Below are 72,089 nucleotides of genomic sequence, written 5' to 3' on the forward strand. Positions count from 1 at the left end.
GCACCGAACCAGTCAACCAACCAAATACAATTTTTACATTCCTCATCATTGTATTTGTCGTATAAAAGAGGATGGAAATATCAGTAAATTTCGGGTAGTCTTTGATGCCTCAATGAAAACTGAAAATGGTCCTTCATTGAATGAGATTCTCCACATTGGGCCCAGCTTACAATTAGATATTTCAAGTCTATTGTTGAGATTTCGATCTCAGGAGGTGGCAATTGTTTGTGATATTAGACAAATGTATAGAAATATCTCGTTGAATAGGAAACATCATGACTTCCAACGGATTTTTTGGCGAGCTGATGATAGAGAAGAAATGAAAGAGTATACTCTAACAACTGTGTCGTATGGTGTATCATCATCGCCATTTCTTGCTATTCGTACCTTGCATCAGTTGATTGAAGATGAAGGACAAAGATTCCCTGCAGCCTCTGAAGCTTTACGGTTTTCTACTTACATGGATGATATAGTCACATCAGTCCCATCAGTGGAAGCAGCCAAGCAACTGCAGTCCGAGCTTACTGAATTGTTAATCAAAGGGCAATTTGAATTGCGAAAGTGGGCCAGCAATCATCCTGCCATTCTATCAAATCTCCCTCCTGAGCATTGTGCTATTGAAGCAAAAGATTTCACTTTGGAGTCTGACAAAACCACTAAAATTCTTGGCTTCCAGTGGAATCCAATTGGTGACTACCTCTTCTACAGGGTAAAGGTTCCATCCAAGCTAGCTACAAAACGAAACATTTTATCAACTTTAGCACAAATTTTTGATCCATTAGGATATTTGACACCTTTCATGCTTACCATCAAGAGTATAATTCAATATCTATGGCAATCTGGATGTGACTGGACGATATAGCATCCGTGGAGGTAGTGAAAAATGGGAGTTTATTTGCAACCAATTACCCCTGTTGGAAAAACTGAATATTCCTCGTTGCTTGAACTTTGAGTTGTGTGAAAATATACAGCTGCATGGTTTTGCTGACAGCTCAGAACGCGGCTATGCTGGAGTGGTTTATTTGCGAGCCTCATTGAAGATGGTAGCATGGTATGCACAATACTAAGATCTAAAGCCAAGGTAGCTCCATTGAAGAAAATCACACTGTCACGTCTGGAGCTTTGTGCGGTTGTCCTAGTAGCTAGATTATTACATGAAGTTCAAGAAGTGCTCTCAAAAATTATAAACATAGATTATATTGCAGCTTGGACTGATTCAACCGTGGCACTGAGTTGGATTCGGTCTTCACCTCATCGTTGGGCTACGTTTGTGGCAAATCGTGTAAGTCAAGTACAGGAACACCTGTCTACAGAGCAATTCAGATATGTGCCAACCGAATGTAATCCTGCTGATTGTGCTAGTCGTGGACTATTGCCCAACGAATTGATTGGTAATTCTCTGTGGTGGAATGGTCCTGATTGGTTAGCCAAACCACTGGAGTGCTGGCCACACCAACTCCACGGTAATGATGATGAAAATTCCAAACAGATTGAATTGAAGCAAGAAAAATTACACTAGCAACACAGAGTAAAGAGCCCTCACATGAACTTCTTCTTATAAATAAATTTTCCTCATTGACTGTATTGAAGAGAGTGACAGCATGGATTAAGAGGTTCATTCACAACTGTTGTAATAAAGCTAGCAACATACAGGTCCGTTGAGCACTGAAGAGTTGAATGAAGCAATGCTCTCTATAATTGCATTAGTACAAAAGGAATCATTTCCCGATGCTATAGCTGCTATACAATCAAACGATAAATCCATCACAAAAAGTCTTGAACAGTTGAACCCTTTTATGGATTCAACTGGGTTACTAAGAGTGGGGGGAAGACTGAGAAATTCAAGCCTATCTGATAGAAATAAATACCCATTGTTGCTCCCAAAAACTCATCACGTGACAAATTTGATTATAGATCACTACCATAAACTGTATTTACATCCTGGCCCAGCTAATTTGCAAGCAGTCATCCAAAGACAATTTTGGATCTTGAGAGCAAGAGACATAATTCGTAAGAGAACAATTAAATGCATGGAATGCTTTCGTGCAAAACCCACTGGGCAACAACCACTCATGGGAGACCTCCCGTCTGCTAGACTGCAAGGAGTCAAGGCATTCCTAAATACAGGGGTTGATTATGGTGGACCTTTTGATATAACCCTAGGGCGACTGAGGAAGGCTAGAATATACAAGGCATATATTTGTTTATTTATTTGCCTTTCAACTCGGGCTGTACATCTAGAATTAGTCTCGGAATTATCAACAGATGCTTTTCTAGCTGCAATGAAACGATTCCTAGCAAGAAGAGGCACTGTTCACACGATGTATAGTGATTGTGGTATCAATTTTGTGGGAGCAAGCCGAAAACTGTCACAATGGTATGAGCTCACAAAAGCATCAAGGTTCAATGAGGAGATGACTAGAGAGCTGGGTAATCGAGGAATCAAGTGGGTATTCAACCCTCCAGCAGCTCCACATTGGGGAGGAATCTGGGAAGCAGGAATAAAATCTACTAAGAGATTGCTCAAGGCTGCAGTTGGTAATCAAATTCTAACGTATGAAGAATTCATTACTGTATTAACCCAAATTGAGTGGATATTGAATTCAAGACCATTGACCCCTGTTAGTTCAGACCCAAGAGATTTAAGTGTGTTAACTCCAGGTCATTTTGTACGGGGCGATGTCAGGATACACCACCGTCAAAGTCAGACACATCCATCCTAGCACTGAAAATCAGTCTTGTTTTGGCGGTGGCCACTTTTGTCGTTCTTGTGCTGAAAAAGAAGTGTCTTGTTTTGACGGGGCGAGTCCGGCGAGTCCGTGACTAATTTCTCTACCTGGAAAACAGTCTCTGGTTGTCGCTATCAGCTTTTGACGCTTCTGTCAGATAAGCTGGCAGAATAGCTTGGAAGTAAACTGGTTTCAATTTTGGAACAGACTGTACTTTCTTTGAAATATTCTTTTTAGAGCTTAGTGTGACTAGAAGTGTGTGTGTGACCACCATTGGACAATACTCCTGCGTGACATTGTCTCTCATCTCAACCTTATTTAGTTCTACTGCTTCCTCTCTCATTCTCTCTCTCCCACTCACTCTCTCTCACCCTCGATCACCCTCTCTCTATCACTCCTGCGCCTTTCTCTCTCACTCTCTCTCTGTCTAACACTCACACACACACACACACACACACACACACCACACACACACACACACACCACACACACACACACACACACACTCTCTCTCTCTCTCTCTCTCTCTCTCTCTCTCTCTCTCTCTCTGTCTAACACTCTCTCTCTCTCTCTTTTTCTCTCTCTCTCTCTCTCTAACTCTCTCTCTCTTACCCGGTTGTGTGCTAATGCTCTCCTTTCTTCAAAACCCCTTAGGGTTTTGTTATTATTTCATACAATGCTTCAGAAATAATTATCTACAACCTATCTTGAATTTGACTTTCCCATGCCTAGATTTGTAAATCTCTTTGTGTCAATAATATTCATTACTATCAACTCTTGCTTGTAATATTGTGAATTCCCCCATTCCACCGAGTAGGATTGTATAATATAGTTGATGTAGCATCGTACTGGAGGGTTGATGGTTGAATTGAGAGAGGGCCGGCCGTGCAAAAAAAACTAAAACTGCAATTCAATTAAATCCTCACTTCTTCACTTTCTCACTATAGGCCTATATCCCTCAGAACCACACTCTCTTGTGAAATACACAATCCCCTACACTGAAATAATTTGACTCCTTCAAGTTATGTGCTCCCAACTTGATAATACCGCCCGTTGTTCTCTCAATAATATTTGTTGAACGAGCGTTAGCAAGTTCTTACTTTTTACTCAAGTTCAAAGTTGTTGCCAGTCTGTGGGTTTGCTTGTTTGTTTGAATGCACTACAATAACTTTAGAAAGAGTTGATCGATCAGCTTCAAATTTTGAACACGCACTCTTCGAACCTTTTTACAGGTCAAGTTCGTTGAACAACAAAATATTTTACTCACTTCTTCATCCTTTTTCAGGATATAAAAGTAACATTGAAAGTACTGCATGAGACAAAATAACTTGCTCCTGTGTGTCTGCCTGACTATTATCCTTCAGTAGCATACGCGTAATATTAATGATACAAATTGTGATGGCAGTTGCTATGTCGTTGGTATTATTGATTTAACAAAATTTGAATTCTGATTCTGAATCATTTACCCATACGGAGAAACCTATGAGGTCCTATGGATTCACGTAGGCCTACAGCGTAATATTAATAGGAAAACAGGTTAATGTTCCTTTTCCAAAGATAATATAACAGTGGGCTCCACTGGGATTCTTATTCAAATTGAAAAAAAATCTGTAGGTAGCTTCAAAATAATTTTTGTCTGCGATCTTCGTTCCGCCACATTGAATCAAAAATTTTCTATGGGAAGGTTTTAATACAAGATTCAAATAATAAAGAATTTCAAGAGACAATGAATGGTGGAAATCGCTCATAAATATATCAAACCGTTTCAAAGATATTCACATTTTAGTGTTGAAGTTTTTGTATATCTGTGATACAGAAATATTGCTCGCCTAGAACAGGATAGATTATTCATCACATATTCTTATCATTATCGTTCCCTAGCAACCTATTTTAAGCGTTTATATAGTAGCTGCTGAGAGAGATTTATGTGATAGATATACCTGAATAATACTATTAAATACTATATTCGACTAAACAACGAGTGACCCAAATGAAGCGATTCAAATATAAAAAAAAGAAAAATGGGAATGCGAAAAATATTATAATATTTGGAACTCCATAACTTATCATTTAATTAAGAGACATGTATGGGATTAATAATTTATTGAAAAACACTAATAATTTAGCAATATTGCACTAATAGTTTTAATTTTAGATGACTCTCTCCTGGATTATTGAGTTATGTGTTGGATATTCCTCAGTGATTGCTGCATCATCTGAGAAAACTCCGTAAAAGTGATCTCTGTTCGAAATTAACAGAATGCTCAAGTATAGACATTTAGAAGAATACAAACATTTCATTTAATGTTCATTGAAATCGACCACATCAGTATTATTTACACGTGAATTACCGGTAGTGTATTGTTAATGTATTAGGATTTGAGAAGATAATATGAGCATCTTATTGGTTTTTCTCTCAATGATTGAAATGAATGGCTTAATTGCTTTTATATAATAATGAAAATATCACAGTTTATTACATTCCAGTACAATTATCGTGTTTCACAATCCATTTCTAAGTAGAGCTCATAAGTATCGTAATCTTGCCATACAATTACCATACAATAATTGAAGTTGATTTCATTCAACTTCAGTGGTGCCATTTCACCAAACTGCTAAAGGGTGGGCAAAAACCAAGAGGTATTGGGGGGGGAGGAATACCCCCAAAGGATAGAGGGACCTGGGTTTTTCCCCATAAATGTTACATTAGAAGATGTTATTATATGCTTCATTTTTTCCAATTTTATACAAATGTGGTTGAAGTATCAATACAAACATATACATTATTAGTTATTAAATTCAATCATGGAATATTTATTAGAAATATGGGTCTACAGAGAGGCCCTAGAGTAGGAATACACTGAAACAGATTTCTTAAAAATCATGGAAAAAGATAAATTTTTCTTTTACAATGACAATTTCATTGGGGATCATATTCTAATTGGAAAATAACTTTCAGTTAGAAAGCTAAAGATACATCAAGCTGTTCCCATAATTCTCAACAACCCTTTACATACATTTTTGATTGTCTGATTGTGCCCTTTCTTTTGCTTTCACTGTGACATCTTGCAACTTGTTAATTCTCACATTGAAATTTATTCAATAAGTGTACCCATTCTGTATTCAAACTATACCACAGAGAAAAATATATTATTTATTACTCTGTACCCGTATCCATACTTTCAAGGCAATTTTGCTACATTGTTGATACTGTAGAAGGAATTATACTACTGCTGATAAAGAAAAGTATTAAATCATTATGAGACTCTAAGGATTCGTGTAGATAGACCCGCATTTTCATTATTTATCTGATCCTTGAGGGGGGCCTAGGCCCCCTAGGCAGCTGATTATAAGTAAGAATTAATATTGCTATTTTCATAATACAGTACACCTGAAGAATTGGCAAAGTTTATGGTAAGGGGTGAGGAGGTACTCAGCTCTTCCAACTAACATCGGATTAGTTTTGTGCAGTCTACTATAACAGATGTTCCCATATGGATGTTACTATAGACGTATTTATCATCGTATTCAATTTCTGTTTGTTAGTTTGTTTGTATGTCTGATGGAAATCGAAAACGGCTCTAACGATTTTGATTAAGTTTGAAATATAGTATATAGTTTGAAATATAGAGTTTGTGATACGAAAATCATCATTTGGATTAGGACTCATGTTTAGGATAACTCAATGAGGGAACTTAAAAATGAATAGGTACGGTAATATTATTCATCAACCGAGTAGCAGCTGACTGAGAGAGTTTTCCGTCGTCAGTTGAAAACAGTTGATCAAGAGAGTTTTTCATCGTCAGTTGAAAACAGCTGATCGAGAGAGTTTGCCATTGTCAGTTGAAAACGAGACAGATGTGTTGAGTCACCAAGTTTGTTGACGTCATTTTTTTGAAGTTATTGCATGATTCGAGAAAATAGGTGCAGAGAGCAGCCGAGTGACAGCAACGCAACGCAAATTTGAATTTGAAACATAATGATTGCGGTAATATTAATAAGGTAAATACTGAAGTAGTCAGTTTTAATATACCTGAGTAATTGAATTATAACAATTCATTCACTTCTAAATTTCCATCTCTATGTCTTTGTACTTTCAACTCTGTTTCTTTGATATTGTTATCTTCATAGACGTGAAGTAGATAGATAAGGGTGGGTGTCTTCCATGAGTAAAATGAAATGTCTATTTCCGACTTCTGCAGTTGAATACTTGTAGCTAGTAGTTCTGTGAACAGTAGACCTCGTACAGCATTTATAAACAGATCTCATTGTCAATATGTCACCCCAATTAGCCCTTCGGACATCGGAAAAAAGAAACCGGTACCGTGACGAGAGATCGTAAGTGTTGAAACGGCCAATGACTGATTGGCGTTTATTGACGATGACAATATTACCTGTTATAAATAAAACCGAGAGCATTGCCAAGCTGTAATCATCAAAAGCTAATTTACAAACATGCCAACATACATATACAGACAAAAGCAAATCCCGTCGTTGAAACGTAGAAAAATCAATCATGAAAATATGTGAATCATCAAATCATGAAAAAATAACATTTTCCCGCTATTTTGGGAAATGATAACTGTATATCTTCCAGTATTGAAAATGACATTCAAAATGAAAAACAATACTGAATAATTTTATTATATTGAAAATTCTCAATGTTCGAGTAATTAACCCTCCAGTAGGCCTAGACTACATTCAACACAGTAGAACCTATATAATTTGTAGCTTACGGGACCAAGTATTTAATACGAATTTTGGAGGGTGACGAATTATATATCAAGCTCTGCAATATCGAGGCTGATTAAACAAAATACGAGAAAATTATATCATTGATACTGATCCCATCATTGCCCATAATTAATTCATAATATAGCCTCTATGAATGAATATTAGAAAATATTGTTAAATATTAATTTGACATACTTGTAAAAGATTTCAGAGATCAATACAACTGTTCATGAGCGAGTTCTTCAACCAAGGCTGTCTCTAGTTATATTATTATATTATGTGAATCCATAGAACTTTAAAGTTCACTCCGTATGGGTAAATAATTCACAATCAGAATTCAAAATCCCTAAACTAATAATACCAATTACTATAACGTTAAAGGTATTGCTATCACAAGTTGTATTATCTAATACATATAGGCGATGTTGGAAACAAACAATACCTAGACAGGCAGACAGACATTAACGAAAGCGAGTTGATGTAAAATTTGTATATTAATCAGCTGAATTCGGGGCATTAAGGACAGTATATGTGATTATTCTTAAATAGCATTAGCTCTTATGAATAAATGGGTAAATTGTGGTAATTGCATGCAATTAATATTCCAGCTTACTAATGATAAATCACAACACCCTTTTTCCAATTCACTTCATCAGTTGATGTGATTTTTGGTCTCCTCATCACTGGAGTTATTAGTAACTGTAGCATAATTTTCGATGAACTCATTACTGGAGTTATCAGTTACTATTGCATATTAGTGTATTTATCTTTATGGGAATACCAATTACAGTGTTTTTGATGACAAAACTACGAATTATAGAGAAGTTTCAGTGTACTCACTAATCTTGACAATTGACCTATCAAGTGAAGTTATTTTCGTTTTGAGTCAAGAAATTTACTAATAGTTCTATTATTTAAGCTCCAAATAACTGCAGAAAAGAGAGACAACTGCACAAAATAGGAATGATATATAGGACTTATAAATAGATATATAGGACTGATAAATAGGAATTATACAGTTACAAGATAAGTCATCGTCTGATATTACTACGTAAAGGGATAGAAAAGAGTGATAGGTTTCAGAAATAAATTGTCAATGGTCTTGTTAAGAATAGCCTACATGTGGGGATTCATCAGAACAATACCATTGTTTGAAAACCAGACAGCTCTGCGTAGTACAGTCCGTCCAAGAAGTATAACCTGACCGTCTTGTTTTTGAAGTGTCTGAGATTCGATGTGTCTGACTTTGTCGTTTCTGTACGGATGTAAAAGTGTCTGGTTTTGGCGCCTAACGCACACGCCAATTCGAGACTCTTTCAAAACAGTCTTTCCCTGTCGCTGGCGTACGGTGTCGATGGATGAGATAGTCGCTGTCCACTCCTGTCAGGTTCTGGGTGTGTCGGAGGACTAAGGTGGCGCGTACCCATTTTGTACTCATGGAAAGCCCAAAGGTTTGGCCAGAGCCAGAGGAATCAATTGAACCGGTGAACTTAAGAAATCGATGGAGTTTACTCAAAAGAATTGTATCTTCATTCTGGAAACGTTGGCAATTGGAGTATGTATCTAGCTTGCAAACCCGAACAAAATGGTACAAAAAACAAAGTAATGTTAAAATTGGAAGTATGGTTCTCTTAAAGGAAAGTAACCTACCCCCTCTACAATGGAGGCTTGACCGAATAACGAAGATATTTCCTGGACAGGATGGAGTTGTGAGAGTGGTGGAGGTACAGACTGCAAAGGGAAGTCTCACTAGGGCTGTCAATAGGGTATGTCTCCTCCCTATTGATGAAGATTAGGCCTTATTGAAGGGAACTTCAATAGTTTAGTGGTTAGTTTTTTTTTGTTTCTCGTTTCATATGTGGGAAAGGTTCCCAAGTTGCTTTGTTTCTTGTTTTTATTCTATATTGGTTGTATATAGTCATTATTCTCGTCCCATCCTCTCCTTTCCGTGGGCCTCCTACTCCTTTTTTGCAAGTCTCCTCAAGGGCCCCTGAGGAGTGAAGACATTTTCCTTTTCTTTCCTAGTTTCCCAAGTAGGGTTCGTTATAGGGTTTTTTTTTTGTTATTGGAAGTTCTTCCAAGGTGGGCGGAATGTTCGGACGTTATATGAATGTTCCCCTTTGTCTGGCGTTGTGTGGTGGAGGGGGCAATTATACGGTGATGCGCAAAACATAATTGTGGCCAGTCGTCGATTGACAGCCAATTGAACTGCTCACTTCTCGTAATGTCGATTTTTGCAAAGTGATCTATTGATTATTTATTGTGATTTATTACAAGTGTCGTCTCGTCTCGTATCGTGATCTGGACCCGGGATCCTGGAAGCAAGGAGGATTTGGACATGAAGGTAGGCCTATGTTATTGTGCACTTAGCCATTATAATTGTTCCAATTGCTACCCGACGCCAGACAACCCAAAAGTTCTCGATGTAATTATTGATACAGTCCACAAACTAGAGTGACGTTTGAGCCAGCCTCTGTCGATTAAACAATCACGAGGACTTGATTCAAATCGATGGGAGGAAGTGTTGCCTGATGCACTTCACTCTATTCGATCTCTTTTGTGTACTACAACAAATTGCACCCCTCATGAACGAATGTTCCTACACATGAGATCCTCAACAAATGGACAGTCACTACCATCTTGGCTAATGAGCCCAGGACCAGTTTGGCTGAAGAAAATGAACCGAAATTCAAAGCAAGATTCATCAGTAGAAGAAGTTGAATTGATTGAGGCAAACCCCAGAGTATGCTCACATTCGTCGCCCTGATGGACAAGAGTCCACTGTGTCGCTCCGTCATCTTGCCCCTAAGATAACACGAAAATCTAGCCGGGTAGAATGATATGATAAACCATATGTTTTCGTTGTCATTGATTCATTCATAAATATCAAATGTTGTTGATCCGTTACTAGTAGAAAGGTATTTGTTTTGAAATGACAATATGCTGACTTAGTTATAGTGTTTTTTAACATCAGTTAAATAACAACTGTTATATTTTATTAATTATATTTTTCAAAAGTACTCTCTCTTTTATTGAATAAAATGATAATATATTGATTATTATATCAGTGGCGCTTCGTGGATTTTTGAACTTGTAGGAGTCAAAAAGTATAAGTAGGGCTACAACCCCCCTCCCCAGTATAGTCGCAATGGAAAAGATCACATTGACTTTTTCTGCCATAGACAAATTCAAATGTTGTATGGATGCTGGCATATAAAGGTGCGTACAGATATACGCGCCGCGAACATGAGCAATTCACTTTTAATCAGCTGATTATATCTGTATTTTTACAGAAACGGTAGGATATAGTTATAAAAAGCTTGGCATCAGCTGATTAAAAGTGAATTGCTATTGCTCATGTTTGCGGCGCGTATATCTATATGCACCTTTAGGCCTACATAAACACAACATGCAAGTTCACAACTCAAAATGATAAGTTACTCACATCATGGTCCACTTTTAATTTAATTCGATTTTGTCGATCCTTCTTTGAAGCAAACATTTTGGTGACAGAGTCGTAGAATTTTGCTTCTGTCATCAATTTCTTGAAATACTGTTTTTCAATACACAGGGAAGCTAGTCCATTGAGTCGATTTTGATGGTTGAATTCCTAGTGTTTTTTTATGCGTTGAAGAGCTGAAAAGGTGCGTTTGGCAGAAGCACTTTGTAGCTGGGATAGTGAGCACTAGATGAATTAGTCTGCTTTTTCAATAAAAAAAGTAAATTCTTATGGCTTTTGTTGGTGGGGAGTCCCTTGCGGGAAGGTCCCACCGCCTGAATATATAATTTAAGCCGTCAATGGGCCTTTACGACTGTCATACTTCAGCCGGGACCGACAGTTTAACGTGCCCATCCGATAACACGGGAGTGATCTGGTTAAAAAACTTTTGGTTATGAGAGGGATTGAACACAGGATCTCTGTGCTGCTAAGCAAGCACTCTATCCACTAGACCATGGATCACTCCTGCTTTTTCAATGAATGTCCCTGTTAAATAATTGTCCACTAAATAGTCATTGAATTTAGAAATGCAGTTAATGAAGGAAGAAGAGGAGTAAATTACGACAATTTAGCCTCCAAACTATTTACATTGAAATATTGTCCGTGTCCGTTTGGAGACTTCATTAGGTCTTGCAGAAAGCAGAAACATTGTCGGCAAGTCAATCGATTGGATCAAATATCGATTATTTCGTTTCGATAATCCATGTGGTTGAGGAGCTACTTACTAAGGACCCTATTCAATCATTCATATACGAGTAGTTCCTTCCGCGTCCACTTAGCATGTAGCGCAGCGCTAGTGTCGAATTGTAGGAATAGATTAGACTTCCTACAACGCTATAAGCCTTCTTATGTTGCAAAACCTTACTGCTCCGTATCTTTCAATTCCGTATTTTCTATAATATTTTGATAGGTATTCGCATGCTCCTATAACCTATAGATACACTATGAAGACATTATTATTATTTTGTATCAAAGTGTAGGAACTTCCTCACTTCCTACATGGAGGAATCGCCCTAGTATTATATTGAATTTAACGATAAATCATCATTGGATAATAATATCTTCATCAAATAGAATGACGATTGGCTCCAGTTACAGTGCTCGGTAACCATCATCACAAAGAACGTTACATTCAAAGATCTGACTGAATGGAACGGGAATAACCCGTTGCTAACGCATGCGCGATACGGTGCTGTCTGAGACAGAGAGTGGTTTGTAATCATTAATCAAAGACCTTAATGAGATATCTTAAAAGATATCTCTTTAAGGTCTTTGTTTGTAATCAGAACAGCTGTTGTAGACTGTAGCAAGACCAGTGAACTCTATACTAACAATGAAGTATGAAAAGCTGAAAACAGAGCTTATTCAGCGACTCAGTACTTCACAGGATCAGGAGACAAGGCAGCTCTTGGAACATGAAGAGATAGGAGATCGGAAGCCCACACAGTTCCTGCGTCATCTCCGAGCCCTTGCTGGTACAGTTGTTCCTGACAGTGTGCTAAAACCTCTGTCAACCTCAAAGTTCAGGATCTGCTGGCCAGAACGGTGGAATCCTCACTGCAACTGCAATTCGGTTGACAGATGCTAGTATACAGTTCAGTGAGCAAGACGCGCGTCTCGCTGTAGGAATTTCCTCTGCATAGAGGAAAATGCGCATGTTTAGTAACTTATTTGATAGAGCAGTTCCGTTCACTGTGATAGCTGTTACTGAGCTGTGACTGGCATTCAGTAGAACGGGACCGCGGAATTGGTGATAATATGTGGAACTGCAACTGGTTCGCCTACGGCTATAGTGAGGTTCACGTTATAATGGCAGTGAAGAAAGATAGGAGAAAAACGTTGCCAAGTCTCTCCATTTTGCCACTGAGTGTACACAGCTGTTACTCAATTCCATCCAATTAATTTGGTCTGATAATAATAATTTCATTGATAAAATAGTCGATATAATGTCAAGAAAATATATTTTTTCATAATTTGATTCAAAAATTTGCTTTTATAACTAAGATCAGATTTTCATTTTTTATACAAACCTGGAATGGCAGCTAATTTAAAAAGCTGTGATACACCAATCTGAATTTCAAAACAACAGAAATTAAGTTATTTGGTAGGTATTCTATTCTAATTTCTTTCACAAATGATAGAAGAATAGAAATCATATTTAAAATAAGTAATTTTGATGGAAATAATTCTGAAATAACCTTTAATATTATCCATAGCAGTATGAGTAGGTCTAACCTATACGTGTAGGCTAACTGAAGCATGGATGAATTATTCAAGGATGGTTATTTATCAACTTTTAAAGTGTCATTTCAGGTATTTAAATCTGTTTTCCTCATACAGTAACGTCTAAAAATTGTTTAATTGTTTCAAAAATACATTTGAAATCAATTATACGACTGGTGTACTAAAGTATTTTGATAGAATGAAGAAAAAATGGCAGCTGAGAATTGTCTGTTTACTTTTGTACAGTCACTGTCAAAAGTAAAAATTGAATATTCTAGCAAACCTACAACATTGCAAAGCTAGAGAAAGATAGCGCTATCTGTTTTGTTGTATGATAGAAAAGGACAGCAACAGTTTTGTCAATCGTACACTGCCATTATAATGTGGACCTCACTATAGGGACATTGGAGAGCACACAGTATGTCCGTTGCAACCTACTTTTTGACGGCCGTCACGACCTACTTTTTGACACCACATGAGCGTTGAGTGTGCTGTGTCAACATCAGTTGGCTTTTTGCAATGCAACTAGACAAAGCAATAACTTTTGCATTGCTTGAGGTGCGTTGTAGCATTTCTGCGCAGTTCAAAAATCACCATTCATTATGACTTCTGTTAAACGGTGTACACACGTACGTTTGCCTCGGGTGAGCATACGTGTATGGGCTTGCATTCGCACGTGTGGACGCTGTTCGCTGAGGCATGTGGGCGAACCAGAACCCTGTCGGTATTTTGGCGTGCTCAAAGGCGCCTCGGGCGAGCATTGAATGTACGTGTGGACGCGATTTTGCCATACGGGTGAGGCAAAACGTAAACATTGAGATTGAAGGCGTCATAACCTAATTTCAATGAATTAGGTTAATGAATGACAAATCAAATTGTGATCCAATAACTAATTGTAAATTGTAGGATTTTTGTAATTTTATAGGATATGTGGATTGTCAAATATTTAAATAGAAACATGCATGGAATATATAATTTGTATCATGATTAACAAATTTAGAACTGCATAATTTAAGTGAAAAAAGCTTCTCTAAAGGGTTCCTACAAGAAAGTATAGCTCAAATATTATTTTACTGTGGCTATCAAATCATCTTGTGTTTGTTTCATATTATCAATCAGAGTTGTTAATTAAAATTGTAATCTTCAATATGATATTATACGTTTTAGATAGCTAGGCTATCTATAGAGAGATTTATTCAAACTTTGAACTAGTATTCCCTTGAAGGTAAATCTTGAAGCATATGTACATACGATTGTTCGCGCGAATCTGTACGGACGTGTGTACAAGGCTTTAGGCTCGATGCACATTTGCGGCGCTAGCCAGTCACGTTTTTACTCTCTGCCGGCATCCAATTTCAGTTTAGTGCACACTTGTGCATATCGACAGCATCTCACTGTCAAGCAACGTCAATTTGTACTCAGCAAATTTTGCGGCTTGGGCAACTTGTCCATTAATCGTGATAGGAAAGTTCTGATTTCTAATTTTAAAGTTTTCTGTAATTCCGGATGTCAGCAATTATTATAAAAATCACAATTATTGAATGGATCAATTATTATCAGCAGTAATAAATAAATTAATTGGTTAATAACTAATATAGAGATAATACAAATGAAGAGGGAATAGTACAGCTTTTTGAAAAAGACCTTTTACTTCTTTCTAAAATGCAATAAACCTATAAATTATAAAACCATTAAATTAAATTTATTGAAAGCACTATAAATTTCAGGACTTACTCCCATCTCCAGGCAAACACTCAAAATAAATAAACTTTAGGTAGTGCTGACTTATTCAAAATTATAATATAAACATTATAACATTAAAAAGCTTATGGTATATTATGTTTTTATAATCAACAAATAAAATTGATGAACATTGTTCTAATAATCTTGAATTAGTCAATACTGATGTTCATTTAATTCGAATTTGTACCTGAAAACAGGATAGAAAAAAGTTCTGCAATGTATATAGTGCTTTAAATCAATTTTTAATTGTTCTATAATCATTCAAAGAACATTTGGTGTTTGAAAAATGCTACTATTTTAATTCTATTTATTTACTTATTAATTTACAGTATATATATATTATACACACACATACATCAACAGTATATATACAGTGTATAGAATAAGTATAGTATTTGCCTTCAGAATATAAACATGAGATGAAAGAACACCAATAATTCTAAGAACCGGCAGAACAATCATAAAAAATACTTTGAATACTGTGTTGCATATCCATTCATTTTTGTTATAATTTGATGTCGAATATGGCTACTTCAAAGAGCTAGACTATTGTGTTGGTTAATAGATTTCTCTACAATAGTTCTGACTGCTACAACAAAAACAAAAAAAAAACTGAAAAAATTGAACTGACAACATAACAAATAAGCAATCCATACCTATTGAATATGTGTAGGCTATTTGTATTATATAATTATTATACTCACTGTTCTGACACATAGCTGTCTAGTTTCTTATCAGTGAGTATAGAATGTAATTACAATTTATACTCACTGCTTCTTATTTCGTATTCAGTCTCTTCTGAGCATTCAAACAGGATGGATGAGCATCAGAAACGAGTGGCTCTTGCGTGCAGTGTCTACAAATATCTATATTGTAATGGGGAAAGGAGAATGAAACATATACCAAGGAGTGTTGGATTTCAACGCAAATATCAATCTAGTCTAGCCGACATTCATTCGTAGTTAGAGCCTGTTCACATGACAGCGATTTATATTCGGTTGTCGCGCGGTTGACAAACCAAGTGATTGCCAGGTATAGGGAAACACATGGTGCCGTACACATGCATCGTTCGGTTTTAGTAGTCGCCGGCGAATCGCGGCGGTTTTAGTCTCAGACTACAACCGCTCGGTTGTCGCTCGGTTGCTGGGCGGCTCCATATACTAGAGCAGGCATGAGAGCGTACACATGTCTTCAGTCAACCAAGCGGTTTCGATCAGAGCAGTAATATATGTTTAAGTCATATAGTAATTAAGTACATAGATTAAGATATTAAGATTGAGTACATGTTGTGCCTAGAATTATTTTGTTGTACCTAGTAATTATTTATCATAACTGAGCGCAAACCGCTCATGAATCACTGTCATGTGTACGAGGCTGGTAAACTGAGCGATTTGCCAATCGAGCAACAACCGAGCGTAAATCACTGTCATGTGAACAAGCTCTTAGGTATTTATCATATATAGTCCATTATTTCAAAACTTCTATTGTTTCAATTAGCCTTTTGATCGAAGCTCCTATATTTCATAATTATAATAATCAGAGGAAACAGAAACACAATGTACAAATGGAGTTAACAAACAATGAAAACATAAAAAATCATGGGAAAATACTACTCAGAACTCAGCTATGATTTGAAGCCAATACGGTAATAGTTCTTGGAATTTTAATCAGAGCAAGATGTTATTGATCAAGTACTATAATAATAGTAGCCTACATAATTACTTTTACCTCAATGCAATAACAAAGTATGTTATTGTATTAAGATGAACTCCAAAACAATATAGTTATTATGGATCTTCATCAATTATATTATATTTATAGTAAAAAAGTCTAGGACAGTTTCTAAATGACACTTTGAAAAAACATTTGAAAAATATTGAGTACTGTACATATAGAATGGTTTATTATCTAATACAACCAAAACTTCTTCAATTATGATTATTTTCGATAGCCGCGAGGCCATTTGACTAATTTGGAGGCGCTGAATCTGAATCTGAAATCACTATTTTTACGAGTTTTAGGTTTTTGAAGTAGAGAATAAAACGCAGCTTGCCCGCCGTGATGTAAAGAAAGTGGCGTCCGGCATGCGTCAGCAGAGTGTACGCAAAGCATAAACGGGCGTGCGATGCTGTAATGTGCACTGCTCCGTCCGGAACCCATATACTGTACTTCTACACAAAGAAGAAGGGATCCTCTTCTCTGTGACTTCTAACAACTTGTAGAATGCCAGTGAGCTAGTTGTCACTCTGGTTGTAAAACCGCGACTAGAAATGACACAAGTATACATCGAGCCTTACTTGGTACACACGTACCTCATTGTGTTGTCACCAATTCACTTCCATGTATTTCTACAATGGACGTCAAAAAGTAAGTTGCAACGGACGCACTTTGTATGCTCGTGTGGCCCTAGCCACAATGAAAACACTACATAACCTCGTTGGGTTGACTTTATGTCAAAATCAAAACTTGTAACTTTTTATGCTTCTTGAATTTCTGTTGGTGATGCAATTTATTGTTCTATGTTCTATTCACTCATGTTACAATAAAAAATCGAATACTGAAAAAAAGAGTTTCCTTATTGTAGAATAAGGCTTCAGTGCAATTTATGTCCCACGTGTGAAAAATGATGGGTTCCTGTGCATCAGCTCTACATATCCAGCATCGCTAGCTACCCTCTTTTCCTGCTACAGCTCTCTTCAGAATTCCCATACGGTAGTTCAGCTCTGGCACTTGCACAGTAGTAGCTCTCAAAATCTATCAAACTGCTGAATTTAGTATTCAAATATTAGAATGTTATGTTTATTCTATAACAATCAATTCTACTTCATTTTATTGTTCATTTCATCTATTTCATGCTCTTTGATAAGCCAATACAAAATAAAATCCTTATTTTTAATAAATAGGTATCTCTTACATAAGCCCATACCAAATTTTTATTTCCTGGATTAAAATGGTGTTTATAGTTTTATAAATGAATTTTTCAGATTGATAAATCATTATTTATTCAAATCGCATATATTTTATGGAAATCTTCAATAATAGTGGTTAATATACATTAAAAAACACCTAATAGTTCTTCTTCAAATCATCACTTGCTCAAGTTCATCACTCATATTTGGTAGATATTGGCACTCTACAATACATCTCTAATAAACATAGGAGCATAATATATTTTCTAGTGATTGACTACATTAATCAAAATCTGCTAGATAGAAGATAATTCACTACTTTATATAGGAAAAAACTGTGTGTATGTTTGAACCAAAGTGGGCATTGCAGTAGTCTGTACTACTATGCAACTCAAGCCAGCTGTTATGTTTATTCAATGAAGACATCTTTCAGCTTTCATTTTTAATCGCTAAATTAATAAAATAATATAATTAATATTGAAACATTACGTTCATTTGCATCAATGTCAAGCAATGGTTATCATGAGCTGGAAAAAAAGCTTTTTTCAAACACATTAACAACATATTGCAATGAAAGAAGTGATTGTTTTGATTTATGTAGTTGTTCTGAACAAAAATCACAGCGAAAGTCATCCACCAATCAGATCCTGATTTTATTAGAAATAATTAGCTGAACAGCAATATCCAGCAATGAGATACGAGAGCATTCCAGCTTTTTGGCGTGAGCCAGTAGCCTAATGCTGGATATGAGAGCTGTAGCAAACGATTCCCATTTTGTCAACCAGAGTTGTAGAGGATATTTTTTTAGTAGCCAGTAACGCTGGATACAAGAATGGAAGGACAAAGTCATACAAGTTCGCAAAGAGTGCAAAGGGTTGCAACTGTACTTGCTCATTAATTACTATAAATAAAATAGTTCACGAAAACGAAGTAACTAGTTATTTGTGCAACTAGTGCGCAAAGTGACAGTTTGCTGCACCGAAAGAAACGTTTACGCCCGAGCCGTAGGCGAGGGCGGAATGGTTTCTTGAGTGCAGCAGAGGAACTTTGCGCACATATTTCACATTAAGTTTTTCCTACAGTTACCATTGAATATGAGAAGTGGGTAATTATGGGTAAAATTGCCTGAAATGCATCAAATGTTTTTCTGTGTAATTTTATTATTGATAAAAACCTTAATTTATTGTCAAATTGAATAAAAATGTTGTCCTCCATTATAATATCTAATACTACTAATAATTAGCGCGTTGTGCTTGCTTCGTTGCACCTCTGCTCACTATAGCAGCCACAGCAGTCACTGTTACCAACTTCATTTTGATTTTGCTGCACTTTTGCTCCATATAACCTACTAAGTATTTTGCGTTGCCATGTTGCAAATCTGGAGTGCAGAAAAATTTTTTCGCCACACTTGGATGTAATGAGCTGGTTTACGTGCGTCATATGGTGGCCGAAAGTGATTGTTTTCCGACCAGGCCGGTAAAACTTTACGGCCCTAGGGCTGTAAAATGACCTTGAATAACAGCTGATTCTGATTTGATATGAACGGGTTTACAAAATAGTTTATGAAACAGAATCAGTTTATGCTTCTAGAATTGAAAAAAGTATTTTGCAATAAGATACTATCATTTCATTTGGATGAATGAAATACAAATAAGATATTATAAACTACTCAAATTCAATTTTCAGAGTATAATAGAATCTAACCTCAAACCTCATAGTACTGCGTTTATCACAAAACCTGGTGGATAGTTTTGGAACTACTTGGGCAATATCCATGGTGCTGAACGTTTTAACAAATAGTTTATGAAACAGAATCAGTTTATGCTTCTAGAATTGAATAAAGTATTCTGCAGTAATATACTATCATTTTATTTGGATGAATGAAATAGAGGTAAGATATCTTCTTCTTCTATATAATAAGAGAGAGTGGGGTTGTGTTTGTTCGCATCAAAACATGTCAACTTGTGGATTGCATACCGGAAAAACGGGAATGATTTAGGTCTCCAAATTTTGAACATAGATTCTAAAAATATCAATCTCGTGCACCTGGAAGCCCAAATTTCTATTTTCCTTCTAGATTTTTCAGAATATTAATGTTCAAATTCATCTATGCTACCGTAGGCTAATTGAAGTTCCATAGCCCAAAGTGTGTATTTTTATCAGCAGGTTATAAGACTACCATAGACAAATGTCTATGTAGCGCAGCGGTAAGAAGCTTGCTTACGGAGTGATGGTACCTCGGTTCAAATCCCCGATGCTTCCCATTTTTTTGTTCTTAATTTTTTCCCTCGAAACGTATTATTATCTATTATTTTTTGAAGGAATTTGTTTTCATTACTATTGAACTTGGATTTTATCAAATAATTATTTTCAATGTAAAATTTTGCCACCAGTACAAATGAATTGGACATAGTCTTCATGCTGTAGGCCTATAATTTATTGAATTTCATAAGAGAAACATGAATAGATCACAATAAAATGAGTAATAATTTATATTCTTCAGTTATAATGTAGGCTACTATAGGTAGGCTACTGTAGGTAACGTAGGCTACAGACACGAATTCCCAGTGAAACGAGTATTTTAGGTATTTTTTTTTGGAATTGGGAAAACAAAAGGCTGCCTGATTCAAATTGAGGAGGATCCTGATAGAACTAAAATTTATTGATGTATTGGAAAAATCAATATGATTCTGTGAGGTTTCCAAGTATTATGTATTCTTCAGTTTTCTATACTTTAATAACTAGATACTAATAACTATACTAATAGCTAGAACTATGATCTTCCACTTTTGTTTTCGGAACTGCTTAATAAACAATTATTCTCATATATATTGTTTATTTCTCTGTGTGGCGAAAAATAGCGTTCACACCACGGGCAAAAATGTTTTTCCGGCTCTCAATCTTTTCTAGTCCTCGGCCTACGGCCTCGGACTTGAAAACCGATTTCGAGCCGGAAAAGTCTCATTTTCGGCCCTAGGTGCGAAATATACTATTCCCGCACTAGAGCGGAAAAGTGATTCTTTGCGTTCTGTAATCAGTGCAGCAATGGCCACTTTTCAACGTAACTGTAGGAAAAGTTATTTTTCCAAGTAACAGGTAACAAAATGCTCCAATGAATGTGCTAACTCAAACAAATACTATGCTTGCGCTTTTGAAAGGTCCAGTTCTACAGCGATACTCGCCTCCCCCTCTATCACAGTATACATACAGTATGGAAAACTTGGCTAGTACTCTGGCGCAAAAAACCGCCATCTTGTTAGAAAGCTCCGCATTGTAATAATATTGATGAGAGGTTCGGATCACTTCAATGATCCGGATCAATTGATCTCGTTCACTGCCACAAGCCAATCAGAAGACCAGGATTGGAACTTCCTAAGGTCACGTGACGTGTCTTGTATTTGCGCCATGTAAAAAGTATTGGTTGGATAGGCGTTTGATTGACAGTTTCCATTCTGTACCTATTCTGTGTCTATAGGCACAAACCACTCTCTGTCTCAGACAGCACCGTATCACGCATGCGTTAGCAACGGGTTTTTCCCGTTCCATTCAGTCAGATCTTTGAATGTAACGTTCTTTGTGATGATGGTTACCGAGCACTGTAACTGGAGCCAATCGTCATTCTATTTGATGAAGATATTATTATCCAATGATGATTTATCATTAAATTCGATATAATAATCAATATATTATCATTTTATTTGATAAAAGAAAAAGTACTTTTGAAAAATATAATTAATAAAATATAACAGTTGTTATTTAACTGATGTTAAGAAACACTATAACTAAGTCAGCATATTGTCATTTCAAAACAAAAACCGAAACCTCAACCTCCCCTTTTACATTTAAAACATAAATAAACATAACTATTTTAAAAACCTCTAATCCCTTCCAGCATATTGTAATTTCAAAGCAAAATCCTAACCTATCTTTCCACCTTTGAAATATCAAAAAGCATTATTCTACCTGGACCCTAGCCCTTTCTAGCATATTGCAATTTAAAAGTGAAAACCTAACCTAACCTTATGGAACATTATTAAATATAATCCAAAAAAAACCTAACCACTAACCCCTTCACATTTAATAATTTAGATTTCAAAGCAAAATCCTAACCCCCTAACCTATCCTTTCACATTTGAAACATCAAAAAACATAACTCTAACTGCACCCTAGCCCCTTCTAGCATATTGCAATTTCAAAGCAAAAACCTAACCTATCCTAATAACACATTATTAAATATAACCTAAATAAAACCTAACCTCTAACCCTTTCACATTTAATACTTTAGATTTATTTGTCATCTTTAGAACAAAACATAAACATGTGGTTTATTTCATGAACATGTTCACAATTATGTGGTTCATTTCATGAACATGTTCACAAACATGTGGTTCATTTCATGAGCATGTTCACAAACATGTGGTTCATTTCATGAACATGTTCACAAACATGTGGTTCAAAGCAAAATCCTATCCCCCTAACCTATCCTTTTACCTTTGAAACATCAAAAAACATAACTCCACCTAGACCCTAGCCCCTTCTAGCATATTGTAATTTTAAAGCAGAAACCTAACCTATCCTAATAAAATATTATTAAATATAACCTAAATAAAAACTAACCCCTAACTCTTTCACATTTGTTGAACGAGACAAGGATAGCAACACCATTGCAAATCGTACACTACCATTATAACGTGGACCTCACTATAGATACTCAAAGAATACTTTTGAATAACTATGTTATAACTGTGACTGTTGCTGGCCGTTACTCTGTTTCTGAGACAAAGAGAAGCTCCTCTATAGGCTACTTGAAGCAAGACAAGAGAGAAGAGAGAGACAACTAGACAAGTCAGAACTCAGAACATAGAAAGAAGTAAAGAACAACACGATCACAATAATCACTCACGAAGTCACGAGCTCACAACTCTTTCTAGACAACCACATAAAATCTTTACATGGGCATATTATCAAATTGAGTTATTTCAAATTGGATTTTCACATAGATTGCGACAATCAGGTAATTTTGAAAGGTAAGGATAATCCAAACATGTCTAATATTGTAAATAGCCAATATTTGCTCACTCGTAAAATCTGTTGATGGCCATGCTCTTCATGGCTTCATGCTTATTATAGGCCTACTTATTAAGACTGGTAGTTTAAATCACCTTTTTACTTCCAAATATCTGCTCGTCACTTGATTATTAAATTAATACAATAAGAAAATATCATCAGCTGGTATAGCTACCGTACCGTACGGTATATTTATAGTTACTAGTGAGTCACAATCACCAGTAGGAGTTTCTTTGTGCAATATAAACCTATGGCTTCAACTACAATAGAATACCAGTAAGATACCAGACTTTACCCTTACTTTATGCGCGTCATAAACGTGCTGAATTTTCTCAGCTTTTGAACAGCATTCATGGCCGCGTATGAGAATAAATATACGGGCGTAATTGATGAAACTCATTAAAACCCATTTATTTCATTTTGAAGACTTGCTGAAAACTCTTCGTGTCTTACGCCGGTTGCCCAAAAATGTAGGCTAATACCGTACCTTAGCGGCGTCTTGAGACGTACGTTTAGAAATGTGTGGTCAGGCGTCTTGAGCAGAGTGGTTAGAGCCGCCGCGGCTAGAGCACATAACCTATAAAAATTCATTCGATTCGCTAAATTCATTGGGTTTCTACGTTGCATGAACGTTGAGTAGGCGTGAATGATAAATTAAAAGTGTTGGCTACTATATGGCTTTTATGATTCATATCTAATGAATTGTAGAATTTAATGAATTTATAGGTTATGTGTTCCGACACGGCTGTAGCCTAACGACTCGTTTCGAGCCGCCTGCTTAGACGCATAGCTCGAGACATGCTGCCCAAGACGTGTCGCCAAAAAGGTATTATACCTTGAGAACGCTATCATACTCTCCTTACCTTGGTGTCCCAGTAGTTTCCTAGCGGTTACTAAAACCTGGACTCCGGCCACACAAATTTGGTTTCTCGACTGGTGTTTTAAAGCATCCTAAGCACAAGGACAATAGGAACTTCCATAGCTGTCGCAAGAACACTAATGATCATGGCATTTCCTTGCATTGTTGTTTATTGTAGCTCCACAAGAGTATTATATTAGATTTATTTCTTTCTTTTTACTGTATGTTCTAGAGGATTGTTTATCTGATTGCTATTTTTATAAATATGGTATGATACAGCAGCTCTAGTAGAGTAAGACATAAGCTGTATTTTCTTTTGCATGCTTATTATTCTGTTACTCTTTTTTTCACTTTTTTGTACGTTTTTACGCAGAAATAAAGTCAAATTTATTATTAACTTTTAAGCCTTAGAATATGACCACATTGGATACGTTTAATGTGCAAGTGTAGATGAGAAAAAAATCTGGAAGAGCAAAAACACTCCTCTGAACGCGTGCACTTGCTGATTGAGTTCATTGTGAGTAGCTTCAGACATGTCACAACGTGTTTCAATTGCTCTTTCCAGATTTTGTTTTTACGCTCATGCATGATCTGACGTGTACTTGCACATACATGAATCCAATGTGATCATACTCTAAGATTTATTTTTGTATATATAGGTACACTACTGGTGAGGTGCCCCAGTTTGATGTTCTAATGTAATAGCCTATGAGTGTAGGAGTCGCAAGGCCGTGTAAAAAACCAGCCATATGTCTAATAACATGTCTGAGAGATATTACTTCTACCACGGTTTTTACTTTTTAGCCTTTGGTCCCGGCTGCCTAAAAAGCAGTCGTTAGGTTATGTCAGAGGCCCTGAAATTGATCATTTACGACATGGAAACTGTGACACCAGATCTGAGCCAGCCAGGTCACTTGATATTATTATTACTCGAAGAAAGAGAGGCCAGATACTCTTCCCTTCACTAATCACTCCCACTATCTAACAGCATTTTCCCTACTTTTGTGTCAGCATCCAATTGTGACTACTCTGGCCATGCTACAAACTGTGGAAGGAGAAACTGGTTTCCCCTCTTCATTTTAAAAGTAATATCTCTCAGACTACAGGATATTTTTTCAATAATATGATAGTAATAGTGGGACAATAAAGATGTTTGAACTTTAGGCTCTAATACATGTTACTGTATAATGAATCTTTGAATAAAATTCCATTTCATTCGAAATAATTCAAAGGATTGAGTTACTTGAAAATTCATCAATAGTTTGAAGAGAATGTTTGTTGTTTTACAAAAGGCTAAAATAACAATTTTTTACATAAGGCTAAAAATCTATTTCTGTAAAGTTTGGCAAATATTCCACAATTTTTGACAAACCAATACCCAAACATTCATGTTTCCCGAACGAGACTATGATTAAAAAGTTGTGTGGTGTGTACTGTTGACCAAGCCTAGTACAGGCTTCAGAATCCCTCAGTGGAAAAAAATTACAAGCAAGTACCTAACTTGTAATTTACAAGCAGATTAGTAACTATACCTTTTCCAATTATATTTGAGAATAGTCATTGGTATTTGGGAAAATGTCAATATGTATGTGAGAACAGTCAATTAAATTTAAGAGATAATCACATGTAATAGAGAATAGTAAATTGTATTTGAGAAATTATCATTATTTTCAATTTGAAATAAGAAGATTTTTAATTGAGTAGAAGATGACAGTTGTATTTAAGAAATTTGTGTTCTCATGTACGAATTGAAATACAGAATATATTGTATAAAATTGCTTTTTGATAAAAAGGAGCCTGATCATAAAGTACAGTAATAATACTTCTTTAGAGAAATTGAATAGATCTGAAGTATGACTCAAGACAACAGAATTATTTTTTCTTGACCAACTTCTGATTTACATTTTACTGTTTCTCACTTACAACTGACTATTATGAAATAGATTTGATTATTTCTCATATAAAATTGACATCATCTGATGAATATTTCTCAATGTCAAATGTATTCTGAAATACAATTGATATTTTCTCATAATGAATTGATATACATTCCGAAATACATTCCGAAAATGTGTAGTATATCTACATTGTATTGTTGAACTTTGAATAGTAGGAGAGTTTATTATTACTTTTGACAGTTATAAGTCAGAAATTAACTTTTGTTTGCAGATTGTGCTGATGGATGTTTGTTGAAAGGCAACTCGTTTTCAGAAAATTGAACTAAGAACTTTGAAGATGCAACGGAAAGTTAGAAGGAGAATGATGCTAGAACGTGTTAATGCACTTAATTTCCTCAGAAACATATCTTTGGATGGAAATGAAAACTGTGAAAATAAAGTGGAGGTTGTTTTGAGGCTGCGAAAAATAAGAGGATCTGGTGATGATTTCAAAGAGCCTCCGTCTGCCAATGTAATCGAAGTCAAGGCTGAAGTGAATGCATTTCCGGAAGGCGAACCAATCCTTGCAGCCGGCTCTGTGCTAAAAAGCGTTGTGCGAGATGACCTTGGATCAAGTTTTGGCTCACAATTCGCTCCCAGCCATGAAATACAGAGTACTCCGTCATCAATCCATTGCAAAACAATGTATGATTCCGACTTATCGAGGTTTTCCGATGGCTCAAAAAGCTCAGAAACATCTAAACTTGGGTCAGCTGTTCCTTTTAGAGAGAGGTAAGAGAGGTTTTTGTTTTGTTTCTAACGTAATTATCTAACTTGACTATTGATATAATTATGTCCAATATTAATACAGAAATACAATATTAATACCCTTGAAAGAACGAACAGAGTGATTCCATAGAAAAATATGTCTCTTTGGATCGCTTTATCTCTTTTTATAATAATGATCAACATGAGAGGAAATTGCTCGAAAATTACTTTCGAATTTGCAGTCATACGTTGACTAATTAAATACAATAAAATATAAAAAAATAAATAAAATATATCTATATTCAAGTCACTTCATTGTGGAGATTGGTGTGGTGGGTAGGCTACTTGAGTTGGGTCGCTAGAATTGGCTAACTCGGACTCGCTGACTCAATGTTAATCTGCCGTATGAAACTTAACTGCTCTGATCGGAATTGACTAACTGTGGAAGTGGCTGTTTCTGCATCGATCGGAATTCGTTGACTGAGAATTCACTGACTCTCCCTCTTTTCAACAGCAGTCGACAGAAATGGCTAAGTCTGGAACTGGCTAACTGAGAATCCACTGATTACTACGTCATCGTCTGCACTCGGTCCTGTTCACTCTTTCACACTGGGACGGATAAACAGATTGCGACACACTAAGCACGTATATTTTTTGGTAGCTTATTTCGGTAAATAAATGATTGGATCTTATGTAAAATTTGCTGATAAATCCAATAAAACTAGTTTGGGGTTAGTAACTTTGATGGTTATTGAAATAATAGGCATAATATTATGCCGAAAACCATTATTTTCTCCCGTTAAGAGTTGTTCAACTTGATTACCATATTTGATTGTTAAACCAAGTATTTAAATTGGATGAAACTTAAATAATGAATATAACATTTTCAATCACCCAATAGTTTGAAATGATGATGTTGACAAGGAGGAGGAGGAGGAGGAGCTTGTGGCTGTAGAGGGGATGGTGGAGGTGGATGAGGAGACGATGAGGAAAGGAGAAAGGTGAAAACGATGACGTCATAATCAGTGAGTTCCGAGTTAGCGACTTCCAAAGTTAGCCAATTCCAATTCTCCACAATTTTCTGGCCAGAATCAGCGGGTTCCAGAGTTAGCCAATTCTGTCGGCGACAGAATCAGTGAGTTCCTAGCCAGTCACTTCCACAACCACAGTTAGCCAATTCCACGTTCCCCTTGAGTTGCCATTTAGAAACCCACTCATCAATCATCTAATATGACATTACATTCAATTGAAACTGTTTAATCGAGCAGTCTGAAAATGAGAGAGAGAGAGATTGATTGATTGATTGAGTACTTTATTTATGTAGATTACAATATATACTGTCTTATACAGAGAGAGAGTGTGAGAGAAGTCTATTGAACTATAGAAGTCTATTGAACTATCACATTCTATGTGATAGAAGTCTATTGACCTATAGATATATAGGCCTACATCATACCTAATGTTTCTAATCAATCACGAATAACTAGTTGTTTATGTACTAGTTGATGATAACTAACTAGTTTACGTTTAGCACATAGTTGTTCGTGTTGCACTATTAATAGATTTCAGAGATTGTATAATGTGCAATTGGTACAAAATAATTTATGATGGTTCAGTCACATGAAAAATGTAATCACTTTTCAAACAAAGGATGCCCTTTTTCATCTATAGCCATGGCGAGTAATTGAAATGTTTGTTTTGTAGAACAAACACAACTGGTAGTGACTACAGTGGAGACAGACGAGCCACTGGGGGCTCCAGGCGTAAAAGGGTGCTCTGCACTCCGATGCTGGCTGACGACAAATTCCACCGAAATTACAGTAGCAATGAGAGTTTGGCATCTTCTACCATTGGTAAGTAGAACCTCTTACTGCTCCATTCAGTGTATCACACTGTTCGTTGGCAAAACATATCTTATATAATAATAATAACTTTTATTCACTTTCAAAGCATAATAACATAAAAAATATCAAGTGCACTCCTCATTAGGCTAGGCCTGCGTCGAGGAGTGGTTCGTCTTATGAATTACAGAAAATATATAAGAAAAACGATATTAGCTGCTTCAAGTACTTTATAGAGCTACTTACATAAATAGTATTATATAGTATTACATATATAATATTCATACATATATAGTATTCATAAATACACGAGGGCTATTCTGAAAGTAACAAACGTTTCGAAATGAATAAAAGAGATTTCATGAGACAATTATTGTAATATACAGGGTTTTTACGAACTCCCTATCAATACTCTAGGGCTTTGTCCCTGGGTAAAAAACATATCTAAATGTCTTATTTAAATTGTCCGGAAGTCTTCAGTTACTCACACAACGGTCATCTGTGACAACGCTCGATCATCCACTCTTATTGTCATTAACGCTAGTGCGGCCACTTTTGAACTGTATACACCATTTCCGGACCGAACTTTCATTCTTAACATCGTTTCGTACACTTCGCACACTTGACGATAAATTTCCGTCGGTTTTAGGTTTTTGGCTAACAAAATTCATAGTTATGATCTGACCTCACAACTCGCGGGATCTTCAATTGCAGCACACATTTTAAACTTGAATGCTGCAAAAATGCGCAGCGTGACTTCACTTTCGCTGGTACAGGAAAGCCACTGAATAGGAGAACATGTCTCTATTTGAATGTACAGTGATTGACGCATGTCTAGCGGCGTCAGATGGAAACGTTTGTTACTTTGTGAATGAATAGCCCTCGTATATTTATGAACTTTCACTCGACTTTGTTCTTCTGCAACTTATGATCCTTGGACCGTGGTGAAGACATCGCAAGTAAGGAGTAAATAATAGGTTACTTGGTAAGTCGGTTACTTGAAAGTGCGCAGTAAGCGGTCGGGGTATCGTTTTAGTCACATAAGATTAATGTAAAATAGTCGAATCATCCATTCTTTTTGGAACACACCAGGTCTACATTTTATATTGTATTTTGAAAAAAATCATTGGATGAAATATTTGCTCCCTCAAATTTTAAATATTGGTTGCAAAAGTATTTAAAAGATGTTTGAACTTGAAATATTTTATTTTTGCATCAATTATTGACTATTTTAAACATTAGACACGTAAAGAGCAATTATATTGAAGAATGAAATTCTCTTTCCAATGACATATAGATCGCGAATCTCTTTCTATAAGGGCGCTAAGTGTTCCAAGAGATCAAAAGATCAGCCGACTGTTGCCGCGCTTTATTAATCAACATATTTAACAAGTAAGCTGTAGAAGTGAACGAATTTGATCATAAAGTTTAGTTATTCACTATTATTTTAAGTTATTATGAAAACATTGGAAGAAATTATATATTTCATATTTAGCCTACCAAGTCAGATTATAGAGTTGAGATTATAGGCTAATATAATAAAATATAAAGATTGCAGACATATTTTTTTATATAGCACACACTCTGTATAGGAATCTGCCTGAAAATCTACGTAATACCGAAGGTAAATCCAAATATATTTATAAAAATATCTTAATGACTGGTTAAAGGAGATTGGGAGGACAAATATAGAAGTGATAATTCATTCATTGTATAAATAAAGCAAATGTCGTGTAATGATAGTCCAAATTTAACTCTAAAAGTTTACATCTTTTTTACTTAAAATCCTTTAAACTTCAAATTTTCTCTGATATTAATACCTGGTTTCCCCAAGAATGTGATAGATGCAAGTATGGGGACAGTACGACATTAGCCAATCATCGCCAAGATCCTCTTCCACACAGGCTTTGCCTTTGTGGAGAGTTTTCATGAAGTTCTTTAAAATATAATGTTGTATTTTCTGGAGCTACGATATAATAGCAACTAGATTTAGTTATAATGATTAATTGTTTAGTTCAACTGTAAGTTTTATTTATGATTTTTTGGTTGCAGAAGATGTAACGTTGTTGTATAATATGAATATTTGTACCCTGAAATCATGATAATAAAAACCAATTTGATTTGATTTGATTTTGTGTAGATTAATTTGATAAATAGGCTGTGCATATTGTAAATAATAATGGTCTTGAAAAGTTTTGGAAATTTCCTTTCAAGCTCAACTCTGTCTGTTTTTCCCAAAATCGATCTATTATATTGAACATTAGCTTAAAACATTTTAAATTACAGTAGTTGAAATCTGGATTTCTTGACCCATTGCCCGATTTGATTTAAAGTCAGGTTGTCAAGTGCACAAACTGATCAATGTTAAAAAGTGTCTATTTTGAAATGAAAAAGATTTATTCATCCAAAAACTAGTACAATAACAGGAAACTCTGTTTATCATCATCGAAACATAGAAATGTACAGTAATAATGATCTAACAAAATGATAAGTTTCTTTTATACGATTATTTTGTATAGTTTCTTTTCAAAATTATTGATGGTAATTATTATATTCACTTTGGATTAATTAATTGTGCATTTGATATTGAAATGATGCTGAAATAATACTATTAGATTTCTGATTGATTACAGCTAAAAGCAAGATGTCTTCTAATCAAGAATTGACTGCTCCTATTTCGAAGGAAGTTAAGGTTGTGAAATTCAATCAACTCCCTAAACAAGCCACAAGGGGCCAACGCTTGATATTGACAACCAAGAATAAAGTTCCATTTCTGATATGCTCTCATATTCCTTACACTAGGAACTATCGAACTAACAGGTGACTTTTCAATTCTAATCTTTATAATAATAATAATACGTTAAAAGTGCCATTTCTCAAATTTTACAAGAACTAAGAAAACGTTTCAATGTTGATTTTTTGGATATTTTAAAAGTATTTTTGAAACTTCTACTAATAACTAAGCTACTAGTAAAAGTTATAAAATGTATCAATATATGTCACTACATGATAGGCAAGAGCTCAAGGAACGTTTTTCCATAAACAAATCGAGTACTCAAATTTTGGCGCTTTTAACGTTTTTCCAGGGAGCCATTCAGATTCAATTATTGTCAATCAATAACCTTCTGTTACTAAAATAGAACTGTGCAAGACTTGTAACAACGAGACATATGGTAGGTTTTGTTAAAGGCTAGACTTGCCATCTTGAATTAACACATTCCTGGACATTTATATAACACTGAAGAATACATTTTTTGGCTACGGTCTGACATGAGTAAGTGTGAATGAAGCACAACTTCACAACTGATCTATCTTTTAGGAATAATTTGACTACCTTAACTCTTCCTCATTCGAGCACTTTGATACTGCAAATATAGTTGAAACTCACTCGATCCTTTCGATCTGCGAAGCCAATACCGAATGGTTATTACCAATTATTGATTCCTTCATTTCAAGAATAGAAACGTGTTTATTTAATTTGTGATGCATAGTCTACCTGGAGAGGAGAGCCCTAATAAATTGCTACTTGATTGCTTCTTCTGCCACCAATACATTGGCTGCGCAATGCCTATATACGAGACTCTGGAATTAAAGGTTGCAGATTCGATCCCAGCCGGGGATATTTAATTGCTACAAATTTTCAACTTCAATGAAGAGTATCCAAGTAATTTATTTAATTTGTTATTCTTAGCCGTTGCCGAGAGCGGGGTTACGCCTGCTCGTTGTTTATGGAAGCTACTCATAATTTGCAAAAACTAATTCGCCGGTAGCTAAAATCTTGATCGTTTTTCATTAATGGTATGTCGCACCTTGGTATGAACTAGCTGCTAATTGTTACATTTTTACTTGAAACGTCAATCCTCTTCATAGAGCAATCAATTGGTGTAATTATAATTTAATGTTGCAGACCGGAACAACGCAAGGAAGCGGGGCGTCGGAGGAACACGTCCGGGCCACGACCTCTCTCTTCCATCAATGACTCACTCGATCCGTTCGATCTGTTAGGAATTGAGAGAAGCCAAGAAGGAATGGTAATTACCATATTGTTCGTTCAAAAATGAGCTATTAAAATAATATCAATAAAAGTTAATTGGCAAATGAGTAGTAATTCATTTATACCTGCTTGAAATGCATTTACAGAAAGCTACTTGACTAGACTACAGCATAGATGTATTGTATTAATTCAACCAACTTCCCTTTAAAACATAGTTCACATAAGAATTACGAATACAAATTTTGTATGCAAATAGTTAACCTGCTTGTTGTGCTAACTACATTTTGCCTTTAAATCATTGTTGTTGTTGTTGTTAAAACTACATTTTCACATGTTTACATACATTTTCATGTATGTTTTGGAAAGAAATAAATGATTGATTGAAATAATATTATAAAGATCTCTAAAGACTTGAGGTAGAGCTTGATTAAAAAAGTTTTGATATGTTGACATGATTAGTTTGATATGAACATTCTGTTTCATAATAATAATAATGTTTATTAATTCAAGAGCTTTTACAAACATAGAGTTTCGTCATACAGTAATTTAGAGTCAATTCAATATTAATATAAGTTCCATTCCATAGTCTATTCAATATAAATCTTATCATAGCTTATTTGCTCCACTGCTGAATCAGTCCAGATCATAATTCGATTCAACTATAACAGAAAAAACAACAACATATCTATTAATGATTAAAATAATACCAATCGATAACATTTATATCACAGTCAGGTCAAATGGAGATTAAAAAAGAAGACGAAGGAGATTAAAAAATATCTGTTTCTACAGATGGTTCAGTCTAGAGAAAAAGCCCCCCGTAAGGCCTTTCTCGTGGCTAAACCATCAGTATATCATAGAGAAAAGACAGCATTGTGCTATCTCTTTCCTATGATTGTCAATAGGCACTAGAACTCTAGGAATTAATCATTACAGAGCTATCCTGATTGAAATAAAAGTCTATGTTGCCAGTTATGTATGGCAAATAAATAATAAACAATGAAAAGTAACCAAGAACATGAAACAAATTCTGTATATTATAAGAAATAGACTGTTGAATATCTGATATTGATGTGATTAAGCATTAGCATAATAATGCTAATTATCTAGTAGTGATAATTATTATCTACCATTAATTGCTTCGTCGTGTGACATATATTTTGACTTTACCTATATGCTCAAATAATGATAATTTTTATTTAGTAGAAAGTACTCTAGCTGCTTGATATTTTCTACATGCTTATCGTAGATTGTCGTAGGCTTGCATATTGCATTGATTTATAACCTCTTTTAAGTAACAACATGTTTTATTAAGTTTTAAGCTAGTGTCACTAATTGAAAAATGTGAACATAGCCCTTTGAACGTAGTAAGTATTCAAGCTAAAGTAATAGCATGTGTTCATACTATTATAGATTAGAGTTAACATTTCTATTAGCGAAATCTTATTAGATTTGTGAAATAAGGATTAAGAAGTTGACTTACAAATTATATTAGTTCTTGTTAGGTGTTACTTTTTTCAACACTTTTTTCCAATTATCCCTATTTCGGTAGTGTTAGAAATTTCTGAGAATGAAACTTGATCACAGATTTTTTCAAATGCTCTAATACAATTATTAATTGTTATTATTAATTAGTAGATTTTCCGTCATAATTACTAGAGCGTTAATAATGGACTGAGCGCAATGTTTGATGTATGCCAGCTACAATGACATTTCGATTCTAATCCTAATGGTAAGATGTCATTGCGTGTAATGAAATTAAAGTGGTAGAAGACTTCCGCGTCAGGTCAGTTTGATTTTGGCGAGTTGATTCAGTCTGGTGGAAAGGCTAGCCTTTAGCAAATATCGTGAGATATATCTCCAGTTGGACAAACATTTGTTAGAAAATCTTGACAAAGAAATTACCTTGCTTTACACGTCTAATATGAGCAGACTGAGTATAATATTCAGTCTCTTATATAAGAGTATTTACAAAATATAATACAGATTGTAGTGTAATCTTGGTTTAAAACTTTAATTAAATAGTAGGCGTTATATTTGTGAGTTTAGTTACTGTTAGTATTGGTAGAAAGGCCATGTAGAGGGCTATTTCACATACTAACTACGATTCATTTAAATATTTTCATTAAGGAATTTCGCTTTATTATTCAAGCTGTTGAATTATAATTGAAAAAAAAAAACTGTATTCCAGGAAATCAGTTATCGGCAGTTCTTGGTTCCTTCAAAACAATTCTTCCGTGAGAAGAAAATGTTACCTTTGGAAATGGATATTGGTGAAATTGTGGCTCCAGGGAAACACCAAACAGTGTCAAGGTACTGCAAATTATGTTTTTTTTTGTAACATAGTGTTGTAAATTATTTTTCCTACAGTCACCCGAAAAAGTGCTCATTCCCGCATCAATTATAGTACGCAAAATACCTTATTCCCACACCCAGTGCGGGAATGTAGATAAGAGTGCGGCAAAGTACTTTGCCGCACTCCAAATTTGCAACATAACACAAAATAGTTAACACGCTTTATGACGGTAGAGTGCGGCAAAGTAGAAGAAATGTTGGTAAACCTGAATATGTTGCTGGCTGGAAATTTTTGTAAAACAGCTGATTATTCCTGCGCGATATTGATTAACAAACAGTAAATAAACAAGAAGTTTGGATAGTATTCAATATCAGTATTCTATTTCTATTCAAGTTATCATGAACGATTTTTTATGTGTGAGATGCCTATATTTTTAACTAGAATACATTGGAAACATTCATCGACCATTTTTATGATCAAGGAATCAAGTATTTTTATATCTTTATTTACTTTTGTGGTTAGGTTACTCTTGTTTCTGATATTTAGAATATGTTTATCCTTTTTTATTGGAGGTTACTAATAAAAAAGAAATTGAAAAATCTTTTAACAAATACTTTCTAGAATAAACGATCAAATCAGCTTCAACTCCTTCTGAGGAGATAGCAATGGATCAAGTGAACCGCTTCAAACCACCGAAAGTGACTTCAATGTTTTTACTCCCCACAAATCCAGATGAAGTAAGAACGACTATTATGTCTAAAAAACAAAAAATCATATGGTTGGGATGAATTGTCTTCTGACCTTATAAGATTTTGCTCACCTGAAATGGCTTATCCTCTGGCATTCCTCATAAATTGTTCTTTTTCAACAGGTAGATTTCCAGAAAAAACTCAAATTTACTATCGTTAAACCATTGTTCAAGAAGGATAATCATATGCAGTTTAAAAACTTCCGACCAATCTCACTTGTTTCAGTGTTGTCAAAAATATTTGAAAGAATATTCTCAGCCCGTTTGACTTCTTTTCTTGACAAATCAAATGTACCGCTCTCAGCATGGCTTACTTCAAGGAAAATCAACCGAGTCGGCCATTCGTGAGTTTACGTGCGCAATTTAGGCTCTGGATAGATCCCAGAAGACAATAGGAGTCTTCTGTAATCCCTCCAGGGCTTTCGACTGTGTTGATCACACACTCTTGATAAGGAAGCTTAGACACTACGGAATAAGAGGAGTTGAGGTGGAGTGGATTGAGTCTTTTCTCACAAACAGAAAGCAAACTGTCAGCATTTCAAATAACTATTATGACCCCTCGGTATCCTCATCTTGGCTTGTCATCAGGAAGGGGGTTCCACAGGGATGTATCATATCGCCTGTCCTGTTTCTTTTGTATGTGAATGATTTAAAATGTAAAAATGACCAATCCAAAATATGCTTGTATGCGGACGATGTCACACTGCTAGTAAAGGGCGATACTCATAACTCTCTCCTCTCTAATTTAAGCACAGAATTAGAAAACTGTAACCTTCGGTTCAAAGCAAATGGCCTTATTCTCAATTCTTCTAAAACGACCGCAATGAACTTTGTTCTATCATCACGGACTATGAATCCTTTGAATGGTTCAGAACTCCCTGCTCCTAATCACAATATTTCTGTCGGCACAGATACAAAATTTATAGGAGTTACTATAGATGAGTCCCTGTCATGGAATACCCACATAGCAGCTTTTAAAAAGACTCAGCTCTGCATCTTATGCCATAAATGTATTGAAAGACACATGTCTTATTAGACGTTTACAGAGGGTATTTTGAGAGCTTAGTCAAATATGGGATAGTATTTTGGGGTGCTTCATCTCAATAAGATAGAGTTTTTAATGCTCAAAAAAATTTAATCAGACGAGTTTTCAATTTGAGGTGGAGACACACATGTAGGGACATTTTCAAAAACAAAAAAATTCTCACTGTTCCCTCAATTTATATTTATGCGACTCTCATGTTGGCTTTCAAAAACCTCAATAGCTTGCACAAAAGGAATGGAACTGTGAGAGAAACTAGAACTCTAAATTTATTATTTTACCCGATGCACAGAACTTCTAAATTTGAAAAGGAAGCACTATACAGAGCAATTAAGTTTTCAACCATATCCCAAACGAAACCAGAATCATAAATTCAAAATCTAAATTCAAGGAAAAAGTTTTGACCTATTTGACACCTAAAGCATTTTATTCAGTCCGAGAGTTTTTAGATGACCATTGACGCTTCTCTTCCTGAGATCCAACCCATTAATACAAGGTACTTGATTCAATGTTAGTTGGATTCAACAAGTAGCCCTATCTAAGTTGTTAATTAACTTATTCAAGGCCTCCAGTGTGTGTTTTAGTTCTAGTTCTAGAATTTTTCTTTTATTTGTGATTAATTTATTGACTGTAATTGATTATGTTGATTCTAATATGTATATTGACAGAGCAGAAATTCTCTACATACTGTAAATGTGATGTAAAGAATGTAATTGCTAATAAAGAATTTGAATTTGATACTAAGGCTGTGATTGTTATATTTTCAAAACAATAATGTATCTATTAGGTTTGAAACATAAATTTTTACACTTCAAAAAAAGTTATTCAGTTCTTCAACTCCCCGAAACATCTCTACTCACATTTTCGTAGAACAACTTCAATGAATGCCGTTGATGAATTAGAAACAGAATACAGAATAGATGTTATTGAATACCGTAATCAAAAACACTGGATTTACAATATCCTGTTTACTCAACAGTCACTTGAATGATTGAAGTTCAGCATTTCAGGTAAATGTAATGTCTATTATTAATATAATTTAATCACGTTTTAAATAATGCAGTATAATCTTAATTATACGTTTCATGCTGCTATTGGTCGCTTGGCCAGAAAAGCAGAAAGGCCAAATTGACACGTTTACTAATGTATTTACAAGAAAAAACAAGCTGAAACTATATTTTTACACTAATTGTGTATAATATATCATTCAGACTCAAACTTGAGGATATTTGGAACTGGAATAAATAGTACACATGAAAATTTCATAGAATGGTCAGGTTAAACTTAATCTGTCCTGAGGGCTGATCACTAGCCTAATCCTTGATCAGTCCTGGGCATATTAACTAATTTATTTATTTACATTAATAGACAAATTAAAACATAAGCTTACAGCTTTGATCGCATAGACAAATTAATCAATAAAACATATTAATGGGCACCGTATAAGTATAAGCAGAGTTTTGCTGCAAAACTTTTGTGTTTTCGGATAGAAGAATATTATACTGTTAGTCACGGGTAAAGTATAACGTTTGTGAGGCAACTTTTGTCGATCTATGGAATCAAATGCTTTAGCTAGATCCAGAAAAGTAACCAGGCCACGCCTCTTTCCCCCAATTTGGTTGGCAATGTATTTGGTGATATCAAAGAATGCATGAGATGTGCTTCTATCTTGTCTGAAACCAAACTGTAAATCTGATATTAGTTTTTCTTGTTCGAGGTAGTCAGCAAGTTGTATTTTGACAAATTTTTCAAGTATTTTAGAGTAAAGAAATTGGTCTATAGTTAGAAGTTAAGCTATTTTGTCCTGATTTAAAAATTGGTATTACTTTGGCAATCTTGAGTGCATTTGGAAAAATATTTGTATTAATACTAAGTTTAACTATGTGCAACAAAGGTGTGATCAAAGCATCAATATTAAATTTTATCAATTTTGAGGGGATATTATCTGATCCTGATGCAGAGTTGCCCTTGATGCACCTTATCACATCAGTGAGCTCACCCCGTGTGACCGGCCGCAGCCAGAACAGAGAGTCAGCGGCGTGATCGGCATCGTCCACCTCAAGTGGTCCCGCGGGGTTGAGAGTCTCAGCAAGTCGGCGACCAACGGAGGCAAAGTAGTCATTGAAATCATTACTAATTTTATTTATCTCCTCAGGGGTGGGAGGCGCAGTGCCACCGTGCTCTTTAAATGCATCTAGCGGGAATTTGGATTTACCCACAGAGCGTCCTGCCACCTCATTTACTACATTCCAAAACTTCCTAGGGTCCCCATGAGCATAATCTATTTTAGTTTTATAATAATCAAACTTTGCTCGTTTAATAATTGATTTTAATGTATTTCGGTATCGCTTGTATTTTTCGTTAATTTGTAAATTGTGGGGATTTCTCCTAGCTTCTTTACATAGCTTATCTCGGCGACGCATTGAAGACAATAGACTACCCGTGATCCAAGGCTCCAATTTAGAATATTTTGCTTTGTAAACGTGTATTTCGTTTCAAGTTTTCTAGTATTATATCATTGAAATTTTCCGTGGCAGCATTCACCTCTGTTGCTTCGAGCACTCTTTGCCAGGTTTCGTCTTTTAGTGAATTAGTTATGTTTGGCCAATTTATTTTTTGAAAAGTTTTTCTGACTGGGTTGTTTACTTTTGGTGAGTTACAATTAATATCCAGGCATATAATGAAGTGGTCAGTAATCTCTGTTTGTATTATTGATGAGTGAGCCTCGTATCTATGTGGAAGTGAAATGAAAAAATGATCAATGCAGGTGTTACTGTTGGGACGTGTAATCTTATCTATACAAGCTACTAGCCCAAATTTATATAGTATGTCAAGGTATCTCTCTTCTTGAGGATTGGGATTGAGTATTTCGCAGTTTATATCTCCTACAAAAATTCTTAGGCTAGAATGATTAGACGGCATGGACCTCAGTAGATCCTGAAGGCCGTTGTTAAACGATAACAAAGATGAAGAAGGGCTACGATAGATACAGAATAATTCGCATGGAATGCCGGTCCAATCGAAAGATAGAGACAGACATGTTGCGACTTCACCAATTGAGATCTGACAGCTTGTAGCTGATAAGGTCTCGTCTAAATACACAACAATACCGTTACACTGATTGATACTATTATAGCTAAGTATTAACCTAAAACCCTGTAGACTCACAAGATCACTACAATCTGTGAGCCATGCCTCTGTGAGAATAATGAAATTATACTTTATTTTTATACCTTGTAGTAATATTAGCAACTCGTCAAAATTTTTATTATAGCTACGAATATTCAGATGCAGCATTCTGAAACCACTCGACCCACAACAATCACTACCAACACCATTAAAACTGTTATTGTAATCAACAAGATTAGCGAACTCTTTACAATCGATAATCGGTCGCTCTAGTTAATTATCGTCATCCATTATACTAATTTTATTTTTTTATATCTCATCAGCGCATCAGCCAGCTAACATCTGATAAAATTAGAAATATGTAAAGCCTTTTGAAATTATTGCATTTAACTTACATGTTACAATCGAGTGAAAAATTATTAGATAAAGTAAACGATGAGAGTAATAAGCCTTAATAATGATTTACTAGCACCCAATTAGATAAGGATTGATTTGAGCTCGCTATAAAGTAAGTAGGATTGATCATAAATAGAATACATTTATACAATATAAATATGATGTTGAAACAATAATTGAAAAACAAGAATCCACAGAGAAAAAAGGACAATTAAAAAGCATCAAAGAGAATAATAAAATTCCACCTAAAATAAAGATATTCATATTATGGAACAAATATATACATATGATGCTAAATAATAATTGAAAAACAAGAATCCATAGGAAGAGAGAGGAAAAAGAAACAACCAAAAACCTCAAAGAAAGCAATAAAATTTCACCCTAATGTTATATGCTTTCACAATATATTCTCCCCACATGTATTGCTGTACCTCAGCAATGGAGGATGAAATAATTATTATTTGAAAAATATACATAAATATATACCGTATTATTGTTAGTAAATAGCGAATTTTACGATCTATTGGGTTAAATGTTAGTGATAGTTTATTCAGTTTATTTCACCGCATGGGCTATCTTTAAAACACTCTCACCAATCGTTCTAATGTGTTACTTTTTATAATTATGCATATAACAATATTATTTTCACTGATATCACACTACTCGTGTTTTTGGAATATTAATGAAGAACTGAGAAAATTGATGTTGTTACCTTGGCTGGAGACACTTGCCTATAGATGCGGCACTCACTTCACTTGACCAGGCTGGCGGTTGAGTTGGCGTTGGTTGCAGTGGGGCGTAGCGGCGCCCCGTCGGCCTGGATGGGGGCGGCGTCATCATCGGAGGCGGTTGCGGGTGGAGTCCTCTCCTCCAGGTCCTTTAGACAATTCACTCTGAATGGACGAGATGTTGGAGTTCTCTTGGCCATCACACGTCCATCGTTTGTCCACACGGAAGCCATCTTGTTCTCCTTAATCATGCTCCTTGCCGTTTTGAATAGTACACTTGTATCCTTAGTGAGTTGTTCATTCAAATAAATTTGGACGTCTGGAAAATCGTTGTCGATTTTCCTCGCCTTCAGGAATCTTTTGTGACGTCATGCGAGGAGCCATTCATTTTTAACCAGTCTTGACACGAATGAAACTAACTGCAATTGACTGAGATCTCGGCTCGCCCCCCCCCCACCGGACTGGGAGCCAATGGGCAGCGTTGATGTCTGTTTGGTAGTATGTAAGTTTCAGGAGTTCAGCTATCTTGATGATAATGGGAAATACATTGGTCCCCTTTTGATTGAATTGGGATGCCAGAAATTACTATGTTGTTTTTTCTAGTTTGTATTTGAAGATCGTGAATTTCTCTCTTTGCAACGGCTAATTCTTGATGCAATTTACAATTTTCATCAGCTAGCTGTTGCACCCTTGTTTCTGTACTGGTCGCTTTTTCAACTATTTCGTCCATTTTTGTTTTAAGGAAAGTAATGTCTTTGTTCATACTACTCATCTCTTCCTGCATGCTATCCAATTTCTTGTTGTTAACATCCCATTGGCTCTTCATATCCTCTTTTAAGGCAGCAATCGCTTTCACAATTATTTCATTAACCCGCTCGTAGTCGATCGTTGGTTTAACTATGGTGTCTGTCTGCTCACTGGAACACTTTACACATTTCCAAGATTTTTGTGAACCACGTGTAACACATTCACTGACACATGAATTATGAAATTGTGCCTGGCAGCTTACACACGTGCTGCTCCCGTCTTTTGTCGGTGCAATGTCCTTTGTACATTTGTTACACTTCACCTTGTTGCTGATTACTAATTTTCACTAAGTAGAAGTTCTACTGATTACTAAATTGCACTAAAATTACTGCTACGAATTAAATTCACTATGATGTTTCACTGCTAACCGGCCGATACGCTGAGACACGCTTAGAAGTTGTTTTTCGACAGCGATAAACTCCGATCCGACTTCATCGGCTGCCCGATAAGAACTGTTATAGTTTCAGTTTTCAGAAATATAGTTTCAGCAGAACGGGGCTACAGCCCACACAGCGCGCATTTCAATGGATGTGTTGAGAGAAATGTTCCCAGAGCGGCTTATCTCACTGTGGGAGGACGTGAGATAGCACGCCATATAATGCTCACAAATTAATAATAAAATCAATATTTTATACTGAATTGAATAAAGTAAACCATTTTTTATAAGTTGTACTGTTTATTATTATTTATAACCCTTACAAACTTGTCAGTCGGCTCTGCCCCACTCTGTATATTTTATTAGTTCTAACTTTCCAAAACTCTAAACAAACATTTCAAAACCTTCCAAAACTCTAAACAAGTAATTTCTCCCTATCATAAATTTTTTGTGCGAGAGATACAGAAAAATGTTAAATCTATGAAATTTAAATCGGTTTCTTAGCTTAAAAAAGTTTCACGCGCTGTTCGTCAATAAATGTGTTCTCGAGCACCCTCCAAAGAAAACCTTGCATGACTTCTGGAGCGTTTTACATACACATGAGGTAACATCCTAGAACTATAAAATCAATTGTACATGACTATTTCATGATAGACTTCCAAATAGTCACAATCTCTTCATTACAACAAAAGCCGAATGAGAGTATTAATTTCATCATTGAAAAATTCAAGATGTCGGCCATAATTGTCAGAATTTATCATATCGATTGCTATTCAGTTAGTATAGATCGATTCTACTACCAAAGTGTTTATAATCACCCAAACTATAATATTCGAGAGATTCATCTCTCTTTCGTACTCTTTCTTGGAACATAAATTTTTCGGGGACAAAATTCCACTTTCCACCCTGTAGTAGACATTCACTACTATTATAAAGACGGTGTTGTAGAATATTTCCGATGCTTCGAAATGACATCTAGTTCCTCGGCTGGAGCGTCATTGCAAAAAGAGAGAAATGCACTTTTTGCAACGGAAAACACGCTTTTCCCGGAAGTACCCGGACTATTAATATGACAATCTCGAGATTTGATTCAACACATTCCAATGTTATGTGAATTCCATTATTTAAACTTGGGCTTATACAAATATCTATGCTGCATGTTGAATGCAACCCAAAAACTATGAAACTATACATGATGATTGTGTTCATGGGAGGTTGCTTCATCGTCTATTCTACTATACTAAGATGTGTATAATTTTGAAGCAATCTATTAGTTGGACTACTATAATTTGTTAATTTATTCCTAGGCTAGGATCTATCCAAAAATTGTATGGACAGTAGAATTAAAAAATATGAAATACTAACCTAACAGGGTTAGTTGTATTCAAATCCTGATCTACAGGCAGAAAATGGATGAGACATATCGTTCTCCTTCGATGGAATTACTTGAACAAAATAGTTCTACTATACTAAGATGTGTATAATTATGAAGCAATCTATTAGTTGGACTACCATTATTTGTTAATTTATTCCTAGGCTAGGATCTATCCAAAAATGTATGAACAGTAGAATTTAGAATTATGAATTTCTTCAAATTATAAATTGTAAATTATTGTTGATTCGATAATAATAAATAACTGAAATGATTATTTTGATAGAACCTATATTATTTTCTCAACACCGCTCTGTAAACGATTAATTCCAAAAGTGCGCGCCAAAAACTGAACCAGAACTCAATTTCGCTCGACGTTTGACTGCATTCTACCGATTGTTTTATAGGACACTTACAAATAGCTGTCAGAAATCTGTTAATGTCTTAATAATACAAAATCATTTCGATGAAAAAAAAATTACTTGTCTTCATTCCTTTTCCACTTTTAATTAATAACTTTGCTTTGCAGATGCTTTTCGTACGATAGCGCTGCTGGAAACCACCGTCCTTCTGTTCCAGCCTCACCTCCTATCATTTTCTCTGAACAAAGATGTAAGTATTCACACTCGTTTCTCGAATCATTAATACAAATAAAATTTATTGAACACCATTTCCAGATGATATAAAAATCAAATTCAAGCATACTTGTTAAATTTGTTTTTTCTTTCAGAATTGGCCAATTCCAGCGTCATTTCTGTCCAATTCTGTGCAATTTTCACTCCATCTGTACATTAAATTCATGTGTACATTTCAGACCCATAACAAATTAAACCTTGAATAATAAAATTACGGATCTAGTCTTTGCTATATTATGTTACAAGTTTCAAAATATTGTGCTTTTAAATTTTATTCTATTTTTATTTTGCGTTTTCTTCCATTAAAGCCAAAAACATAATTGTATCTTTTAGGATTTGATAATCGTGATTGAAGAGTTATAAATGCAGAATGCTTTTAATCGAATGTGCAAATTTACTTCAATTTCAACCTGTCTGAACTTTTTTCAGACTTCTGTCATTGACTATGTTCGGCCGTTTGATCTTAAAAAGGAGCTCAACGATAAATTCAAAGAGAAATTCCCCAATGTAGAACTCACTCTCAGCAAACTAAGGAGGTAATTTTTTATCATTATTTTTCTATTATTAGCTACCTAATTGTTTTTAAAATGAGCTTTATCCATACTACATGAATTCTTCAAAATAATGAAACCGATTTAATTATGTTATACGAGGATCATCTTTTCCAACCTCCGATCATTTATCATATTACACAGAGAAGCGGTAGTGCGTTGATTTTTACAGAGCTGAACAGCTTTTCATTGCCACCAAACGTCCTGTGATCGGTTCGGCCAGATCGTCAATTGTTTTCGAGTTATACACCCTCAAACATGACCGCCTCACTTGAGTCCGCCGTCAAGTGCTAGTCGCGTAGCGTTATTTGTTTTTGCAATCATGAGGCAATAGTTCAGCATAAATATAATGAAGAATTATTTAAGTTTTCGCATTAAACGTTATGAGTGATGATATTGTGCGTGAATGGTGTCGGAAAATTGAAAACTTCAGTTGAAGTGACTTCCGGAATCGTTATCTCGGCCTCACAGTGCTGGTGCAACCGAATGGCTTCTCCAGCAAATAAAGTGGAATAATTCCGAATACTCACCATACAAACCTGACTTGACCACTAGTAACTTGAATTTTTTTCCGAAACTCAAGACATGACGTTGAGGGCAGAGTTTTCAAACTAACGTGGAGCTCCCAAACAACGTCATAGCCCATTTGAACTCAATTGGCGGCAGCATTTTATCATAGAGAAACAATAGCCTAAGTAGATATCCCATGGTATAGGGCGTTTATGTCGCAACTTCTACTGTTATCTCAAGCTGATTGTCCACGTAGTTCTTTCCTGTGAAGCTTTATGACGCTGGTAGTCTCTCATATTGTGCCGTTCATACACTCTTACCCGGTCAAAACAGTAAAAATCGACAATAATCGATAGCAATCGGCTTGAGATAACAGTAAAAGTTGCGACATAAACGCCCTATACCATGGTAAAACTACTTAAGCTATTGTTTCTCTATGATTTTATGAAGAGGGTTTTAGTTAGCTGGTCCACTATTATAACAAATGCCTGAAACTTCACGGCAATTATGTTGAAGAATAATTATTAGTGTAAGTAACTTTAGTGAAAACATTGGCCGTCCGAGTTGGTCTTGTGGTAAGGAGCGTTGCAAATTTCAGTCTGGTAGCACCGCCTGGTTCGTGGGTTCGAATCCCACCGATGGCATGGATATTTAATCATATCATCAATTCACCAACGCTGTTTCCATAACCCACACACTAGGCCTAGCAAAAAGCTCATGTGAGCATCATTCACTATAAAAAAATGTATGTTCCTTTATACAATCCTCTATTATTCAAGGTCAATCGGAGGTTTGGTGAATGGTCGAAACTTTTCAAAACGTACAGCAAACTTGAGGATTTTTCTATAGTAGTAGTATATATCCAGAGAGATAAAAAATGTGAAAGATGGATAAGAACTTGAAATAAAAGCAAAAGATGTTGTATTTGCTACTGATAATGTTTATTTTCACAAAACCCAGGCTTTCGATGCTGAAGGCATGCATCATCCTCAGTTGAAGGCTAAGCTTTAATCTTTTCAAGGATTAAACTGTTTTTACTTCATGATTGAAAAATTTAACAACACCTCTGAATATGTTCAATAGATAGAAATAGTAATTGAAAAAGGAAAAGAATGAGTGGATATAAAAAATGTGGAATGTAGAAAAATAGAAGAAGATAAAATGCTGCTGATGATGATGATGACAAAAAAATGATTGAAGCAAACAATAACATTATACTACTCACAAAAAAGCAAAAAGCTTTTGTACGGAGTTGAAAAAATTTACGGTATTGAAAATATAAATGAAATCAATTTATTAGTAGAAAATGTAGTGAGAAATGAACTGAGAGATGTAGTAATGGGAAGTTGAGTTGGTGGAATTGAAAATAATATGTATTAAAAAGATCATGTTTCCGAGGTATATGATGTGTTTTGAATAATATGGATTGATTAATATTATCTTGAAGTGATTAATATCAATTGTTTTATCCTTTCAGTTTAAAAAGTGAAATGCGGAAAATAGCCAAGCATGACAAGGATCCGGACCTTTTGACTGTAGCACAGGCCTACGTTTACTTCGAGAAGCTAGTGCTGCGTATGCTAATCAACAAAGAAAATAGGAAACTTTGTGCTGGCGCATGCCTTATACTTTCGGCGAAATTAAATGACATCAAGGGCGAAGCATTAAAACAACTAATGGAGGTGAGCATCACTCTTGCCATTATAACATTGAAATCACTCTTATCTGATAAATCTTATTCCTTGCCTATTCTAACATTCAAGTCCTTCTATTTACTACATTGATTACTTATGCTCCATAAATTATATTAAACAACTTATTCAACTAGCCTAATTCATCAGTATGTAGTAATAAATTTAATTTTGAAATTATAGACATAAAATTCTCAAAACAATTATTTCATTGTTGAGTAAAATCAAACTTTATGTCAATTATAAAATGAACGTTTCACAATAAAAATATCCAACAAATTGTGAATATTTTGTGTCTATAGTGATTTGAGTTGTGTTTATTTAGGGTTGTTTAGCGACTTTTGTAGTATTTCTCTATAATGAATTAGATAACATGTTGACAACATCTAATTTGTTTGCAGCGAACAGAGAACGTGTTTCGGTTGAATCGCAAAGATCTGCTGGCATCGGAGTTCGCCATTTTGATTGCGCTGGAGTTTGGCCTCCACGTTCCTGTCTGGCAGATCATGCCCCACTACCAGCGCCTCGTCTCAGAGTCCTGACAATGGCAGCTGGCTTCTTCCAGAGGACTCTTCTAGTCATTTAGCAACTGCAAGTCTGTTACCCAACTAGTATTCTGTTTGACTGACTGTCGATTTGCAGGTAGACTTGATGGTGGATGTTTTTGTAGAGTGACATGAAACATGTCAGGTGAAGATCATATTCAAGCCAAGATATTAATCAAGCATTCCTAGTTAGAAATGAATAGGTAAAAAGAAACCTTGAGTTCAATAGAGAAAAAAATCGTTTTCTTAAGCTGGGTTTAAGACCAATTCTTATAGATCCTTATCTGGGATTGATTCCTAGTCTCTCTTCAGAACTGGTCGTAATTTGTTGATAATGTAATTTCTCAATGCATTAATTTCCAATCAAATAATTTTCTATTATTTGATGCATTTGAAACAAATTACAGCCTAGAATCAGATGCCTCAACTAGTAATATTCCACTTTCAAGTCTATTCCTGTAAATCGAATTGATTGTTACCCCTTGTTAAGAGTATCTAAACTTGATTGTTACAATTTAAAATTCTATACGGTTATTTTGATATTCAACATTGAAAATGCATTGCCAAAACGTAAATCTTGAGTTGAAAAATCAAAAAATTGTTTCGTTTTAAACTATTGTGATTTAATAGGTTTAGATTATAATCTCAAATATTGTTCTCACATCTTAGGAAATTAGTCTTAGTCTTGGAAAAATATTCTTAGTTATTTGTTTTTTTCAATTGAGCCTATTTATTGGAAAGCTGATGAACGTGACAGGGTCTAGCTCAACCTGAAGAGCCCGTCTAGCTGGTGGCCCGTACAGTCATTTTAAGATATTGCATTTTCAATGCCAGCTACCTACAAGTATTTTTTAACTGTTCAAATTTATAAATTAATCTTCTCATTCTTGAACTTAGATATGATACATGATTCTCCAAACGTAATGGCATACGTATTGTGGACAATTATGATCCCTAAGTACAGTATTCAACATAGTCCAGGTAATCTAATCCAGTCGAACTCACTACATTTACAACTTATTTCATAAATAAAACAAGTCAGGAGAAGCGTGCTCTGTTCGCAAGTGTAGAGCAAGGTCTATAGAAAGAGGTTTAGACAAGCGGCCATATTGAGTCTTGTTGAAAAATTGCTGTTAGTCTGAGCTGATGACAATATAATGTGTTATTAGTATGAGGAATGCAGTGTAGTATAATACTATAGTATAGCCTATTCCAATATAATTAAATATAAATCCCGATTTTGAGATTTAATATGGCTAATTAACATTGGTAGCCTATCCTAACCCGTTTTTATTGAAATTGTAACTATACACAATCTATGCAAATCCTCAAGGATCCGTCTAAGTTTTCAACTATCGCAACATTTGAAACCGATTCAACGGGCTCTTCGACCTTTCCAATGATTTCCCTGGTTATCAAATCATCAATTTTTTCTTCAAATTTGTCTTGAATTTCCATCTGAATACGTCTTGCGGAACAGGCATGTGGCATTAAATATTTTTTAAACGAATTTTGCACTTATCAGGAAAACAATCTATTTTATTGTTTTCTTGGTGCACAGTTTCCCCAGAACATAACTTCCAACTACAATGTTCAAATCATCAGGATTCTCCAAATCCGCAAAATCCTCTTCGGAGTCCCCTCTACTTCAAACAATACAACTACATCATCTTGTTCTGATTCCGAGCTCTCAAACAGACTTCTCTTGGACTTGGACAGCTTTCCTTTTATCTTTGATTCTTTAATGGCCTTCTCTTTTCCTATTCGCTCTTTCTCGGGAGTATCGGTCAAAATTAGAGATTTTCCCTTAGGTCTCCCTTTACGGGTTTCCTTCCTAGGCAATGCTTTTGGGAAAGGTCTTATGTCTTGAGGAGAAACTTTTTTTGAAAGGGGAGTGTGAGTTTCAGTAGTAGGAGATTCTACAAGGTATGTAGAGGAGGTTGAAGGTTTATTCATATGGATTGATGATTGAATAGAGTTTGTTGAAGGTTCAGTTAGATAGCTCAATTTAGTAGCTGGTAAGGGTCTGTCAGTGACATTAGATGACATAAATTCATTGTCACTGAAAATATTTCCATTCAAAGGAAGCAATCCAGATTTTTTGAACCCACTAATGATGTTGCTTTGTGTGAAGGCTAAGGGAAATGCTCGTCCTACAAGTTCTGCCAAATCATAAATTGTAGCCGGGTTTCCAGCATTACCAGGTGCAGACATCCAATCATTCATGGCGGTATTAGTATGCCTTGAATGGACAGAACACACCTCTCTATCTAGAGCCTGCATTTTATTACTGGTATGGGGGTGGAATGTCACCAAAGAAACCCCATTCTCCTTGGCTAGTCTAATGGTATTAACAGAAATATGGCTTTCATGATTATCCATCAAAAGTATAACAGGATTACTAATGCTAGCACAACTGAACTTAATAAAATGTTGCATAAAACTATAAAAAAGATCCTCATTGGACTACCCAATTGGATTGGCCCCTCCAATTGTTCCAATTGGAAAACCCTTCAACATATAGTCATTCAAGTTCTTTCGAGGAAAGATCAACATAGGAGGCATGAAACCACCCCCTGAATTTACAGCTGCTATAATTGTGACATTAGTACCCCTTTCAGCATTGGTCATACTCCCCACTTGCTTAACACCTTTTGCCGCTAATATTTTTGGGTGCACATGAACTGTAGTGATACCAGTCTCATCACAGTTCCAGAAGTTGAATGGTGAAATTGAGGGGTTTTTATCTAAAACGTTGCTATAATTTTGGAAAAAATGAGCCAGATTGATCTTATTGAATGAAGTAGAGTGAGCTAAACTTGTTGCTCCAGGCTTTCTCAAAGCCAGTTGTCTTGAATATCTCTTGCGAAAACTACGTAGCCATTCCTTGCCAGCCATTTTCTTAGTGTCCCGTAAAGAATCATAAGGATTCTTATTTTCTTTAGCAAATTGATGAGCCAGTAGGCTACTCTCATCTACATGTATTCTTACCACAGTTTGGGAAACGCTGATCTTTAGAGTCTATAGTTAAGAAAATGGAACTAGTGACATGCTTTTTAAAAAGCTTTATCGGGAAAACATACCGGCATGGAGGCTGCCCAAAATACATTAATTTACTAGACATTATATACTATATTAAGTGCTGTATCAGCTACTAGACAATAACAATGGATATAACTTCTACCTCCCCAAGTTTGGAGCTGTCCTCGATGACCAAAAACTGATGAGACCCCAGAATTATACAATATGTCGAACTAAGTCTACAGACATTTGTTAAAAACATTCCTACCCCGCATGAATTTTTTTCATCGTGAAATAATTAGCCTATAACACATTGGTGATATTGAATGAAAAAGACTAAGAAATTGTCAAAAACCACGGTTTCGGTTATTACACCATTGTCAATCTCTGATAAACATTGGTAAACTACTCCAAATTAAGAAGGAAAAATAGTGAAAAAAATCTTACTCACCATTTAATCTCTTTATGCATGTAAATCCGGTTTGGGTCTCACGAGGTACACTGTGCAGTGAATTGTTTCCATTTCGTCTACATAACACACTCATCATCACTGAACACTATTTACACAATTTACACTACTTTTGATTCCTTGTTGAAAACATTGAAAAGTAATTGGTTTGTTTATTTATCGAACAGTAATTGCCGAACAAAGAGACTGGATAATTTTTTATTGACTCTGACAACCTATTGTAGACCTTTGTTCCTAAGACGTGATGGGACTTCTGTACTTTGGTTAATCTTGTACGTTGGGTATCAAGTTGTTGTCTTTGGCGGGTGTTGTATGAATGAACCATACCTGTTGTGTTCATTTTACACTTATTTTTATGTATATACAAGGCAACAACATAAATATATTGGTTGTAAACCGTTAATATTCCAAGAGAAACAAATAACGGTTTACAATGTTCCCTGAAAGTGGCCCCCACAATTCACAACCCCCAATACCATAATGGGCCAACTTCCCCAACAGCACCCCATGGTCTACACTCTCAAAAGCCTTGCTTATGTCGCATAGAGTCACACCTGCAAAACATTTAGATTCGAAAGCATTGTAGACATAATTGGTGAGCTTTTCTTTTGCATTATCTGTAGAAAATCCTTTTCTGAAACCAATCTGTGAAACATTGAGTAAATTATAACGCTCAAGGTGAGAATACAACTGCTTAGCAACCACAGCCTCAACAATTTTTGAAAAAAATTGAATAATTGTGATTGGTCTACAGTTTGAAACATCAAAGTCTTTTTTTCGATCTTTGGGATTAGGGACAACTTTGGATCTTTTAAGAGCATGGGGGGAAAGTCCTAAGCTGAAAGATTCATTTATACAATTTGCCAGAGGTTCAGCAACAACATATACTATTTTTTTTTCATCAAATTAGATGTTATTCCATAAAAATCAGCAGTATTGGAACACTTGAACCTCCTAACAATTTCAGATACCTCCTCACAACTTGTTCTTTTGAAATTGAATTTATCAGTTTGCAAGGCTGATGAAGCAGTAGGAGAATCAACCCGAAGCACTTACCTGCCGCCATTCTGCTTCAAAGATTTAACAGATTGAATAAAATAACGATTTTCATTGTCGGGGTCCAGCTTAGCATCTTTATTCACCCTATAACTACCCTTCCTTGATGAATTAATGATTTTCCATGCTGTCTTACTTTGATTCCTAGAGTTCTCAATATCACAGGCATTGAAATTTTTCCTTGCTTCCTCTAGTGCCTTCTTGTATTTTACTTTATATGTTCTGAGTATCGATCGAGCAGTCGTAGCGAGTAGACGTAGTTTTTGTTTTAGTGAGAATAGTTGAAATAGTGTATGCAATAGTTAAAGTGCTGAGTTCAGTGTTTTAATTGTTGTGCGCGAGTTCAGTGCCTGCGCCGAAAAATCAGTTCAGTGCTGAATTATCATCTAGTCTCAAAGAATGTAAAGAATGTGAGGAATGTCGACTCCCAAAAGATTGCCAACTTTCCTCGTGCCAGAGTTCGAGGAGGAGGAGGAAACCGATGACGACACGATGAGTCAACTTACACCGGCTAAGAGCGTTGATTCAGCGTCAATGACTGTCAACGTCAACGTCAACAGTTCCCCGGAATCGTTTCTAAAAACGAACCAACTGAAAACTGCAACAGAGCAGTTTTGTACAATGCATGGAAAGAAGTCACTTGTCAACAGAGTGAAGAGAGAGAAAGAATGAGAGTCTATGATTTCCAAAAAGAGTCTTATCCCTAAAAATCATGAAATGAGTTAGCTACGGTACTGCCATCTACATTAATTTCTGCGTCTATTGGTGAAGAGCAAAAATTCCAAAAAAAATCTTATCCAATAGAAATGGATAAGAAAACTTTAGCAGATGTTCCAAAGCACAGCCTTATCCATTCATTGCATGTTCCAAATTAATGTCTTATCCACAATTTTCCAAAACAAGTCTTCTCCCTCATAGTTACAATGGCGATCATAGGAGGGTGTTCCAAAGAAAGTCTTATCCTTTGTATGAGCTCGTGTGCACAAGCTTGCTCTCTATAAAGTTATTCATCTGATTCATTCCATGAGAAGGTGTTGTGTTGAAAACGTGTGTTGTCTTGAAATCACTGAGTGGATTTTCGAGTTTTTACTTTCAAATTAATGTTAAGATTCTTTCTAAGATGATTCAAGTGATTATTTAGACATGGAAGGACAGGACCAGAACAAGAAAATAAAGAAATCTGATGTTGGAAAGGCGAGGAAACGGCAATACAATGAAGAAAACTGGAAGAAAACGAAAGCTAAATTAGCAAGGTAAGCTTCCCTTCACTCTCATTTTCAAATGCATCAGTGTAGCATTCTACTTATCATTGCTCTTTCACAATAAATGACTTCTAGTTAGTTGAGAATAAAATACATTAATCTATCATTGCATTAAATACAACAACTTAACCTACAAATTCCCAACCAAGCCTCTAACTCAAACTGTTACCATAGAGAAACAATAGCGTAAGTAGATATCCCATGGTATAGGGCGTTTATGTCGCAACTTTTACTGTTATCTCAAGCCGATTACTGTCGATTATTGTAGATATTTACTGTTTTGACCGGGTAAGAGTGTATGAACGGCACAATATGAGAGACTACCAGCGTCATAAAGCTTCATGGGAAAGAACTACGTGGACTATCAGCTTGAGATAACAGTAAAAGTTGCGACATAAACGCCCTATACAATGGGATATCTACTTATGCTATTGTTTCTCTATGCTGTTACTTAACTTCATGAAACACCATCACATTCATAGGCCTACCAGCCTACTCATCGTAATTACTGTGCGTGATTTTTCTTAATTATTCACCATCACATTAATTAATCATTTTCCATTTTGAATTATTTTCCAGAAATTCAAATTTGAGTTTAAATTTCAGTTTTCAGTGTGATGCCCTGATAAAAGATGGTCTTAAAAATTTTGCACTAGATCAAATTTTATGAACTGAATTGAGTTTGAAAGATATAATTGATGCATCATTATTGATTTGATTTTGATATTGATATTACTTGAGAGAACATTATCAGCATTGGTCTAATTCAATCTATCAGGCACCGGGATAAATTAAAAAAGAAATTGAATAGACAACCCTTCTGTATCAGCTTGAAAAACGAATTTCTCCAATACAGGAATAGACTCCACTCTTTGATTAAACTTGCAAAATACAATTATTATAAAAACAAAATAGATGAAGCCTCCCACAATCCCAAAAAATTCTGGTCAACTGTAAATGAAATATCTGGAAGACCTACTCAGAAAAATTCTTTCCCTATAAATGTGCTTATACAGGATGGGCAAGCCACAGGACAACATAGTGTTTCAGATGTTAGTAATGGCTTCAACAAATTCTTCTCCTCTGTGGGGAGGTTTTTGGCTGATAGTATTACTCCCAGGGGTGAGCCAGCAGTAAACGATTCTTATCATGCTGTCGAGTCTCGGTTTGAGTTTCAATGTGTCACACAAGAAGAACTCAAGCAGGTGGTTGGCAGCATGAGAGGAAACAGCGCACCAGGCCATGACCGGATTCCTGCAAGGGTTATTAAAGAAAACGTGCTCTCACTCATACACCCTATTCACTATTTAATTAATTTGAGTTTACAAACAGGCAAATTTCCAGATGTACTCAAAATCTCCAAAGTTATCCCTATCTACAAATCTGGCCCCAAAACCAATTACAGTAATTACCGTCCAATCTCTCTTCTGGCAATAATTTCAAAAATACTAGAAAGATGTGTGAAAAACCAATTAATGCAATATTTGACCGAGAATAATATTTTATCAACATCACAATATGGTTTCCAAAAATCAAAAAATTGTTCAGACGCGTTTTTTGACCTATCTAAACATATTACTGAAAATATTAAAATAAAAAATAAATTGATAATTACTTACCTTGATTTGGCAAAAGCCTTTGATTCTGTTGATAGGGAGAAACTCATGATAAAACTGGAAATGATTGGACTCAAACAGACCTCCTTACAGTGGTTCAAGAGTTATCTACAGGACAGGTTTCAATATGTCCAAATTAATGATAATATGAGTGGCCTGGAAAAGGTGATTACGGAGTTGTTCAGGGAAGTACTCTAGGGCCTCTACTCTTTTTGATCTATGTCAATAACCTACCGCTGCTGAACATCAGCAGTAAACTTTTTTTATTTGCTGATGACACAGCGGTGGTTTCTACAGGTAGGCAGTGGGATGAGGCGTTCAAAAATGCAACAACCGACCTAGCTATGATAAAAAGCTGGTTCGACCATAACTGTTTGACCATAAATACGAGTAAGTCCAAGTACATGCCTATTGTAACCCGTGGTCAGCAAGATCCAGGCCCCAGAGTCATGAAACTTCACTCATGTGGAGACCCAGCTTCTACCGTGTGCAACTGTGAAATCTTAGAAAGAGTAAACCAATACAAGTATCTGGGCATAGTAATTGATTACAACTTAAATTGGAGTCCACACATACAGTTCATAAAGCAGAGGCTCCGAAGATTGCTGTATGCTTTCAATCAACTGAGCCAGGTACTGAGCTTGCAACATTGTAAGACTGTCTATTATGCTTTCGTTCAGTCTATCATACAGTACGGTATTCTCATCTGGGGAGGACTGTCACCTTCTCTCCTGGAGCCGCTTGCGGTGTCGCAAAGACAAATAATTAAAACAGCCCTGAACAAACAATACCGATACCCAACTATACAACTATTTTCAGAATTTCCTGTTTTAAACATAAGGCAATTGTATATAAAATCTCTATTAATTTACCTTAAGAACAATAGTCATAATATTTTGCCAGAAATTCTCCATACCTATCCTACTCGGTATAGATTGAATTATGGATTTGCGACGCCGCAGGTGGTTCACGGAGTGGAGCTGAAAACACCATTTTACCTGGCTCAGATGGTATATCGTAATCTGCCTGCAGAGATGAGAAACTTCGAATGCAGTATTGCTGTTTACAAGCGTAAGGTCGAGAGGTGGCTCTACTGCCTGGGGTGGGAAATGTCTGAAAGCCTGCTTCATTCTGTTTATATGCACTAAAACCTATCCTTTATTTTTTCTTCTTTTTTTTCTTTAGCTCAGTTTGGTCAATTTTTGCTATCCTACTCCTTTTATATTTTTAAAAATTTTACAAGGAAAATCGCTCTCATAAGGATGAGTCCTGTGAGTCCGCTGGTCTCTTTTCCTTTTTTAAAACATGTCTTACTTTAGTTAAGTTATAAGTCTAGTTATAATGATTTAATTTTCCCATTTTCTCCCATATGGATCTGAGAAGTCCCGTTTTTTTCTTTAATTTATAGTCTCATATGTCGCTGTTCTGTTCTCTACAATCAATCAGACTTGTGTTGTTCCAGACTTGTGTTTTCATATTCCTTTCATTATATTGATAATAATTGGCTACCGAGAACTCACCCCTACACACAGACGTATAGTCTTGTAGAGGTATTCCAGTAACCAATTTTCAAGTGTCATATTTTTTGTAACTGTGCATTTTGGAATAATAAAGAATTTGATTTGATTTTGATTTGATTATTATTAAAAAAATATTCAAACTATTTGCTGTCACTATTGTAGGCTCCTTACAGTCACCCTCCTGTAAAGGAGGTTTCCTCCTTTTACAGTCACCCAAAAAATTTAATTTTTTTAAATTCACTATTTTATTAAATATTAATGAAATGTTTTTTTTCTGTTTCAGAAACCAACCAAAAGGACAACCACGGATGCCAAGCTGTGGACACACAAAAAGTGCTTCCTACAAATGCGACCAACTGTCTAGAAGGGACATTGAACATTTCCATAGAATAATTTATGCAAAGCCAGACAAAATCTACCAAGACTCCATGATGTTGAAGTATTGCAGCGTGTCAGCACCCAAAAGAAGCCGCGTGGAAAAAGTGGGAAGTTCGAGAAAAGGTATGGCTGTAACTTACTCTGTCAAAAAAGCGACCCATGCTCCTGGAGTTCCTTCATCAGTGCCAGTTTGCCAGAAAAGTTTTCTTGGAATTTTAGGTGTATCAAAAACAAAAATTCAAAATCTTTGTAAGAAACACTACATAAAAGGTGAGGCAATAAAAGAATCAAGAGGGGGTGACACTAGATCCAAAGCTTATAAAAAAAACAGGATTCAATCAGTGAATTCATAGAGAGTTTGCAGCCCCTTGAAAAGCATTATTGCAGGGGTAGATCATCTAGATGTTATTTATCATCTGATTTATCAATTAATCGGCTATGGCGTATTTACATTTCCCAATGTGATGAAACATTAAAGGTACCAAGAGACTACTTTAGGAAATATTTTAATAACAACTACAACATCGGCTTCGGACAACCTGCTACTGATTTGTGCTCTTATTGTCTCGAATTGGACAATAAACTTAAAGTTGAGAAGAGTGTAGAAAAAAGGACAGAATTGATGACAGCTAGTCGTGTCCATAAATTGCGTTATAAACAATTTTTCAAGGCTTTGAAATCGGAAGAAGATGGAGCAGTCACGATTTCCTATGATTGTGAGAAGAATCTGGTTCTTCCAAAAGTTGAAGATCAATCTGCTTATTATAGCCGCCAGCTGTATTGCTATAATTTTACAGTCTGCAGAGGTACTTCTGGAGATCCTCTGGATAAAAATCATGTTTCAATCTATACATGGTTGGAAAATGAGTTTCCAAGGGGCTCAAATGAAATAGCTAGTGCTATCTACCACTCATTGAAGAATTTACCATTTGAAGAAAACACCAAACTAGTTCGACTTTTTTCTGATGGCTGTGGAGGCCAAAACAAGAACTCCACAGTTATTGGCATGGCTTGTAAATGGCTCTTATAATGCTCCTACACAAGTTATAAACATGGTTTTCTATTACCCAGTGACAGGTCATTCTTTTTTACCTGCTGATCGTGTATTTGCTCAAATTGAAAAGCGTGTGAGGAGGAAACAAGAAATTCTATTACCAGAAGGCTACCATGAAATATTCCAAGAAAATGGTACAGTGTACACACTGGGTGACAATGATTGCGTAGTTTATGACTGGAAATCTAGTGTTAATGATATTGTGTGGAAGCCTGGCCAATGGCATTTTAAATTTAAACCATGCAAGAGAGTCTACTTGCATTGCAATAGGAAAACTCAGAAGGTAACGGTCAGAGGGGAAGCAACTTATCGAATGGATCTCAGCAATTTCAAAACTATTTTGAAAAAAGGGCGGACACCGGCAGAGATTCAGCCAGGAAGAGTTTTGAGAGGCACTACCCTAAAGCCTGCTAAAGTGAGGGACATAAATTGTCTCCTATCAAAACATTTTGGCAGCTCGTGGTTGGAACGGGAAGATTTGATCTTCTACAAACATTTGTTAAATGATGTGCATGACCCACAACTTGATGGTGAAATTGAAAATTGTAACAATCCTGATGAAACTACCTATGAATGTGGTGAGCCAGATGACAATGATTGTATGTTTGTTTGAGTTTAATTATTTCCGCCACAATTATTTTTTCTTATTGATTTCATTCTCTACTGTTCATTCAATCTAAATTAATATATAAATATTATTATCTTTAAATATAACTCACTCGATTTATGTCATACATTATTTCAATATTTAATGTGTTTCAATTACATTATGCAAAATTATTTCAAGTGTTTTAGAATTTTCCAAACTGCTTCTTATCCACTATGAGCTGTTCCAAATGTTTCCTTATCCACCAAATGTTCCAAAAAAGGTCTTATCCAAACTTCATTATTAAATTATTTATTTTCTGCTCAAGACAGTCTAAAACTCTTTATTGATTTGTAATCTATGATTCAAGACATTATTATATGAAAAAAAAAACAACTTGAAATTCCAATCCTAAATTCTCACAACAGTTTTTTGTGATTCCTGAAAAAAATGAAAAAAAGGATATGACTTTTTTTGGAAATCATAGACTCGAATAAGCTGGAAAAGGAGTTGGAGAGTGCACGGTTGGAGATCAATCAGCTGAGAGAGATGTTTTCTTCAGCATCTTCAACAACACAGAAGATTCAATCATCAGCTTCAAATACAATGCAACCAGCATCGTCTATAAGTAGCAATAAAAGTTATTCACCACCGAATTGGGAGGAAGAAGAGAAAATGGTGGCATCAGAGACTGCATGGATTCTCCCTAAACAAAAGAAGAGAAAAATCCGTGACTCACCAAAAAAATAAGGCCTGCAACTGAGTCTACAAGTATGAAACCGACAGAAAAGAAAAACAAGCCTCCACCAGTCATATTAAGCAATGTTCAAGAGTATTCGAAGATTGAAGAGGCATTGAAATCGAAAAATCTCAATTTCAGTACCAACATGATGAACAACAACCAGCTAAAATTGAATGTTGAAACTGAACAAGAATACAGAGATTTAACTAAGATGTTAAATGAAGCTAAATATGAATGGCACACGTACGAAAACAAACAAACTCGTCCAATTCGTGTCATGGCTAAAGAGCTTCATCTATCATGCGATCCAGAGGATATAAAGAACGATCTTCTAAGCAGAGGCTTTCAAATAATCAGTGCTGTCAACAAAATGAAAAAAGTGAAGAAGGATGGAAAAGAACACATTATCAGACTCCCAATGTTCATGTTTACATTCAAGAATACTGAAGATACAAAAAAAATATATGAAATTAATCATATTTGCTATATGAAAGTGAAAATTGAATCAATTGGAAGCAATAAAATGATTCCGCAGTGTAAACGTTGTCAGCGGTTCGGTCATACTCAGGCATACTATTGTCATCATGAACCTGTGTGTGTGAAGTGTGCTGGAAAACACTGGACCATTTCATGTACCAAGGCTAAAGAAACCCAAGCCAAATGTTTCAATTGTGCTGAGGCTCACCCAGCTAACTACAGAGGCTGTCTTATCGCTAAAGAACTTCAGAGAAGAAGAACTGAAAAAGACAACATAGTTAGAAGAAGTAGCGGAGTACAACATACAACCCAACAGAGGAAACTCACTTCTAGAAAATACACTGGAGAAATATCCTATTCTCAAGAAACAAAACCCACTCCAAGCCTACAACAGGAGAGTCAACCAAAGCAGCAACAACAGCAACAACAACCAGTTGATGTTAATAAGGTTTTGCAGGAAATTTTAAACAGTTTAAACATTCTTTCTGGACGACTTGACAGCTTGGAAGGGAAGAGTAAGAGTATTGAGAAGAAAACTAAAAAATGAATATTACAAGCCAACAAGATATTAGGATTGCCACCTGGAATGCCAATGGAATAAATAATATCAATAATAATAGAAATATTTCTAAATACCCGAAATATAGATGTGTGCCTTATCTCTGAAACCCATTCAACTGAGACTCACTTCAAAATCAATGGATATAATGTTTACAAAACTATTCATCCTCAAAATCAAGCAAGAAGTGGAAGTGCTGTAATAGTGAAGGAGAGTATTAAACACTATGAAGACTCCAGTATTCAAAGTAATGAAATACAGCTAACTGTAGTTGGAATAGAGTCTATCAACCAGAAAATACTTGTTGGAGCTGCATATTTCCCACCACGTTACAATTTAAAGAAAAATGATTATACCAGTATTCTTCATCAGCTTGGAGATATATTCTTAGTGGGTGGAGATTTTAATGCCAAGCATAAGGATTGGGGTTCAAGACTCACAGCTACCAAAGGAAAAGAACTCAGAGAGGCTATCCAGGAGCTGGGCTGCGAATTCCATTCAACAGGGACACCTACTTATTGGCCAACAGATTTGAATAAAACTCCAGATCTTCTAGATTTCTTCATAACAAAGAGAATATCCAGTAATTTTATTGACATTGAAGAGAGCTTTGACCTGATCTGATCATTCAGCTGTAATTCTCACACTCAGTGAACGAATAATAAAGAAAGAAGACAGACCAATGTTAGTCAACAGAACAACAGACTGGGAAGCTTTCAAAGTGGATTTGGAGAATGAATTCAACTTGAATATTCCACTTAGAACAGCTGAGCAGCTAGATGAAGCCGCAAAAAATTTCATGTGGCAAATCCAGAAATCAGCCTGGAAAAACACTAGACAATACACCAGGAAAACAAAAGGATGCAATTACCCACTGGAGATTCGACAACTTGTTTTAGAGAAACGAAGGGCAAGAAGAAGATGGCGACAAACTCGTGATCCTGCTGACAAAAATATATTGAATAACAAAACACAACAATTGAGAAGAGAGATAAGGAAACTAACTGAGGAGTCCATTAATAACTACCTTCAAAATTTGACAGCTGATGCCAGTACAGATTATTCATTATGGAAAGCAACAAAAAGAATTAAGTGACCAATATCACAATCCCCTCCAATCAGAAAACCAGATGGTACTTGGGCAAGAAATAACAGAGAAAAGGCAGATATATTTGCTAATCATCTAGAAGAAATCTTTCAGCCAAACAACATTCAATCTGAAATTGATCCTGAAGAAGATATAATAGATGATTTAGATACAGAGATTGATCTAGTTTCTATAAATGAGGTTCAAGAAGAAATAAAAAATAATCTGAATACCAAAAAAGCACCTGGGTTTGATCTGATTACAGGTGAAATCTTGAAGAAACTTCCAAGGAAAGGTATTATCATGCTAACATATTTATTCAATGCATCACTCCGATTACAGCATTTTCCTTCAATTTGGAAGGTGGCAGAAGTCATTATGCTGCAAAAGCCTGGGAAATGTCCTCAAGAAGCAAAATCGTACCGCCCAATATCTCTTCTACCTGTAATTTCAAAGCTTTTTGAGAAATTGCTAATGAAGAGATTGGCTCCCATCATAAGTAGCAGGAATCTGATACCAGCCCATCAATTTGGTTTCAGGCAGAAGCACTCAACCCTGGACCAAGTACTTAGAATCACTAATGTAATAGAGAATTCATTAGAGAAAAAATGTATATGCTCAGCAATCTTCCTTGATGTGGCACAGGCATTTGACAAAGTGTGGCATGAAGGACTGATCAATAAACTTCATAAAATTCTTCCCACTCCACTTGTAAAACTTTTAAATTCATACATCACTAACAGATTGTTCAGAGTAAAACAAGGTGATGACGTCTCTGAATTGAAGGAAATAAGGGCTGGAGTTCCACAAGGTAGTGTTCTTGGACCAGTTCTTTATGTGCTGTACACAAGCGATCTTCCTGAATTGGATGCAGTGACAATTGCTACTTTTGCTGATGATACTGCAATACTGGCAGAAGGGGAAACAGTACAAGAAGCAGCCACAAAACTACAGAATGCTAGCACCAAATTCAGTGACTGGACAAAGAAATGGAGAATCCGATTGAATGAGATGAAGTCCATTCATATCAACTTCACAAACAAAAATATCAATGATCCGATTCGTATAAATCTAAATGGGAATGTAGTACCACACAGCAACACAGCAAAATACCTTGGAATGACTCTTGACGCCAAGTTGAAATGGAAAGAGCATATCAAGATGAAAAGGAGTGAGCTGGGACTCAAATACAGTAAAATCTATTGGCTGTTGGGTAGACAATCACAACTCTCATTGGACAACAAAATATTGATTTATAAACAAATTCTAAAACCTGTCTGGACGTATGGAATTCAGCTTTGGGGCTGCTCTAGAACATCTAACATCAATCAGATTCAAACATTCCAAAACAAAGTACTGCGGAACATGGTGAATGCGCCCTGGTACATAAGGAACAGCGATTTGCACCGAGATCTACACATCCCCTATGTGACCAGTGAAATAAGACGATTGGCAGCCCATCATGAGTCACGTCTTCATCAACACGACAACACCGAAGTCATCCAACTCAAGGTTGAAGAGAACAAAGCCCTTCGAGTTGGTGTAGTGCTAGTGAAGTGAAAAAAGTATAAATTAAATAAATGTATAGCGAAAGAATTTAAAGTAGAAGAATTATAGATTAGAACTGTAGGCTTCACTGGAAGACTTTAGCAATAAAAATTAATATTTTAGGATAAGGAATAAAAGAACAAAATTATGGTTAGTCCTAGTGACTAGTTTTAATGGAAGTAATAAAAAATATATATATATATATATATTCTGTAACGGTCTTCAGATACCTCTGTACCACCTTCTCTCATCTGAGTACTAAATTAACATATGTTCTCTCATTTGGCGAAGTTGCGGTGAAAACTAGGACTTTCTTTTGGATTTCAAATTATCCCTAACGTGGATTGTACAAGTAGGCATACGCTTCTCAAAAACGGAAAAGTAATGATCAGGAAAATATCAAAACTCGTACATGAATTTCTTACACTCCCAAATAAGGAATTCCAATTAGTCTACAACAGATATTGCACCAAACTAGCAATTTTATCTGAATTAATTGGTCTTGTTGTGATCTTTATTTTAGGTGAAACTGATTTAGTGGAGCTTCTACTGTGGAATTTAATAAGGACACAGTCATGATCAGACAACCCATACTCTATCACTTCAGTAGAGTGGATACGATCCTGAACATTGGTCAGAATGTTATCCAGGCAAGCAGCTCCACGTGTTGGCAAATTATTCTGATACCTAAAACCATACTGGGCAAGAATATCAAGAAAACTATCAACATACCTGTCACTGTTATTGACGTTGAAATGGGAGTTGAAATCACCACCAATAACTAGGGTGTAATCGTTCCAAGCACACATGTGTTGCATAAGTTATTCAATCTTATCCAAAAAAGTTTCAACACAACCTAGTGGAGATCTATACAAACTTACAACTGCCAATCTCAAACTATCGACCATAATAGCTGTTGCCTCAAAGTTGATTTCCTCACAAAAACTGCTCACATCAATTTGTCTATATATTGTGTTATGTTCAACAAAAATAGCAACTCCACCCCTTCCATGAACCTCTCGGCAGTAAGAGTTAGCCAACTCAAAATTGTCAATTTTAAGAAACTCAATTTCATCCCCCCTACACCAGTGCTCACTGACACAGAGAACCCTTAAATCATTTTTCTTCGCAAAAAAGCACAGATAATTTAGTTTGTTATAGATGCCCTGTACATTTAAATATGCTATAGATTCAAGTTCTCTTCCTTTACCAGTCCCGTGAGCAGATGCTGTATTTTGATGACTTGGATTATGTTGTCTCTGGAGAGACTCAACGTCTACATTATCATGTATGGGTCCTATATTTTTTCTAATTACGTCAGTACCTTGCAGATTCGTTTCGAGTCTATCCTGTAAAAGAGAGACCTTGAACTCATCTTTGTCCTCAACTAACAGTTTAACTCATCCGAAGCATTACAATTAACAGCAACAGGTTGTTGGCTCACTCTCTGGAAATAGAAAAGATGGAGTATCTTTGCCAGATTTTTCTTACCAGAACGATTCAAATGGAAACCATGCCTTGTAAAGTATTTCCTCTCAAGGAAGTCGTTGATGTCAAGGAAATAGAAATTCACTCTGTCCTTATAGTAATTATTGAAAGAATGGAACATGAAATGATTTGCATCAGGGATATCAGCATTACATGAAGTCAAATGATGATGTGGAATGGATAAGACAACAACATTTGTCTTGAAAGTCAATGGTACAATGATTTTTAGGGCCTTATCAATTGTCAATTGATATGGTGCATGTAAGGCAGCAACATCATTTGTGCCTCCCATCACAACAACAAAGTCCTCATTATTGAAATCCCTTGTTAAATTTTCGATATCCTCGACTACTTGCGCCAGCTTAGCTCCCGGTTTGCAAAATTGTGAAACGTGATACGATAGTACGTCCAGAAAGTAAGTTCCGTTTCAATTTATATCCGCTGCAGCTCTGCGATCGCAGTTCCGCACATGTGCGGTAGACGCTCTGTATCAAGGAGAAGAAACGTGCGCCATTTGGAGATCGCTGTCAGCCACGTACGCTTTGTTGTGCTTGTTTACAATGTCAGTGTTGATTGAAAATCCCGCCGCTTGTGAAATCAGGTCTGTGGTTCGTTTTCTGAATGCAAGGAAAGTGAAACCAAGTTGAATTTATCGGCAAATTTGCGATGTTCATGGACAAAGTGCAATGAGTGATTCAATGGTGAGAAGATGGGTCCGTGTGTTGAAGATACAGGCGGGAAATTTCTATGAAGAAGGTATACAAAAACTTGTGCCACGCTATGACAGATGACTGAAAAATTTCGGTAGTTAGCCTATGTGGAAAAGTAGTTCAAGAGTTGTAGAATTTTGTGCAATAAATAACTCTTTCCTCCACCTACTGTCTAAAGTACTTACTTTACTCCCTGAAACATAATACTTAAGTGTCACTTTTTCGCTCTCGGTAGTAAAAAACAGAAAAACTCCCTAGGGAGGAAAAGTGACTCCATTTAAATAACATGGGAAGCATCTCTATTTTAAAAACTTACATGGTAATAGGTTAGAAAGTCTAAGCTCAGATGAGAAAGCATAATAGAGGTGTCTGTCATTGAGTCAACTGAATTCAATACCACAACCAGAAATTTGATCAACTCATGAAATATATGTTCTTAATATTAGTAGACGATAAAAATTTTTTAAATATTTTATTCTATTCAAAATACCAGCCAACAAATATTTTTGATCTGCAATTCAAATCTGAACCGCGTGATCTGGAGTCAGCCATTTTTGGTAGCTGCTGAGCTGATATAATTGTTACAACTTTTGCCGATAGATAGCGCAATCGGCAGTGCCAATCAGACGACCGGTTTTTAGGTTTTAGATTTAGGTTATGTTGTTAGGAATCATTGTCACCAATACGTAAGTTATTAGAATGATTTTATTTGCAGTTTCTATAAAAAATGTAGATGGAGGAAAAATGTTGTGTACATCACGAGCGAAAAATACTTTTTCTCCCTCAGGAAAATTGCTGCCCTCGGCTTCGCCTCGGGCTTCAAACTTTTTCCCACAGGGAGAAAAAGTCGTACTTTTCACTCTAGATATACAAATAACTATTTTGTATCTGTACACAATTTAATTTTATTACCAAACGGAACTTACTTACTGGACCTACCACGTACTTATCACCTACCATGTCTTGAAGAAGTCCCTGTAGTCCTCTACCATTACTACTTGTCAACAGCAGGATCCTTCCAGATTTGATAGTGCCAGAGGAACGGGGGATTTCCTTTGAATGTTTACCAGTTGGTTCATCTATCTCTAGAGGTGGTCTATTTGGTGACACCAGGTTTATAGATTTGATCAAGTGAGTGTCAGTTACTTCATCCAGCGTTTGAAAAGAATTTACATGAACAAAACTATTACTATCATTAGCTAGATCCACATTCACATGCTCCACACGACCAGGAGAATAAAAATTTGCATACTCTTCCAGTTTAGTTTGTAAAACTAGATTTTCGTTTCTAATGACCTTATTGTCAGCCTCCAATACTTCAATTGTGGTTCTCATCTTAGCTAGCAGCGCGGTAGCTGTAATTTTGAACTCCATTAATTGATCCAATTCATTAGAATAATTATTACTTGAAACGCTAACAGTCCCATTCTGATCACTCAGCTTCTCGGTGTCTACATTGCAATTACTACCATTACTGATTTCAGTGGATGGGCCCACTGCCAAACTACTTTCATCCCTTACAGTTGAGACATCTATTTCAAGTAAACTACTATTTGTATCGAGTGTTGAATCCATATCTGAGGGGGCTTTGTTGGTAGTAGATACATTCTGAGATACAGAGTGACTATGATTCTCCTTCAACTCCACTATTCGAGTTTTACTTGGATCCATCTTGAGAGAGCTTGAACAAACAGTACATCGAAAGGAAAACAATCCACTTAATCTCATCTGTCTTATTTCTCTGATTACCACCTTTCCCTTCGACGAAATTGAAAGAGGGCGATTCAATCTCCTTGCCCGAGGTATTCATCCTTTGCTCGTACAGGACACACAATTTAATACCTTATGAATATCTTAGTTTGAATTAAAATACTTTCAGCAAAAAAATATTTTAGTATTGGACAATGACAATTAGTGGAACACAGGAGATATACAGAGAGATTTCAACACTAGATTAGTACACTATAAATTATTCTCTATGAAGGAAAGCCAAACCAATCAACAATCAATATGTTGAGTCTCTAACAACCTATCACCAACAATTTATTAATCCGGAATCAATCGATATGAAGGGAAACAATATAAGAAGACGAACAGTATATAATCGAAAATTTATTGATGTAGTGTATTTTTCGTTAGAAGAGCTTCTCACAACATTATCTAGAGATCGAAATCAAATTTATCAACGTTTGATAAGCCGTCCTCAGACGCAGCAGGTCAAGATACAGTTTAAGCAACTAATAATAAAAAATATTAGTATTATTCAGCTATAACTGAAACTGATTACGATTGAGCAAATAAAAAGTTTAAAATTTTAAGTTTTTTAATTAATGTAAATGAAGGAGAAAAGTATCAGTTCACGTTTCGTCTCTAGGCAAGAAAACACAAAATGGCTCGCTCTAAAAATTCCGTGTGCAATTCGGGCGTATCCCGTCCGTCCCCAGGACAAGCCCGAAAAATTGCTCCAAACAATGGTAAGTTTGAATCAGGTTTGGATACAACCTTACCAACATAATATATTTTCTCTTTTGTTTTGAATTCTACTAGAATATAGTCATCAGGAACAGGTTCTCTGTTTAAATCTTCAAATAAGATTGGATCTTGCTCTGAAATCGAATCTATAGCTTCATCACCTGAGGAATCCTGTAGAACTACTTCAGTCTCATCTGCATCACTCTCTTCAATATTGGGGTTGAACAATCTTTTTTCATTGGTTTCTTCTTATTTTCATTCAGTTTTCGTTTTCTCTCCAATAATTCTAACTTCTCAGGAGTGTCAGTAGCAATCCTTGTTTTTCCTTTGCGTCCACATCTGTTGGTTGTTTTTCGTGGTTTTCTTTTGGATACCCTCTGATGTCTGTTGGGCTGATGAATTTTTGCAGATTTGAGCCACATGTTGGGTTTGGAAATTCTGATGGCTGGGCTATTGGGCTTCGATCTTGCGGAATTGACAATCTACTTGGAGATTCAGGAGGTTGTGAAGTTACAGTGTGTTGTGGTATCAATAAGGAATTTGTATTGGTAACTCCAGATGGGCCTGGAGGTTCAGACACTTGCGTGATATTGTTTGCAGATTGTTCCCTGTCAGTGATAGAGCTGGGCAAAAAATCATCATCAGTGAAAGTATGTCTGTCAAATGGAAATATCCCACATTTTTTGAATGCACTGGTAATATTGGTTGGAGTCATTGCTCTAGGATAGGTAATTCCGACACAAGAAGCAACATTATAGATAGAAAATGTCTCACCAGGGTGAGACATCATCCAAGAGTCTATGGCAGCATCATAAAAGGTGTGGAATGGCTTCAAAATGCCCACATCCAGAGGCTGCAGTTTGTTTGTGCAGTGAGGTGGTATAGTTAAGATTGTTATTCCATTTGCCTTGCACAAGTCAATCACCTCAATAGACAAATGACTTTCATGATTGTCCATTATTAACAATGTTGGGTTTTCTTTTGAACTTGATGAATGTTTGATGAAATGTTCAATTACCTGGATAAAACACTCTGAATTCATCCACCCACCTTTGGTAGCCAAACCTAATGTAATGTACCATTAGGTGCACCTAATGTCATGTGTTCTTTGAAGTGAACCCTTGGAAATATCATGACTGGCGGAATACCGTTTCCTTGAGCATTGACAATGCAACAAGTTGTTACAAGGGTTCCACGCTCAGCACTTGTAGCTTTGTTAACCTGTTCACTTCCTTTTAAGGCTAGGACTTTAGAGGATTTTTGAACTGTCAGAGTTCCGGTTTCATCCAAATTATATACACGAAGTCCATTGCCAAAATTAGGATGTCGAAGTAGAACTTCTTCCAATTTGTCAAAAAAAGTAGCAACATTGAACCTATTAAATCCAGTTGCGCGAGATAAACTGCATCCTTCTGGAGTCCTTAGAGATAAGTTGGGAAATCTTTTACGAAAACCTTTCATCCAATCGACAGAAGCCAGTTTCTGTGTTTCCCAATTTTCAGGAATACTCAGCTTGTTTTTCACGGCCAATTCGTATGCTAATTGACGGCAGTCTAACAGAGTTAAGCCATAAAACATTTTTGAACACTGCACTAGATAATCATAGAGTAACTGTTCCAGTTCAGCAGGAAAAATCAAGTTTACTTTATAATTAGGACACAGTTTAGCTGAAGAATCTTCTTTGTATTTTTTCACATATCTGCTTAATGTCTGGAAAGCTAATCCCTTTTGTTTAGCAACTTCTCGAACACTTTGTCCTCTTTCCATAACCAGCATCACTGCTTCCTTCATAATGGTTTCTGGAAACCTACCAATTTTCTTGTCAGTTTTCTTCTTCCTTGGCATACTGTACAAAATCTGAAACAAATAAATAAGTGCAATGGTCTATTATTTGTGAGCTATTTTATTTGTAAATAGCATAACAAAACATTCTAAGTTGTTGAATTAAAGTTTATCGAACAATTTAAAGTATAAATTTGTTGAAAAATACAATATATGATTTAATTAAATTCCTAGTAAATTACCTTACAATATCACATTACATTCACTGAAAAGAAAGTAGCCTAATATTTAGGATACGGTACTAGATATAGAGGAAAAATGTAATATTATAAAGAAGTGATAGAAAGACTGAGCCTTGATGGGAAGAGTGAGACAGGTGTCTCACTGTACCCAGATACTGTCTCACTGTTCCCACAGAACTAGTGTCTCACTGTTCCCTTAACATATGGGTTGAAAAACATGGCGTAAGTGCATCATACCAAATCAAATTCGATGGCTGATACAGACATTATGATACGAAAATAGCATACATTCATCACATACATGTGAAAAATCTCTAAATGTAACAGCTGATCAATAAACCATGTTTCTTTATGACATAATATTTTACACTAGCAGGAACCCGTGCTTCGCAAGGATCTATTTTCAAACTTGATAATCTGAAAACTTGACGTAATGAAATTTTAAAGAACTTAAAATAGGCCTATAACCATCCTTGGTTAATTAAGAATCTAGCCTATAAGCAAAATTTCTAGTTAATTAGTCCAGTAGTTCAGACGTGGTGATGCGTCAAACATAATTTTCCTATCCCATACGTGTATAAGCCAACTCTTTATTTTATTATAGATGAGGTTAACGACTGCAAGAGATAGGAGTGTGGAACAGAATACTTGTGAAACTATGATAGCGCCAGAAGTGTCTCAAACACAATAGTAGGTACTACATGAACTTTTTGAAAGTGATTTAAAAAAAAAGTTAAAACAACAGAACTGAAAGTTGTCAACCTTATCATTCTACCTTCATTTAGAGAGGCTTTTGTTTGAGCCGAATGAAATCTTCTATCTTCTATATATTATATAAAAAAATGAATGTCTGTTTGTGTGTTTGTTCCCTATGACTTGAAAAATACTTGACATAACGGCATGAAACTTTGGGAATATGTTGTGTGAATATTGGGGATGGTTTCTGACCAGAAATTTTAATAGGGTGGCTAATAATGATTATTTATTAATCTATTTTACAGACCTATGTTTTCGAAATTGTCGGCCTAGCGGCTACCGAAGAACGGAAAGATGATCATGATTCAAGATCATATTGAGATAATATGATTTAGCATCTAAAGTTACCAGCTGTAATAAACACGTCACCCTATGATAAATTGTGTAGGCTACTGGTATTACAACGGTAGTTTGGAGTTGAAGTGTAGTTGATTGGTACCAGCTGTAGATAATGGTTCCTTAGAAAACCTATACAAATAATTATCACTCCCCTATCATTGAGTAACCGGAAAATGTTGGGAAAAAATTATTCACCTCATGGAAGAGAGCTGTTCATATTGCATTTATTATTACTGAAGAATGTCAGAATAATTCACAATTTTTTTGAATTTAGCTTAGCTTATTCTCATCCTGAAAATCCTAAAATGGAAGATGGAAAGAATATGTAATTCCTGGTGATGATTAATCGTACATCGCATATTTCCTGGACCATCTATTGACAATCAACAACTATGAAAACATTGAGCTCATCTTTGAAAAACTAATTTATCCTATCTATTTTTTTTCTAATTCAACACTTTACTGTTAGACATTACTACCAATCGATTGAGAAGAATATGTTTTGGGAATAATGAATGATGCAATACTAAGCACATAGGAAGTCCGTATTTAGATGTGAATGAAAATATTGATTGTCAGATAAATTTCATGATAAAACCAAATAAAGTGAAGTGTACATTGACTTTTGGCGGTACAAAGTTCGCCAGGTAAGCTAGTTGTAAATAAAGCTTTATTATTAATAGTCAACACTGAAAAAAGACAGGCTTAATTAATTAATTTATTTATTAGAACAGTCACAAACACGATATTTGGAAAGAGAAACAGGCAATTGCCCAAAACTTCTTCAATTCCTTGATTTTGGCACATAAATAGTCCAAAGTGAGATTAAGTTTAAAATTTCTGTTTTCACCAAAGATTAACACTCAGAGAATAAGTATTCGAGATATGACTGATGAATTTTGAATTTCGAAGGGTTGATAAGAGCCGGAAATAACACTAAACAATCCGAAAGTTTCAATAATATTGAAATAAACTTGAAAATTTTGAGCAGAAAAATTAAAACCACTATCACTGCAACTATCAGCTGATTTTAAACTGTTAATCACCAGGAATACTATAAATTCTGTGAAGGACCAGTAAGCCATTAATTTTGATTAGTTTAATCACTTACATTATGGACAATCAATACGTATGACATTTATTAGCTACAAAATAAAAAACTTCGATTGAAGTGACCCCGACTACTACAATATGAATAACCATTTAGATCAAATAAAAGATATTACTCACATCTCTCATCAACTCGTACTTCTTGTTCACAAAATATTAACACAAAAATATGAGTTATATTGAATGAACTCACGGCTAGTACTCAAGTTTGTCTTTTTCTGGCCATGCTACAAATGAATATAGGTTTAAGTTTGACATCTTGTTTTTGCAATCTTTTTGTCTATTAAGAAATTTTTCAATGTGATTTTTTTTGCAATAAAACTTGAAAAAAGAATTATCAACAAACTCCTAACCAAAGAAAATATCTGTGCTCTGTTGTAATCGAAATGTATGAGACTCATACAACAATGGAACAAACACGTGGCAAGCTAGCGCTTTCGATTCATGGAAAATTAAATTCGATTAGCTGATTGATGAAATTAATTTAATCTTTCCAATGATTATAACATATGTTAGAATATCATGTCGTCATACTAATATTAGCAAACCTCCTATCTCCAAAATGGCAAACTTTTCAGGAGCAACAAAAAACTTTTTTTTAGAAGATAAACATTAGTAAGAAGGTTATCATATGATTAGTATTCATATGGCAGCAGTTTTCTTTGTTTTTTAGTAAAAATTTATGATAAATTTGAAAATATAATATATTTTATTGGAGTTAAGAGGTTTTCCTATCAATTGCATTG

General features: G+C 35.5%; 2 protein-coding genes across 2 annotated transcripts; both read left to right on the forward strand.

Moving 5' to 3' along the window:
• Window positions 1–22,644: 22,644 nt before the first annotated feature.
• On the forward strand, window positions 22,645–49,269 carry LOC111044586. The gene is given in 11 exon segments (XM_039424372.1): window positions 22,645–22,864; window positions 25,933–26,432; window positions 28,113–28,261; window positions 30,883–31,069; window positions 32,157–32,280; window positions 34,435–34,446; window positions 34,448–34,556; window positions 43,667–43,749; window positions 44,202–44,308; window positions 46,311–46,515; window positions 46,926–49,269. Coding segments are annotated over 10 exon segments (1,551 nt in total). The 5' UTR covers window positions 22,645–22,864; window positions 25,933–25,998; the 3' UTR covers window positions 47,067–49,269.
• Window positions 49,270–52,737: 3,468 nt separating this feature from the next.
• LOC120350271 lies at window positions 52,738–62,982 on the forward strand. Its single transcript, XM_039422866.1, has 3 exons — window positions 52,738–52,868; window positions 56,297–56,579; window positions 62,968–62,982. Exons 1-3 carry the CDS (start codon window positions 52,759–52,761, stop codon window positions 62,980–62,982), a joined length of 408 nt encoding a protein of 135 aa, XP_039278800.1. The 5' UTR covers window positions 52,738–52,758.
• The last annotated feature ends 9,107 nt before the right edge of the window (window positions 62,983–72,089 follow it).

Source organism: Nilaparvata lugens, chromosome 3 (assembly GCF_014356525.2).
Source record: "Nilaparvata lugens isolate BPH chromosome 3, ASM1435652v1, whole genome shotgun sequence".
NCBI classification, from domain to species: Eukaryota; Metazoa; Arthropoda; class Insecta; order Hemiptera; family Delphacidae; genus Nilaparvata; species Nilaparvata lugens.

What these genes read in the sequence shown, in the direction of transcription:
- LOC120350271 (XM_039422866.1), top strand. Translation starts at nt 52,759, where the DNA reads ATGGAAGGACAGGACCAGAACAAGAAAATAAAGAAATCTGATGTTGGA. An exon ending in ACGAAAGCTAAATTAGCAAG is followed by an intron (nt 52,869 to 56,296) that starts GTAAGCTTCCCT and finishes TTTCTGTTTCAG; the next exon opens with AAACCAACCAAAAGGACAAC.